Source organism: Macrotis lagotis, chromosome 2 (genome assembly GCF_037893015.1).
Source record: "Macrotis lagotis isolate mMagLag1 chromosome 2, bilby.v1.9.chrom.fasta, whole genome shotgun sequence".
In the NCBI taxonomy this organism is placed as follows: domain Eukaryota; kingdom Metazoa; phylum Chordata; class Mammalia; order Peramelemorphia; family Peramelidae; genus Macrotis; species Macrotis lagotis.
Window position 1 is genome coordinate 161,111,378 of NC_133659.1, and position 72,089 is coordinate 161,183,466.

Consider the following 72,089-nt stretch of genomic DNA (forward strand, 5'->3'; position numbering starts at 1 on the left):
TTGAGGTGAAGCATAACCTGTTGCTACCTCACCTTATATTTTTCCCTATATTGGCAAAAATAAACAAATTCAGCTGTTTTTGTCTATGAAAATGACTGGAATGGAATCATACAGAAATCATATATGTATATATATCTAATCAGTGAGTAAGTACCATTACTTCTTTTGTGCTAATCATCATCATTTTTATTTTTTTGCTCTTTGTGAAGTCATGGGAGGCAGGGCCTCACATATGATATTTCATATCTACTTATAAAATCCCTCCCTTCCTAAAGATTCATCTTAAACACCTACCTTCATCATGAAACCTTTCCTGATCCCTCAAATATTAGTATCCTGCCTCCTAAACTACTTTAATTCTAACAATTTACATTTATTCTACATCTATTTATAGCTGTGTACTTTCTCTCCAATAAACACAAAGTTCTTGAGAATAAATTTTTTTATTCATTGTATTTATATCCCCAGAAGATTAGCTCAGTGCCTTGCATGTGCTGAACCCAAAGAGCCAGACAGAGACCAGAATTTGATAAGTTTGGAGATCTTTATTTCCCAGGGACTGCTTGGGGATGAAGAGTATCCAAATCAGACAGTACCTGAGTATTCAAGGGTTAGGTTTTTTATAGTGTTTTGGGGGCGGTACTGAGAGCAAGCAGGATACAGAAACAAAGACAGCAGTTAGTTATATTGTCTTGTCATAAACAAATGTAAACATAGTGTTCCGTATAGATAGGGGTGGGAAAGGGTCAGGGTCTTTGTGTAATGTTTGAACATATTTTCTGAGATGGAGGGAGTCATGTATTCATGGGCTTCCCAAAGGTTTGAGAAAGTGGAATTTACTATCTTATGGTTCCAGTAACATCTGAGGAAGGGGAGGTAGTCCTGGAATTTAACAGATATAGCAAGATAATTAGACTAATAAGGGTGCTTTGTAAATCTTTAGACAATTTTATGGTATATCTATTACCCCCAGTGTCAAGAGCTTGGGTCCTATCAGACTATTTTCAGACCTAGCCAAAGTTATATTTCTAAGGAATTTCTCAGGGCCCAGAAGGATGTCAGGGACCCCTTTCTATGCAGGAATTTCACAAGCATTGATATTGTACTTCACATGTGGTAAACCTTTAATGATAGATGTTTGTTGATTGATTGATTAATTCATTCAACTTTAAGCTTTAGACAGAAGCTTGGACTTCAGAATTCCAACTGTTATCATTCAATTCATTTCAATAACCATTTATCAAGTACCTATTACATGCCTGTCTTTGTTCTAAGTACTGGAATACAAAAAGAAGCAAAAGACAGTCACTGCCTTCAAGGAAATTACAGTATAATGATCCCTTTAAACTAGGTATAGACTGTTAAATAGCACAGAGAACAAAAGGGCAATGCATTAAAGGTTCAAATTATTTTTTCTCTAGATACGCAGGGGCCCTGATCTAAGCCAATGGAATGGAGTGAAAGGACCTTTAAGGACCAAGAGATCTGGGTTCTAGTCTTGATTCTCTGCCAGCTAAGTGACTTAAGCATGTCTCTGATCCTAAATTTTCTTCTCTTTAAAATGAAAAGGATAAAATAAAAGGTCTCTTGAAGTTCTTCATAATTTTTACATTTAAGAAATTCTTCCTAATTCATGTCTAGAAAAAGATAATAGAATCATAGATCACAAAATCACAAAATTTTGAGTTGAAAGGGAACTCAATAATAATCCATATGTATCTTTAAATTATTTAGTTCAAAAGTAAAATTATTAAATTTGTTGAGCTATAAAATAAATATTTATCTTATGTATAATTTAAAAATTATAAATATATATTTATATTATAAATATATAATAATGTATAATATATAAATATGTGATATATATCTAATATAATACATAAATATGTAATATAATTTATAAATATATATTATATATAAATGAGCAACATTTTCTCTTTTTCCTACAGTTACTTATTTTATATGATTTGATATTATTAACAAAATTTGGTCATACATTAGTTTTTCATCATGACACCAGCATTTCATTAAACAAACATTTGATGACTAGTCCATTTTTTAAAAAGCCTAGGTTAAGTTAGGCAAGTTCTTAGACCTTTGAAGCATTTTGATTTCTTTCTCTTGGAAGAATTTCTAAATATTGTGTGACATGAAGCATGTTGCAGTATTCTGTTTCCATTTGGAAATTTCTGAAATTCCAGAGCAGTTTTGTTTCTTACTATCAACCTATCAATATAGTTTTCAGAGTTATGTCAGTGGAAACAAACCACAGGCTCAGTAGAATTTTTAAGAGATTTCCAAAACAATTTTGCAGATGCTTTATAGTCTGATAAAGATGATTCAATTGTACAGGCTCATTTGGACTCTTCTCAACAATTAAGGCATATCCTTGAAAGAGAAACTGAGCTTCTTCAGTAAGAAAATAATTTTTTTCTTATTTTTGGGATTCCATTCTTTGTGTTTTGTTGGACACAAGTATTGTATTTTTCCAAATCATAGCAAAAGTTTACAGCTATTCTTCCCCTTGGTATTTTTCCAGTTTTCACAAGAAAGATCAATAATAGCCTGTTTAGTTACCAAGCCCTTCTGAAGATCCTTGCCTGTTTTCCAAGGATTAATTATGTGCTTTTGCACCAATATTTGCATCAATATATTTTATCAGTAATTAGTATTACTGTTGTTTTGCTATTTTTCCTTGGTATGATTAATCCTGATTTATTTTAGACTTGAATGTTACTTAAAATGTTTGACTACTCCCCACAAATAATCACTGCAATAATTCTAATGGTAAGTGGAGTGTGCTCATGAACCACAATTGCTGTATATTTCCTTGAAGTGATATCTATTCATAAAAATCACAAAATTAAAATATAACAAAAACACACTGAAAGAGATATTTGGTTCTTGGAAGATAGTTGTATGATGTGACAGAGAACTGAGTGTTTTTTTTCTGGTTAAGGTCAAATGAACCAGCTTAGTGTCAGTAGAAATCCATGCATATATATATATATATACACATATATATATATACACACATATATGTATACATATACAAATATATGTGTGTATGACTATTGCTGTCACAAAAAGAAATATTATCTTTATTCTTGCTTGTCCCATGTAATTGACATATTTCTGTAGTCTAGCCAACATATGAAAAGGAATTTTCTTTATAAATACCTGATATGTGATCATCTAGTCTTTGGCTAAAGAACTTAATCATTAATCCTTGAGCCAAGTCAATCCATCTTTAGCTCAAATTATTAGGTCATTTCCCCTGATATTATGACTTAATTTGCTTCTTTATACCTTCTATCCATTATTCCTGTTTCTGTTCACTGAGACTGAAGGGAATAAATCTAATCTCTCTTCTAAATTATATCCTTTTGATCATTTGAGGGCAGCTATTATTACCCCCTGAGTCTTCTCTTCACCAGGTAAAACTTTTTTAATTCCTCTAATTGATCCTCATATAATCTGTATCCTTCTGTATTCTAGCTAGTCTTCTCTGAACATTCTCCAGATTTCAGTGTCCCTAAACTGTGATGCCCAATAAAAATAGAATTCATAATATTAATAGAGACAAATAATTAAACTATATTATATTTAGATGAACTATAGACAATTAACTACCCTCAAATATATGCACAGTGGCATGGAATCTAAACAAATAAATGAAAAATTAACAGAATTACAAATGGCATAGCCTCTAAACAAATAAATGAAAAATTAACTGAATTACCAAAATATATATAGAATAAATTATATCATAGGAGATTTTCATACTTTCTCAGAGCAGGAAAAATCAAAGAGAAAGACAAACAATAGGGAATATATATAGTACATAATATTATATGTATATGTATAATAGAGAGAATATAGAGCTAGAAAAAACTATTGAAACATTGATTGAAAAAAGCTTAAGGCATCTTTTAAATGGGAGCATTAAAGGGAATATATTTTTTCAGTACTCTGTTGCCTTTACAAAAACAGATCATGTGCCAGGAAATAGCTAATAGCATAAAAAAGTAGAAATACTATACACTGCTTTTAAGGATCATAATGTGATAAAAATAGAGAGCATAAGCAAAATAACAGGATCTAATAGAGACTTTAGAGTAACACCCTTGATGAGTTAATTAAAATATTTTCAAACAACAACTTTGTGAAAGACAATGAAAAGACTGAGAAAAATGTATATATAAATCAGAGATATAAGTAAGGTAATCCTCAGAGGAAAAATTATAACCTTAAATATATATTTTATTTATTTATTTTTACTTTTAGAAAAATTTTAGTTATTTTGAATTTTACAGTTTTTTCCCTAATCTTGTTCCCTCCTCCCACCCCCCACAGAAGGTAGTCTGTTAGTCTTTACATTGTTTCCATGGTATGCATTGATCTAAGAGAGAAATCATATCCTTAACGAAGAAACATAAAGTATGAGATATAGTAAAATTACATAATAAGATAACATTTTTTAAAAAAAATTAAAGGTAATATCTTTGGTCTTTGTTCAAACTCCACAATTCATTTTCAGGATACAGATGGCATTCTCTGTCATAGATACCCCAAAATTGTGCCTGATTGTACCCCTGTTGGAATGAGCAAGTTCATTAAGATTGATCATCACTCCCATGTTGCTGTTAGGGTGTTCAATGTTTTTCTGGTTCTGCTCATCTCACTCAGCATTAGTTCATGCAAATCCTGCCAGGCTTCCCTGAATTCCCATCCCTCCTGGTTTCCAATAGAACAATAGTGTTCCAACACATACATATACCACAGTTTAAGCTATTCCCCAATTGATGGACATTCACTTAATTTCCAATTCTTTGCCACTACAAATAGAGCTTCTATGAATATTTTTGTACAAGTGATGTTTTTACCCTTTTTCATAATCTCTTCAGGGTATATACCCAGTAGTGGTATTGCTGGATCAAACGGTATGCACATTTTTGTTGACTTTTGGGCATAATTCCAAATTTCTCTCCAGAAAGGTTGGATGAGTTCACAGCTCCAAGGACAATGCATTAGTGTTGCATATTTCCCACATCCCTTCCAACATTGATCATTATCTTTTCTGGTCACATTGCCCAGTCTGAGAGGTATGAGGTGTACCTCAGAGATGCTTTAATTTGTATTTCTCTAATATTTACTGATTTAGAGGAATTTTTCATATGCCTATGGATCGCTTTGATTTCCTCATCTGTAAATTACCTTTGCATATCCTTTGGCCATTTGTCAATTGGGGAATGGCTTGTGGCGCAGTGGATAGAGCACTGGCTCTGGAGTCAGGAGTACCTGAGTTCAAATCCGGCCTCAGATACTTAATAATTACCTAGCTGTGTGGCCTTGTGTAAGCCGCTTTAACCCCGTTTGCCTTGCAAAAACCTAAAAAAATCAAAAAATAAAAAGAATTTGACTCAGTTCTTTGTCTATTTTAGAAATGAGTCCTTTGTCAGAAATATTAGTCATAAAAATTGTTTCCCAATTTACTACATTTCTTTTGATCTTGGTTATAGTGGTTTTGTCTGTGCAAAAGCTTTTTAATGTAATGTAATCAAAATCATCTAGTTTATTTTTAATGATGTTCTCCATCTCTTCCTTGGTCATAAACTGTTTCCCTTTCCATAGATCTGACAGGTAAACGAGTCCTTGATCTTCTAGTTTGCTTATAGTATTGTTTTTTATGTCTAAATCCTGTATCCCTTTTGATCTTATCTTGGTATAGGGTGTAAGATATTGGTCTAATCCAAGTTTCTACCATACTAATTTCCAATTTTCAATAGTTTTTAATCGAAGAGAGAGTTTTTATTTCAATAGCCGGACTCTTTGGGTTTATCAAACAACAGATCACTTTAATCAGTTCCTGCTATTGCACCTAGTCTATTCCACTAGTCCACCACTCTATTTCTTAGCCAATACCAGACAATTTTGATGACTGATGCTTTATAATATAATTTTAGATCTGGTAGGGCTAAACCACTTTCTTTTGCACTTTTTTTCACTAAATCCCTGGAGATTCTCGACGTTTTATTTCTCCATGTGAATTTACTTACAATTTGTTCTAACTCATTAAAGTAATTTTTTGGAATTTTGATTGGTAGTTCAGTAAACAAGTAGTTTAATTTTGGTAGAATTGTCATTTTTATTATATTAGCTTGGCCTATCCATGAGCAGTTGATATTTGTCCAGTTATTTAAATATGATTTTATTTGTGTGAGAAATGTTTTATAATTGTAGATATGTTTTAATAAAAAAGAGGATTTATAAATTGAATATGTAATTTAACATTAGAAATTGTTGAAACTAAAATAAAAACAAAGTTTTTATGTGCACATATATACATACAGAGTGAGTCCATCCCTTTTCTTTCTAGAGTTGGGTGTCATGTTTCATCATGAGTCATCTGGCATTGTGATTGGTCATCATCTTGAGCAGAATTTCCAAGTCTTTCAAAGTTATTTGCCTTTACAATATTGTTATTACATAACATGTTCTCATCACTCTACTCAAATGACTTTGCATCAGCTCAGACAAGTCTTCTCATTTCCTTGAAACCATCTCCTTCATCATCTCTTACTGTGCAATATTATTTCATCATATTCACATATCGCAAATTTTTTCATCTGTTCCCTAATTTAAAAGCATTCCTTTAGTTTCCAATTCTTTGCCACCACAGAAAAGAGTTGTTATACATATTTTTGAATATTGGTGTCATCTTTCTTTTATTTCTTTGAGTCATAGAAGTGGCATAGTGGCAGTGGTGCTAAGTCAAAGATAAAACACAATTTAATGTCTTTTGGTACTTAATTCCAAGTTGCTTTTCAAAATTTCCATATTAGTTCACAAATCTATCTCAAATATTTATTTTCTTTCCTCTTCTTTATTTTTTTAAAGGCAAATGGGGTTAAGTGACTTGTCCAAGGCTACACAACTAGGTAATTATTAAGTGTCTGAGACCAGATTTGAACTCAGGTACTCCTGACTCCAGGGCCAGTACTCTATCCACTGCATCACCTAGCCACCCCAATCATCATCATTCTTGACCTCTTTGTAGCCATTTACATGGTTCATCACTCTTTCCTTGATACTTTCTTCTTTCTGGTCTTAGTGACACTGCTCTTTCCTAGTTCTTCTACTATCTGGCCCATCCTACCTATTTGACTACTCTTCAGTCTGCTATGATGGTTCTTCAGGTTTACTTACTAACCATAGGTATCTCACAGAGCTCTCTGTCCATGGCCCTCTATTATTTTTCTTGGGGTTTCATCAATTCTTATGTATTTAATTGTCTTTGTACAGATGACTTTAAAATCTCATTGTCTAATTCTAACATCTCTTCTGAATTCATGTCTTGCACCTCCAACTGCCTACTAGATATCTCAAAGTGATTACTTCAGAGACATATCAAACTCAACATGCCCAACATGTCCCAAACTTTCCACCTAATTTCTTTCCTCTTACTAACTTTTCTATTACTATAGAGGTGATACCTCTCATCATATCACTCACCAGGCTTATAACCTAGGTGTCATCCTCAACTCCTCATCTCTCTCACTGCCCATATTCAATATGTTATACCAAGGCCTGTTGGTTTTACCTTCTTAACATCTCTTATGTACATCCTTTTCTCTCTCCTGATAGGGTCACTATCATGATAGCATGCCCTCATCACCTCATACCTGGACTATTGTAATAATCTTATGGTTAGTCTCCCTGGCACAGATTTCTCTCCTTTCCAATCCTCCCTCCAATTGATTGCCAAAATGATCTACCTAAAAGCACAGATCTGAGCATATTATACACCACTCTATAAACTACTGTGGCTCATCTCCAGAATTCAATATATTTTTAATCATTCAAAATTGACCTTTCAGATTTTCATTCTTCCTAATTTATATTCTCCTCTTCCCAAACACACTGTATGATCTTGTGTCACTGACCTCTTTGCTCTGTGTACTTTCATTCACTAGTCCCCATTCCTACAGTTCTTTCCCTCTTCATCACCACCTCCTGACTTTTTTCAAGTCCAAGCTAAAAGCCTTCTTTCCACAGGAAAGCTGGTCTGATACTCCTTAATGATAGTGAATTGCCTGTCTTACTTGTACATAGTTGTTTGCATTTTTCTCTCCCATTAGACTGTGATGTCCATGAGGACAATGACTGTTTTACATTTCTCTCTATCTCTGGGACTTAGCACAGTGCCTAGTACATAGTAGAAAATGCTGTTTAATGAATGGTTGATTATCCCATTTTGGCCTTTAATTACCTGTTACACAGACTTCTGTAATTATTTCCTAATTAGTTTCTCTTCTTTCATTATCTCTCCTTTCCAATTCATCTATTCCATAACATCAAGTTAATTTTCCTCAAACAGAAATGAGACCATATCACCTTCCAATTCAATAATTCTTAATCACTCTTATTCCACTAGGATAAAATAAAAATATTCCCCTTTGCATTTTAGTCTCTCACTAATTTGCCTCCCACTTACCATTCTGATTTTATTTCCCATTGCTACTGCTTTTCATTTCAATCAAACTGATATGGTAGTGGTTACATCAGGACAGAAATGAAGACTGACATATACACCATTTGTAGAGAATACATACAATTTGCATATCTCCATTTCTGTGTCTTGACACAAGTGACTCTCCCCATCTGTAATGGTCCCTTCCTTGAATCTCTAGATTCCTTTAAGACACAGTTCAAATTCTATATCCTGTAACAGGTTTTTGCCTTAGCCCAGTTGTCAACAGACTATTCTCTTGAAAATATTCTTTATTATTCTGAATGTATTTTGAAACCAGTTTTCTGTGTAACATGAAGATAGGGCCTGTTTTATTTTTGCTTTTGCAACACTCGTCCCCTCATTCTGTGCCTTGCTTTGGAAAAAAATAAAACTTTTTTAATTTAATTGATTCTATTGCAAAAGAACTCTGATCAATTCTTTAAAATCTGTGTCTAGAGGCAGCTTAGGTGTTGCAGGTAGTGCACCATCCCTAGAGTCAGGAGGATCTGAGTTCAAATCTGACCTCAGACACTTAATACATACCTAGCTGTGTAATCATGGGAAAGTCACTTTAACCCCATTGCCTTGCAATAATCAAAAGAAGAAAGCCAAAAAGCAAAAAAATCTGTGTCTAGTTAGTTTTCTAGACCTTTTAAAATTAAAAAGTACACATTTCGGAGCCCTAAAAGTTGATGTCGGCAATTTTTCCCCAGAATATCAATGTTGTCCATTTGCCTTGTGTCTTTATAGCACTTAGGATTTGCTTAGTCTTCTCTCTCTCTTTTCAGTTTTGCCTTGGTCTTACAGCCCTAAACTTAAAAAGAGAATAAGTTTCCCATCTCCTTAAAGAGATAGATTCTTTTTTTACATTAGCTTTCCTAGGAAAGGGACTTTTATTTTAGGGAAAATATGTTCTCAGAAAACCAGGACTCTATCTGGCCCTACTCAAGATCCTCTTCTGAGTCATTATCCAATAGCAATGCCCACAGCCCCATGATCCAGAAACCTGGGAGGTAAGATTCTCCAAGCAATAGAAAATGACAATGGAAAGATCAGAATCAGTGAGCTCCCAAGATGTTCTTTTTTTTTAAGATTTTTTTTCCAAGGCAATAGGGTTAAGTGGCTTGCCCAAGGCCACACAGCTAGGTAATTATTAAGTGTCTGAGGTCGGATTTGAACCCAGGTACTCCTGACTCCAGGGCCGGCGCTCTATCCACTGTGCCACCTAGCTGCCCCCCCCCCAATATGTTCTTAAAATAGAGCTGATGAAATTAGAAAAAAAAGAAGTCAAAGAGACTTCCCTCAACTGTTAACCTACAGTTCACCCCCTGTAGACACTGAGAAAACATAAAATATTTCCTTTGGTAGAAAAGCTCAAGTTTGCATTCCATTCTTACCTCATGCCAACTTAACCTTTGATGACCTTCTTCATCTGTTACACCACAACAGCACAAGTTTCTTCAGGTCTAGTTTCCCAACTTACTCTCTCCAATTTCAGGGAAAATGTCAGACTGTGGTCCTGCTCTAATTCCATTTGCATCTACTTTACATCTTGCAAGGAGCATCTTTCTCCACTACTTTGGGACATAGTGTTTCTTTCCTCATTTATAGTCATGACTGTGAAAATTTGATAACTCAATTGTGTGATGATTAAAATGTTTGAGAGATAGTTTCTGAGTAATTTGATCATTTTATTAATAGACTTAGCAGGTTATTAATAAATGGATGGTCATAGGGGCAGCTAGGTGGCTCAGTGGATAGAGCACCGGCCCTGGAGTCAGGAGTACCTGGGCTCAAATCCAGTCTCAGACACTTCATAATTACCTAGCTGTGTGGCCTTGGGCAATCCACTTAACCCCATTTGCCTTGCAAAAAAACCCCTTAAAACAAATAAAAAAAATAAATGGATGGTCATTTGGTCATTTCTCTTAGACCAAAGACCCTTACTGGCAGTGGGGTAACAGTTTATAAACCTTTCAAAGAGGAAATGTTCCTGAGGGGTGCCTACTTAATTCTCATTGGTTAATCAAAGGAGAGGTGAATTATCTTGGCAATTTAGTCACTCAAATCTTCAAAGAGACATCAATTTCTATATTACCTATGTTGATAATAGGGAGAATCAATATTTTCCCAGGACTTATCTGAGCAAACAGAATGAGCAGGAATATACCCATTAGTCCAAACTTAGATTTTTTTTAACTATCTGATGAGATCTTATCCTGAGGAAATATTTAAGGGAGATTTTGTATATTGATTGGTTCCTGGTTGATGAAACTTAAAGAGAGTACACTTTGGTCCTAATATAATAATTCATTATTAAATATAAGAGAGAAATATTCATTTCTCACTTGAGAGCCTCAGTCTGAGTCCCTCATTCTGATGTTGTCAATGAGTTTTGATCTTCATCCCTTTCTTCTTTCTTCTCCTATTCCTCTAACATCAAAATTAGTCACTTAAGCATCACCCTCCTGAATGAAGGATGAGCATCAATCTGTGAGTAGCAATACTTCCTTGTCCAACTGGGACCCAACTAGCCAGTTTCAGTATAGCAATGATTCTATTTCTTCATCCTCCTCCTTCCCATCTTCTTTTTTCCTCCTATGCCTCCTCCTTTTCCTCTTCTCCCTCTGTCCATGTGGGAGAGTCATACTTTCACATGTCTGTGCTCTATCCAAAGGAATATAAATTTAGATGGCTTATACTTCATAAAGTATCTTAGAGATTGTGGACTAATTTTTTTCTTCCCCATTTATTTATTCTATAATTTTTTAAAAAACTGGGACAAGGGGTGGCTAGGTGACGCAGTGGATAGAGCACCGGCCCTGGAGTCAGGAGTACCTGAGTTCAAATGTGACCTCAAACACTTAATAATTACCTAGCTGTGTAGCCTTGGGCAAGACACTTAACCCCATTGCCTTGCAAAAACCTAAAGAAAAAAAAAAAACTGCGACAAGTAACTCTTTTATCTTGTGTGGTTTTCATTTATGATTTCTTGAAATATGTCTCTGAAAAACCAGACTTCGATAAAACTTATTGGTATTCAAATGAAGCTACTTGGCTCTGTCTTCAAACTCAAATCACTCTGGCTTTCACTACTGACCAATAATAGGTCCCAGTCCAAGCCTGGCTTGCTCTTTTGTTTGCATTTTGATTTCTTAGAGTGAATTTAAATAGTAATTGTTTCTCTTCTGGTCAGAAACTCTAAAGGTCTTCCCCTCTCAGATTTATTCTGTCGTGAATATCACTAGATCATCTTTTAACTCAATTCTTTTTTTGTAGTTTATTTTTTAAATTTATTTTTTATTCTCATTTTGTACAAAAGTTTTTTTTATATTAATAAAGTATACTTGTTTACAAGTAAACAAATACCCCTCCCCCCATGAATATAGATAGACTTGCTTGGGCGAAAAAGTAAAGGGGAGAGAAAAAAATTAAAATTAAAAAAAATAATAGTAATAATTGTAGGTATGGCCAGGTGGCGCAATGGATGAAGCCCCAGCCCTGGAGCCACGAGCACCCGAGTCCATATCCAGCCTCGTAAATCCAATAATCACCCAGCCATGTGACATGCAAGCCACCCGATCCCCACTGCCCTGCAAAAACCAAAAAGAAGAAAAAAAAGACCCAAAATAAAATAAAATAGTAATAATAGTAGGGGTGGCTGGGTGGCAGACAGAGCATTGGCCCTCGAGCCAGGAGCACCTGGGTCCGAATCCGGCTCCAGACACCCAAAAATTACCCTGCTATGTGGCCCCAGGCAGGCCACCCAGTCCCACTTGCCCTGCACCCTCCCCCAAATGATAATAACAAAAAATGTGCTTCAGTCTTTGTTCCAACACCATCAACTCTGTCGTGAGTGGATCTCATTCTTTATGATAAGTCCATCACAAAAGTTACTTCCGTATTTTTCCAATGTTGCCACTGCTGATCGCAACTCCCTCCTTTCTTATTTCTCCACTACCATGTACTATATTTTCGCTCTCCTTTCACTCTGACTCTGCTGGAGGGTCGTTGAGTGGCGCAGCAGACAGATCCCTGGTCCTGGGGCCAAGAAGCCCTGAGCCCCCATACCACCCCTTAGGCCCAGAATCCACCTGGCCCTATGGTCCTGGGCAGACCATTCAATCCCAGCCCCTTGCAAGAAGTAAAAAAGAAAATGTGTTATATCTGACCAGTGTCCCCCCCATTGTCCATCCTCTCCTCCTTTATTCACATCCCCACCCATTCCCCCTGCTCCCCCCTCCTTCTTACTCCAGTTGTCTATACCCCATTGAGTATATTTGCTGTTTCCTCTCCTAGCCATCTCTGATGAGAGCAAAGGTTCCCTCATTCCCCCTTGCCTCCCCCCTTCCATATCATTGCAACAGCTCATTGTAATAAAAAAAATCTTATTATGTGAAATATCTTGGACTATTCCCCCTCTCCTTTTTCTTTCTCCCATTCCATTTCCCTTTTTTTCCCTATTGACTCCATTTTTACACCATATTTTATCTTCGAATTCAGCTTTCTCCTGTGCTTCAACTATAAAAGCTCCTTCTACCTGCTCTATTAACTGAGATGGTTCATATGAATATTATCAGTATCATTTTTCTATACATGCAGTTCATCCTCATTAAGTCCCTCATATTTCCACCCTCTCCTCCAATCTCCATGCTTCACCTGAGTCCTGTATCTGAAGATCAAACCTTCTGTTCAGCTCTGGCCATTCCAAAAGGAACCTTTGAAATTCCCCTGGTGCATTGAAAGTCCATCTTTTTTCCCTGGAAGAGCACATTCAGCCTTGCTGGGTAGTTCATTCTTGGCTGCAATCTAAGCTCTTTAGCCTTCCGGTATATTGTATTCCAAGCCCTACGAGCTTCCAATGTAGTTGCTGCTAAGTCCTGTGTGATCCTGACTGCAGCTCCACGATATTTGAACTGTGTCCTTCTGGCTGCTTGTAATATTTTCTCTATGACTTGGGAGTTCTGGAACTTGGCTATAATATTCCTGGGGGTTGGTTTTTTTGGGATCTCTTTCTCAGGGGGATCGGTGGATTCTCTCCATTTCTATTTTGTCCTTTGCTTCTAGAATATCAGGGCAATTTTCCTGTACTAATTCTTTGAAAACGATGTCAAGGCTCTTTTCCTGATCATGACTTTCAGGTGTTCCAATAATTTTCAAATTATCTTTCCTAAGTCTGTTTTCCATATCAGTTGGTTTTTCAATGAGATATTTCACATTTTCTTCTAATTTTTCATTTTTTTTGTTTTGAAATATTGATTCCTGATTTCTGGTAAATTCATCAATCTCCCTGAATTCTATTCTTTCTCTAAAGGATTTGTTCTCCTCAGAGAGTTTTCTTATCTCTTTTTCCATGTGGACAATTTTGCTTTTTAAAGCATTCTTCTCCTCAATAACTTTTTGAACTGTTTTATCCATTTGACCTAAGCTGGTTTTTAGCATGCTATTTTCTTCAGCATTTTTTTGGATTTCCTTGACTAAGCTGCTGACTTCATTTTCATGTTTTTCCTGCATCTCTCTCCTTTCTTTTCCCAATTTTTCTTCCAACTCCCTCATTTGATTTTCAAAGTCTTTTTTGAGCTCGATCATAGCCTGAGCCCAATTTCTGTTTTTCTTGGAGTCTTTAGATGCAGGAGCTTGTGCTTCCTCATCTTCAGACTATTTTGATCCTTCTTGGGCTTATTTGCAAAATATTTCTCAATGGTCTTCCTCTTGTTTCTTTGCTTATTCATTTTCCCAACCTAAGCCTGTTTTTTTGGGGTGCTTCCTGAGCTTTTGGGATATTCCCACAAGGGTCTCAGTGTGTGAGGTTCTGTCCTCCCTCCTGGTCTGTGAATGAACATAAGCGTCCCCCTCTGCCATGGGGCTGAGGTGGGGGGGCCCTGTTGTTCTATGGGGGGGCCTAGACTGGGATCAGGATCTGAATGTGGTCAGAGCCCCAGAGTCCTGTTCCAGAGGCAGAGGACAGAGCTCTGCAGTCTCTCTCTCTTCACTCCCCTCCCTCAGCTCAATGGGCTCATGCCCTGGGGGCTCCTGCTTACCTGCTCCACCTGCTTCTGTTTCAGGGTCTGGTCTGCCAAAAGACCAAGCTGCTTGCTGTGTGCCCTGAGGGCTGGGCTCCCCATGCTCGTTCTGGCAGAGGTCCCCCACTGTTCCCCCACTTTGTGCCTGGTGCTCCCCAGGGTGCAGCTCAGGAGACTCCCCCGTTGCTGTGAGCTGAGACTCCCAGCATCCTGGGGCTGCCTCTGGGAGGCTGAAGTTCTTTGGCTCTGGCAGGCCACCCCTCTGGCGGGCCACTCCTCTGATCCCAGGGAGCAGAGCCTTTCTGCTCTTTTCCAGGTTACCTTGAGTAGGAGACTGCCTCACTGGGTCCCTTTGTGGGTTCTGTCTCTCAAAAGTTTAGTTAGAGTCCTTAGCTTATGAGTTTTTATCAGAGAGCTCCTAAGAATTGATCCCTTCATGTCACCATCTTGGCTCTGCCCACCTTAACTCAATTCTTAAGGGCAGCTAGATGGCATAGTGGATATAGCATTGGCCTTGGAGTCAGGAGGATGGGAATTTAAGTCCTGTCTCAAACATTTGATGCTTACTAACTGTGTGACCTTGGGCAAGTCACTCAACCCTGATTGCCTCACATCCAGTCATCCTGATTCATATCTGGTCACTGGACCCAGATGGCTCTGGAGGAGAAGGTAAGTTTGATTACATAGCACAGCCTCCCTTCACTCAAATCCAGTTCATGGGCTTTTCATGGCATTGACTCCCTGATGTCTTGGTCTTCTTCAAAAAACAAAGGATACAAATTTGTTATCTATTACCCATTTTCATTTTACACACTAGAAAATTAAGTCAGAGTGATTAAATGACTTGTCCAGGATCCTATAGAAGCAAAGTATCTGAGGCCAGTTTTGAAACGTTCATTTCTTTCTGACTCTAACATTCTATCCTCTATTCCACAAAGATCAGGACCTTGATCCTCTCACTTGCAGAACCTGTACTTAATTCCATCCCAGATTGGTAGGAGAGACAAGATATAAAACAGAGTTAGGTGGTGGAGACCAAATTATGACAAAGTGAACCCAGGGGATCAGGACTGATTTTGTTATAACAATAAGCTTAGTCCTCAAGAGGCTGAATTTGTTCAGAAGCTCCAGTACTCAGGACAACAGATAATGATGCTGATGTTAATGTCTGATGGCAAAGATATTCTCAGCAGAAATTATGTGGGAGATCAGAAAAAGAAGTGGTGAGACTGTGACCCTCAGCCAAAAGGCACAACAGAAATAGATTTCAGCTAGGACTTCTTGGGCAACCTAAAATGAATTGCCCAAAGATCCTAAAAACATATATAGAGAAGTAACTCTCAAGTTTGTTCACAGACTTAACCACACAGAAGAGAAAAGATTCAGAGATTAACTAGCCTGGATAGTCCTAAACCCTTCTTAAAACTTTTTTAGCTTTCTGTGTGAATAAATATTATATTTCTTCTTTCAAACCCTTCCCCTGGCTTAGAAGAGAGCTCTGAGTTCATGACTCCTCTGTTTAGCTTTCACAATCTGACCTTAATCTGTCTTCTCAGTCTCACTTTCCTTCCCATACTCTGTCATGCAGACAAACCGACCTCTCTGTGACACATAACACTACTTTTTTCAGTTCTGAACCTTAGTCCATTTATCTGTAATGAACTCCCCAATCCTGGAATGACTCTGTTCTTCACTGCAATTTATAAAAATCTTCTCTTTCTTTAATATGAAATTTGAACACTGCCTTTTGCATGAAACCATATTTGATTTCTCCAAGTGCTTGTTCCTTCCTTCTCTAACTACTTTACAAAAAATACTTTCCAAAGCCTTTAGTTTGGGACTTTCTCCTCCCTGGTGGAAATCAGTGTCCTGGACCTAAGTAAGAGGAAACATGGAGTTGATGAGAGCAGAAAACAAGAAAGCTGTTCAGGTTCTTTGAATCTCTATAATTTTCTTTGAGTTCTTCATGCTCCTTGAGCTTTGAGCACTTCTGGCTTCCAGCTTCCAGAAGAATAAGGACAATGAAAGCCACTTTAGATTGCTGGAGGAAAAGTCTCTGTAAAGATATGAAGTGAGCTGTATTGCCATGCCATCTTTTCTCCATTCCCTTGATCTATGGCCAAGACAAACTTCCTTTTGTTAACTCTCATGGTCTCTGGGCATCTCACTACCTTTGGGGAAGTATTTTTGTACCCCACAAATCCTAATGGTTGATATTCTAGAAAGTAAAGGTATTGCCTTGGTATTTAGTTCTCTCTCCTTGTCTAAACTGGTTGGTGGTTGCCAGAATAATAGCTTCCTTGGGATTCATCCTATCAATTCAAACATAAATAGAGGAAGATATTGAGAAATATGGGTAGAACAAGATTTGGTAATCGCTTTTTTTGTGGGAATCTTAAACTATGGATGTGATGATTGTAGCCCTCTCATGACTTCATAGGTGGAGATGAGGCTAGACATGTCATTGTACAAAGTTCATCCTGTATCATCCCTCCAGTATATGATGGTGGGAATATCCATGGATGGGGATTGGGAGTCACTTGATAAAAGGGGAACCTAATAAAAAGTTGTCCTGATCAACTTCAGTAGCTGGTAATCGATTAAATTGTTGTATTTGAAGAAAGAAAACCTCAATTTGCTTATCTATAAAATGAATACTTATACCATTAGAACCTATGTTATGGGAGCATTGTAAGGTTCACTAGAGACAATATAATAAGAATATTTTCAAATGCTGTAATTGTTATGGGACCACTGAGATTTGTCTATCTCAGGGGAGCAGAATCTCCAACATGTCAGGACCAGTGACAACATTTTCTCCTTTTGAAAAAAACTGGTGTCCATGGAGAACTGAGCAACAAGGACCAAGATGATGTTTGTAGCCATATTTCTAGGATTGAGGTAGTTTGGGAGAAAGGATGTCTTAGATTCACATTTCTTAAGGGTAGAACACCTTAGCATGGAAGTTTTTTCTTTCTGAACACAATTCCCAGTCATTCCTATAAAAAAAGAAATTATATAGAAAATAAATGAAAGAATATTACTTCTTTTCTTTTAGGTTTTTGCAAGGCAAACGGGGTTAAAGGGCTTGCCCAAGGCCACACAGCTAGGTAATTATTAAGTGTCTGAGACTGGATTTGAACCCAGGTACTCCTGACTCCAGGGCCTGTGCTTTATCCACTACACCACCTAGCCACCCCAAGAATATTACTTCTAAAATGTCATTTTCCTACATCTCAAGGCCTACAAAGTGCTTTCCTCATAATAGCCTGTGAAGTTGAAAATACTTGGAATTATACTATTGATTGAAGATAATTGTATATAAGATTGAAGGAAGAGCCAGTGCTCTACCTTTTACTTATTTTGTAGCCTTGAATATGTTGCTTCATTTTACTGTGAGATCTCTGGCTCACAGTTTTATTCTATGTAAAATGAGTATACTATATGAATATACAAATTTATATACACACATATGTTTTATATATAATGTTTTATTATATATACATATCTATCTATCTATCTATCTATCTATCTATCTATCTATATATATATATATATATAATACATTTTGCATTTTCATGTGAAAACTATGAGCCAAAACCAAAGGGGTTTATAGATATGGAATTAGGAAGGAAAAAACATTCTCATCTGCTTATTCTGCTTTTCCTTCGCAGGTGTCTCCATCCTCCCAAAACTACGATTTGACAACATAATGTTCATCTTACAGGTTCATAGATATGGAGCTTGAAGGAATCTTAATGGATCTCTGATTCAATACTCTCATTTTTCAGATTAAAAAAAAATCTGACAGGGAAAGTACTTGCTATAATCATACAGGTAGAAAAGAGAAGAGCTGTTATTCAAACCCAGACTTTCTGACTCCAAAATAAGGATATTTGCCAGTTTACCATTGTGACCACTCATAAAGACCTTGAGAAAAAGAAGATAAGTTCTGTTTGTCAAGTATAACATGTAGGTTTCATGAACAGAGTTTGAATAAGTGTGACCAGAGACATAAATGTGCATTGATCTGGATTGGATGCATATATATTGTCAGTCAGGTATTACCATTGACATTTCCCCTTAAGAGGGGCTGCTTCAATAGTAGAAAGGTCAATGGGCAATATTCTCTCCAGAGTATGCTGGCATACTCTGCACCCCCAATCCCTAGGAACAGGGGAGAGGCATGACATTCACATCCCCACAATCTTTTGACAGAATAGACTAGACAAAAAGAGGTCCCCTTTAGATAAGGGCCTCTATGATTATCCTCTTGTTTTCAGTGTAAGATTATTATTGAGAAACCTAAAGAACAAGGAAACAGAGGACTCATGGACTTGACTAATGTCTAAAACTGAAAGTCAAGATGTATTAAGTTAACACTAAGCAGAAATCTCCAACTCTTTTGACTTCTAGACATCTCAGTACTTCCAAAAGTTCATATCTTGTCATCCTATTTAATTGGACCATTTTTTTTACCTAAGAAATAAAATGAGGAGTCCCCTTATTACTCTGTGTCAGGTTTGTTTATTTTTTTAATCTACACAATATAATTTTTGAATGCTAGAATTGAAGGAATCTCAGAGGTCATGTGTTTCAATCTTTCTACTTCATGGAAGGGGAAACTGAGGTTCAAAAAAGTGAAATGACTTGTCCAAGGTCACAAAGAGTCAAGCCCAAAACACCCTCTCCTAATTTTTAATTCAGTCCTGCCTATAATGCCATCACACTTGTATAACTCAGATTCAGAAGTAGGTTTCTCAAATACACAAAGAACAGTGAAACATATGAGAAAAGGGCAAGGAATTTTGAAAATGAATAGGAGAGACCGAAATGATAATCAGACTGGCTCAGAACTCTCCTTATCACTTTCAAGTGTTCATCTAAGAATTTTAATAGTGAGATTGTTTATGCCTTTGGACACAGACAAAATCCAAGTGCAGAAAATTAATATCTCAGAATGAATGAGGCAAGAAGAGCCACACTGAAAGAAGAAATAAATTGCCAACCAACAAGAAAAAAGGTTTGCATAATAAGGTGCAATATGATTGCCAGACCATGTAGATTCCATATATTCTTTTTTTTTTTTTTAGATTTCTGCAAGGCAATGGGGTTAAGTGACTTGCCCAAGGCCACACGGCTAGGCAATCACTAAGTGTCTGAGTTTGGATTTGAGCCCAGGTACTCCTGACTCCAAGGCCAGCTCTCCATCCACTGTGCCACCTAGCCACCCCCAATTCCATATATTCTTCTAGGAGGGGCAAATAAGTCTCCTAAACTCTGTCTACACTTATTTCCTCATGCCTACACTTGAGGGATTTGGTGGAACAATGGAAAGCATGAATTGGCAGCTTAAAGATTGTGGTTGTAGGAGTGATAATGACCCTCATTTATATTTTTGTTTTACAATATATTGGCTAAACTTAAATTCTAACTTCATGGAGTCTTGAGTAATTAGGTAACATAAAGGATGAGACTGAGATTAAAAAAAAGTTTTACTAGAATAGGAGACAAAACATGAGATTTGATTAGATAATCTACACAACAACCACTCAGTCAATAAACATTTATTAGACATATAATATATTTCAGGAACTGACCTATTTTTCAAGTTAAGCATTTATAGGTATGCAGGTTGGGAATTCTAAGAATTGACTATTCTCTAAATTAAGTCCCATACTCAGAGATGGACATCAATTAATGAGGCACTTATATGTATGGAATAAATGTAACTAGGGCAACTCATGCCTCTGGTATTGCAGTGCTCCTATGTTTTTTCTCTTCTCATGGCATCATTTTGCTGCTTATACTGGGTACAGTATTGCTGATGAATGGGTCACTCAGCTGTGTTCTCCATTTGTTCCTTTTTGTAGTTCAACTCTCAAATTCCAGAGTTAGTTCTTTCTTGAATCCTGAGTCAAGTTTCTTATTTATTGTCAGAAGACTCATTCTTTGCAACTCCTTCCTTCCTTGAATGCTGTCTGAGTCTATTGTGTCTGTTCTCTGCTTCTAACCATGAGACTCTATTGCCACATTGCTAGATCTGAAGATTCCTATTGGATGCAGAGTTTTGCTCTAGATGCCAGGACCAATGCAGGAGTAAGAAAATCCTTTCTTCACTATGTTGCCCTCTGGTAAAAACAGAAAACTGTTCTCTGATTCAAAATACCTTGATCTCTAAACCTACACTGTCTCTTGGGCTTAGTAGATATAGTTTTTTAAAAGGTTTCCAGAATTTCCTCAATTCATGTCTATTTGCCCTTCCAATTAAAACATAGAATTCCTCACTTATCAAAGGGCTAAGATTCATCTTTATATTTTGTTATTATATTACTTCCTTTGATAATCTTACTTGTGACTTTCTATCATTATATCAACCAGCTGGCAGAAGAAAAATAAATTTGTTTCTCTTCCTCCACCAGATTTGCATCTCTCTTTAGATAAGGGAAACTTTTATTGTGTATGCCATCACCTTATTTGGCAGTCTGTTAAATCCTAAGAGTTCCTCAGAATAATATTTTTAAGTAAGTTTATAAACTAAAATCCATAGAATTACTAAGAAAGCTGCTTATATTGATGTATGATAATCAGCATTTAAAAAAAAACAAGTTAATAGACTCAAAGTAGGAAACTTTGTCCTACACTAATGAAAGAAAAAATATTACTACTCATAAAAGGATCTAGTAAATCAATCAAAGTGTCAAAATGCATTGAGAAAAAGGGATAAAAACAAAAATGAAACACTCCCTGCTCTCTAGAAGCTTACATCCTATTGGAGGAAGCAACATAAAGGCTTATCTCTTTTTTATGGCACTCCATTTTTTTATACTTTGCATATATTGCATTTTTCTATAAATTGAAGGTTTATTGCAATCCTACATTGAACTAGTCTGTTGGTGCCATTTTTCCAACAGAAAGTACAAACATCATAATTTTGAGTCACATTTTAGTAATTCTTACAATATTTCAAACATTTTAACTATTATTATCTGTTATAGTGATTTGTGATCAATGATTTTTGATGTTGATATTGTAATTGTTTTGGGATGCCACAACAGATAATGTTGTGCTCTGACTGCTCTAACAACTGGTCCCTCTCTTCAAGCTTCCCCATTCCCTGAGAAACAACAATATTGAAATTAGGTCACTTGATATCCCTGAAAAAAAAAAGAGTGGAATTTCTCTCACTTTAAATCAAAAGCTAAAAGTAATCAAGTTCAGTGAGAAAGGCTTTAAAAAAGCTGAGATAGACTGAAAGCTAGGCTACCATCCTGATCTGTCAGCAGCCATCAATATCAAGATAAGATCCGCCATCAACTAAAAGATTACAACTCACTGAAGATTTAGATAATGGTTAGACTCTTTTAGCAATAAAATATTTTATAATTAAGGTTTGTACATTTTTTAGACATAATGCTATTCCAACAGCATGGTATAAACGTAATAGACAATAGCATGGAACAAACATAACTTTTATATGTACTGAGAAACCAAAAAATTCATGGTTCTTGCTTTATTGTGATAGTTACTTTATTACATCGAATTAGAAATGAATCTGCAATATCTTCAAGGCACTGTATAAACATGAAAGTACAGGAAAAATGCATACAAATCAAATATAAGGCAATTTAAAATAAGGGAAAACAATGAAAAATGGAATGAAGGTTGGAAAGCATTTTAGGTGGAAATGGCATAGGAGCTGAGCTTTGAAAGAAGATAGGAGTACCAAAAGATAGAGGTGAATGAAGAGTAATTCAAAGGTGAGGAGATTGAATCTAGCATGTAACGTAGGAAGAGTAGCAAAAGTTTAGTTTGACTAAATGTAGAGTGCGTAAGGTGGAAGAATATGTCAGAAGACAGGACTTAAGTAGAAAAGAACTTTAATGTTGAACATAGAAGTTTGTCTTTGATCTTGCCAGTGTTAGGAAGTTTATTGAATAGGAGAATGTCTTGTTTAGATCTGTTCTTGAAGGACATCTTTTGGTAGTTGTCTGGAGGATAAATTAGAGAAATTAGGCAGGGCAAACAAAAGGCTATTTTTATGAACCATGTACATGGTGATGAGGACCTGAAAAAGAGTGGAGAATATAAAAAAATAGAGAAGGGGGGTGAATGTGAGATATATGTGAATGGAGAATTGGCAAGACTTATGAAATGATTGGATTCAGTAGATAAAGTAGAGTCAATGACTTGGAAATCACAAACTTGACAGACTATAAGGATAATGGTAATCAATAGAGCTAAATAACTCTCTGAAATCCAAAGAAAAATGGTGTTTCTCCAGAGTGCTCTCTGATGCCACATTTGACTGGCAGATATATCTACATTGATAGCATCTGGTCTTTATGGCTCTTCCAATAGAAAAGAGTTCTTTGGTTATGGTTCTCCTCTTCCCTAGCTTCCTCAGATAACTCTGTCAAGGTAAAAAACACTTGACTATGATATTAATTAAACAGAAATATGTTGGAGTTACCTTGTCTTGACTCAGAAGAGACAATTGTTAAATTTTTAGGGTTATCATTTCTACCTTGGAAGTCTGTAAATACCACAAATCAGGGTTTGGTTTGTTGCTTTGATTATTGTCTAAAATAAAAAAAAATGATTGAGAAAGGCTTAGTAATACAGACTAAAAATAAAAGTGTTTCTTACATGCACCCAAACTCCCAGATCTGGTTGTTAGACATTGATAATCATGCCCCTAGAACTAAGAGATGTAGGCTCTAATCCTGGCTCTGTGTAAGTTAGTTAGGTAGTTTTCATATCTCTTCATCTCTTTAGCATTGTTTCTTCATCTGTTTGTTTTGTTCTTCTTTTTACCTTTCTTTATATTCCCAGCACTTGGCATCATGCCTGAAAAATAGTTGCCAGTTAATAAATGCTAATTGAATGACAAGCATTATGTGACTTCATGGTTCTAGTTCCTGGGGGAGGCTGATCAGGTCTGTGCATTGTTGTTAGATTATATGGATCTTTTAACACAGTAGCAGCTGCCAGGGATCATTCTTTATCTTATTTTTCATCTCATCTTCATCTTATTTTTCCCCTCCTTTTCATCTTATTTTTCCCTTCTTTCCCTCTCTTCAGTTTCTGATGAATTCAAAGAATCATAGACCATATTACCTCTCAACTAGTAGGGGTCTCAGAGATTACTTAATCACACCCATTTTTGACTAAGAACTTTGATCAACAGACTCTTTACTTGGAAATATCTAATGAAGGGGAATCTACCACATCCTGAGCCAGCATATTCTGTTTTGGCAACACTCTACTGGTTTTTTTTCATTAATTTTTAATTGTATTTCTCCAATTATGTCAAGACAATTTCTAGCATTCATTTTTTACAAGATTATGAATTTCAAATTTTTCTTCCTCTCTCCCTTCCCTACTTTTTTCCAAAAATGCTAGGAAATTTGACATAGGTGATACATATGCTATCATGTATAGATTTCCATATTAGTCACAGTGTGAAAGAGGAAAAATGAATCAAAAGAAAAAAATATCCCACAAAAAAAGAATAAAGTAAGTGAATATGTTTCAATCTGCATTCAGAGTCCATGACTGGATATGGATAGCACTTTCCTTCATGAGTCCTTTGAACTTGTCTTTGTTCATCACGTTATGAAAGGTTGTCCGTTTCACTCATTTTTACCAAAGCATGCTCCACGACATTGGGGTTTAGGATCTACCATGGGTTTGCTTAGGAGGGGTTTTTTTTTGGCTTGCTGGAACACTTACTGTCCTAGATTGTGCTTTCCCTTTACTCAAGTGAGGCAGATCTTCCTATCTTTCTTGGTTTCAAAGAATGTTTCATCTATCTTTTTTTACTAGTTTTGCTTTTCCAGGATTAGTTTTGGGAAGTTATTTTATGGTTGATCATAGGTCAATATGGGAGAGTTACAGAAATTTACTGCTTACTTTTCCATCTTGACTTCCCCAAATCCTGTAAGGCTCTAATTATTAAGAAGTTTTACCTTATATTGATCTGAAATCTCCCTTTCTTTGTAACTTTAGTTAATGACAAAATGCTCTTTGATCTACTCTAGAGAGAATCAAAATAATGATTTCCAGATGTTGGCACCCTGAAAATGTGTTGAAACATCTCTAGTTATATAAACAGATGTTGACATAGATGACTTTATCCCCAACATTTCCTCTTTGTGATTCCACTATTTATTATAACAGAGGAGGCAGTAAATGAAGGAGAAATTTAAGCAGTATTTTTTGACTTTTTTAAATTGGCAGTTACTTTTGTAATTTATGGATAGAGTCCACTGGGCCTTCTGAGGGGTCTGCCCCTTGGAAAGGTTACCATGGTCCCAGGGTTCAATTCTCAGATTTATGGCATTTTACCCATTTACTCAGGGAAAAATTAGGTACTGAGAGTTATGTTACCATTTACCAAACTCATAGAATAAAAAAATTTTAAATTTCCAATGTTTTGTAAAAAAATTCCTTAGGCTGAACATGTAGATAGACCTTAAAGCTTTATCCTAGAGCTACTACCTAGAATTTTTGTAGAGGTAACCTCTTTCTACTGTTGGAACAAGTCCCAACATTGCCTCTATAATTATCCAAAATCCCCAACTCTCCGGGGTCTAGAAGTAAACCTGTTAAGAACAGCTAATATGGGGCATCTAGGTGGTGCAGTGGATAGAGCACCAGTCCTGGAATCAGGAGTACCTGAGTTCAAAACTGACCTCAGACACTTAAATTACTACCTAACTGTGTGGCCTTGGGCAAGCCACTTAACCCCATTGCCTTGCCAAAAAAAAAAAAGAACAGCTAATGCATGAGGTTCTTGTAAATAAAATAGTTATGTTGACTAACCCAAATAGATGAATCTATGGCTGACTGGGTAAGCAATGATTAATGCATCAGCACCAACCTGGAGGGAGGCTTTTAATAATATACCCTTGGAATCCCTTTTTGACTCTTGACTGATGGGAATTTTTATCATTGAATGGAAAAATGATCTTAAGGTTGTCTTTACCATATGTGTAGATGACATGAAGTTGGGAGAGATAGCTGATGCTCAAAACAAGCCTATAAGAGTCTAACACAATGAGTAGAATCTGATGATATGAAACAGAATAAGGATAAATGTAAAGTCTGACACAGGCTGAAAAGAATTACCTGTACAAGTATAGGATAGGACAAGCAGCTGGCACAGTAGATAGTGTATTCTGTCTGGAGTCAGGAGGACCTGAGTTAAAATCTGAACTCTGATATTTCACACAGTAGCTGTGTGACCCTGGGTAAGTCACTTAACTCTGTTTTCCTCAGTTCTTCATCTGTGAAATAAAATAGAGAAGAAAATTGCAAACCACTCCTGTATCTTTGTCAAAAAGAAAAGACAACCCAGAGTGGATCACAGAGAATCATAAATGACTGAACCAAAAATAAGGGGAAAGAAGGAAACACATAACAGACCAATTATGAAGATAGAAATTAAAAGACTTGGGAAAAATTGGTTATATGGTATAAATGAGAATGAGGAGTGAAGGATGTCACAAATTTCAGAGATTAGGCAACTGGGGTATGGTGGGAGGAGGTTTGGGAAAAAATAATGAGTTTTCTTTTGGCCATGTTTCATTTAGCATGTCAGAAGAACATGTAGTTCCAAATTTCCAATAAGAGGTTGTGATGCTAGACTGGAGATCAAGAGAGAGAGGGGCGAGTTCTACCACTAAGACATGGATTATTAAAAAAATACATTAAACAATAACAAGCTTTATATATATGATATTAAATATTGGACAAAAATTAAAAATATCAGTGAACTAAGTTAGACAATGAAATACTAGAACCACAGTGACATGATATTTAACAAAAATAGGATCAGAAAAGACTGGGGAATATAAGAGAATTTATTTCTTATTTGATAACTATTGCTGTTTTAAAAATGGTTATGATTTTGTGAAATTGTAAGTAGATCAACATTTCATTCCTATATAACAATAAATTTCAAATGGATCAAGCTGATAATTATAAAACAAACTGAAATAAATGGATTTTCTGTGTCTTTTACAACTTTGAAAGGGGTATAAATTATAAAGGGGAAAATTTCTAAGAGGCAAAATCTATGGATTTTTTTTGTTATAAAGTATTTTAAATGAATGAAAAGAAAAACCTGCTAGAGTGAGAATAATTGTACATTTTATTCATGAACCTTGCAAGCTATACCTTACAAGATATGGATACCTCACCTGGGCATGAGGCACAAATTGGTCTTGGAAGTCAGGTAATATATAGTCCTCAGAAACTCTTTCCCCTCCATCTTAGGTTTTCATAGGCTCTCAGTGCTTGAGTTACAATCTAAAAGGTCCACTCATTCCATGACATGCCCCTAATATGACCCCCCCCACATTTTATGATGCATGATATGCTAATGAACCCCAATCATCACAGGGTGTGTGTGGGTTAATATTCAATTACCTAATTGTGCAAACTCAGTTGCATTAGGTCAAGATCTCTAGGTTACTCTTAACCTGTTGAGAACTGGTTTGGGGTTTGCTATCTCTGGAATGGGATTAGGAAAACTCTTCCAGTCTTGTGATTGACTAGGCCATCCCCCCTTTGTAATGAATTCCCTAAGGGCTCCCCTCCACATCCTGTGAAGACCAAAACCCTGCATTCCTCACAGTAGAGAAGAGATGGACTAGTTTCCCAATTCGTCCCATATTTTTAGATGTGGTCATTGTATAGAATTGTTTTGCTTGACAACACTTATATTTTACAGGAGGTAGGGAAGCTTAAGAAATAGTAAGAGGAAGTCAGAAGAAATGAATACCAATAAAACTTTTAAAAATAAGTACACAATGAAAAAAAATTTCCTTAGGAGTAAAAAAACAGGAAAGTTTTGTTTCAACAAAAGTAAAGTGAAAGAAACTTTAAAATTGTACCTAACAGAAGACACCAGTTTTATTTTCAATCCTTTTTGTTCTTTGTACGCAAAGAAATGTTTTCATTTGTTGATGATCACATGTATAATTTTAAAAAATTTAAAAGGGGAAAAGTAGTTACTGCCACATCATAAAAGTCGTCAGGTCCTGAGGGTTCCTTCTAATTTCCCCTAGAAATGTCGGGAGCATTATTTCAGTCAATAGTATTGACCACCTGCCTTCCTTTCCTCACTACCCCCAATAAACCTAAATAGAGACACTTAGGTAAAGAGGAAGATGGAATGGCATAATTAGTTGGGGGAAAAGCTGTCAAAAACAGAGAATATAGTGTAAGTTCTATAAGGTGAGCTGAAGAGCCCCAGGAATTGGGGCATGAAATTGAGGCACCAATTTTCTGGATAAAAGAGAAGAAATAAGCATTGAGTTGAATAACATACAACTGAGTGATATACAGAAAGAATCAGGTAGAAAGGAAAACATTAGTTTATTCATTTCCTTTTTAAAAAAATACCTCAAGTTGGGCATAAATTGAGGGAGTTCATTGTTGGGACTTGAAGAGGGTTTTACAGACACATTAAATGGAGAAATACTGAAAAGCAGTAAGCTTTTTATTTAGTATGTTTTATAGAAGACTTGTCATTAAACTGGAGACATTCAAGAACATGAGAACAAGAATGAAAACTGAGTTCAGTGAGGTCATGAAACTAATCAATCCAACAATTTAATAGCATTGTTAATTTTATAGCATGTGTTTGGTTTTTATTACTGTGGTAGAAATACAAAAAAATGAAAAAGAAAGGACAATTCCTGGCCTCAAGATGCTCAAAGTCTACTGGGGAAACTACATCCACAAATAAGTGAAAAATAAAGTGATGGGGTTGAGCACCTGGATGGATCAGGAAAGGTCTGATCTTAGAGATGACATTTGATATGAGCTCAGAGATTCTAAGATTTGGAAGAATTCATTTTAGATATGGAGGTTATTTTGTAAAAAGGCCAACAAATGTAGGAAATATCAAGAAAGTCAATTTGTTTAGTGTATGTGAATGTATGGGAGTGATATTAATAAATTCTGTAAAGGATGTTTTGAGTCTGAGATATTTATGGGAATGGAGCTTGAGAAAAACAAAAGCTTTAGGGAATAATCTGCATAGACATGCTACCTAAACCTTGGGAGTTGATGAGATCATTGAACAGAAATAATGTAGAGAAAAAGGTCCAGACATAAGATACACTCTGATACATCTGGCTATGAATAAAAAGTTAGCAAAGAAAAAGAAGTAGTTCTTTGACAGGAAGGACAAACAGGAGACATATAAGTAGTAAAAATAACTCTGAGGTGAAAGATTATTCAGAATGTCATTGAATTGACAGTTACGTGAGGTCTTTCTGAACTTACAGAGAATTTTTAGATGAGTGATGAGACCAGAAACTGATGTATAAGAAATTTGAGAAGTGAATCAATTCAGAAAGCTTTCCCCTCCCTCCCGTTGGAGTTTTGGCTTATAAAAAGGCTTAGTTAATATAAAAAGAGTACTTCTGCTGAGGGTCCATGAGGATATAATTGTGTGGAAGAGGAAAAACAGAGATGTAGGTAGCACCTATTCCTGTTCTCTGTGCAGCATTGGGTCTTTACATTTTGGATGAAAGAACTTTTTTTGCTCTAGTTCACATAGCAGTTCATAACATCCTTCTGGCTAAACCTTGGCCTCACAGACGTCTGTGAGAGAACTGAATTGGGGGGGAATATCCATTGTAATTTTCTCTTGTGTTTCCCAATCAGAACAGATTCTGTTTCCCTTTTGTGGTCTAAGGGCTTCCTTCTACTCCTGAACAAAATGGTTTAAAATGATCATTCATTAATCTATTTTCCAGATTAGATGTTTTTAGTTATCAGAAATCCTATCCAATAATCAAAGTCAATATATATATATATATATATATATATACATATATATATATATATATATATATATATTTAAGTACTTATTTATTTATTTACTTATTTAATCCAGGACTGGCCAAAGTCCTGGATTAAAATTAACAAAAAGAAAGACAATCCATGTCCTTAAGGAGTTTGCAATCTAAAAAGTGAGGCAACCCATAAAAAAACACAGGAAAGTTGGAGTAAAAGGGATGGGATGCCAGGGGATACCCATTACAAGGTCATCTTGTTCTGTAGAGCTAAAAATAGACTGAGCAGAAAATATAAAGTGGAGTGAACTGAAAATCCAATTTCTGTCCTTTATAAAGGAAAGTATTGGAAGCATTTGGTACTCTGACCTCAAGCCCTCCAATCAGAAGGGAGAAGAGGCTGAGGGAGGTGATATCAATGAAGGCTTTAGTGAGCAGTATGGCCAGGGAGTTTAGAAGTGATGAGGTTATCCTGGAAAGTATCTTGTTTCATGGCATTGAAGCAGGGCAACAGATGCAAAGCAGTAATCTCTTAAATTTTCTTCTCTTTTTTTCAGTTTTTTTGAATCTTGTCAGCTCAATTGCTTAATGGATAGATCAATGAATCTAGAATCAGAACAGAAACTATTCCCTGATTAATTTTAAAAAAAGAAGAAAGAAATACATAAAGTGAGATTGCTATATCCAAAATTCAGAAATTTCAACTCAGTGAAAAAATATAAAACATTAAAACACACTTTATAAAAACATAGGCAGACAAATCATTATAAAAATTATTACTCATAGGTGAGCTTAGCTAATATCATTAAAAATGGCTTAACAACCTAAAATAATATACTTTATCTAGTATTATAACAAATTACCAAAGATAGTTTATGGAGTTAGGGAAAAAAATTGCAGAATTCACCTGGAGGAATGAAAGGTCAAAAATATCAGGGAAAATAATAAAAAAGATAGTCAGTGCTAAATTTCAAACCCTACCATAAAGTAGTAATCATTAAAATTATTTGGTACTGGTTAATATAAAAGAGGTAAATTAGTAGAACAGATTACCTAATCAATGTATAAAAGCAAACAAACATAACATCCAAATAAATTCAAAGACTATAGTTATTTGGGCAAGGACTCACTAACAAAAACTGTTTGGAAAACCTGAAAAAATTCCAGCTTAAACTAAGTTTAGATCAACATGCTATAGCATGTGTACTATGTCCATTTTGATGTTTCACTACATTTCAGAAATCACAATATAAAGAAATTGGAGAAGCAAGAAAACATTACCATTTGAATATATCAATAGAGGAAGTGTTCATGATTAAATATGCTTCAGACAAATTAAAATGGGCATTTTGGAATTTATAATTTTAAAAAAGTTTTCAGGTAAGTTGAATGTAATTAAAATTGGAAGGAAAACAGGTAACTGGGGAAAAATCTTTACAGCAAGTTTCTCTGATAAAGTTCTTAGGTAAGATGTCAATTCAAATTTCTAAGAACAAGAGCCATTTTCCAATACACAAAATGGTGAAAGGATGTGACCAGGTAGTTTTCAAAGTAAGAAATTTAAGCTGGACAGCAATTATGTGAAAAAAACGATCCAAATCACTTTTAATTAGAGAAATATAAATCAAAGCACACCTCATATTATCAGACAGGCAATGATAATAAGAAAGAATAATGGAAAATATTGGAGGGACTGTGGGAAATCTATACTGAAGAAGCTGTGAATTGTTCTAGTCATTCTCAAAAGTAATTTGAAACAATGCCTCAAAAGTTACTCAACTGTGTTTATCTTTTGACCAGCTTTTCCACTAGTACTATACCTATAAGAAATCAAAGAAAGAGGGAAAGGATGTATATGTACAAAAATATTTAAAGCATCTTTTTTCATGGTTATCAAAAACTGGAAATAAAAGGGATGTATTCTTAGTGAGGGTTGGCTAAGCAAATGGTGCTTTATGAATGTAATGAAATATTATTGGAACACAGGAAATGATAAAATGAACAATTTCAGATGGAACCAGGATGAATCGATGGAGAGAGATGCAGAGGGTTAACATAGCAAAGAATAAAAAATACATACATCATTCATCAACAATTCTGTATATTAGCAACAAAACTCAGCAAAAAAATAAAGAAAGTCTATTTAAATTCACTATGGAATGTATATAGTTCTTGATAGTCTCTTTACCAAAAATACATAGGAATTATATGAATACAATGATAGAATATTATTTAACAAAGACAGATTTGGTTTGGAAAACTATTAATTATCCATGGGTCATTTGAACCATTATCATAAAAATTCTAGTACTACCTAAATTAACTTAATAAATACAAAAACTATTGAAGAATTACTTTTTAAAATTTTATTTACTTTTCGCAAGGCAATGGGGTTAAGTGGCTTGCCCAAGGTCACACAGCTAGATAATTATTAAGTGTCTGAGACCGGATTTGAACTCAGGTACTCCTGACTCCAGGACCAGTGCTCTATCTACTGCACCACCTAGCTGCCTCAAAGAATTACTTTTAAAGTCATAAATAAAAATACTAAAATTCATTTGCAGGAATGAAAAAACCAAAATTCTCAAGGGAAATAATGCAAAAAAAAAAAGTGGAAAGGAAAGGGGCCTCACGGTGCCACATCTCAAAAATGTGCTACTAAGAACAATAATCATAAAACTGATTTGACATTGGTTAGTGTGGTCTATCCATGAAGCATGGACAGCTGGCTGGTACAGTGCCAAGCCTGGAAGCAGGAAAACTCATCTTACTGAGTTCAAATCTGGCCACAGACACTTAACTAGTTATGACTCTAGGCAATTCACTTAAGCCTATTTACCTCAGTTCCTCTTCTGTAAAATGAACTGGAGAAGGACATAGTAAACCACTCCAGTATTTTTGCCAAGAAAACCCCAAATGGGGTCACAAAGAGTCAGACATGACTAAAACCAAATAAAAACATCTTTGTAATATATTAGGTACCTTATATACAAAAATGAACAAATCTAGTACCTTATTGCTTGATAAACTTAAAATTTCTAGTAACTGGGGTAAAGACCCATTAATCCATAGAAATTTTTTTTAAGGTTTGTTTTTTTTGTTTTTTGCAAGGGAAACAGGGTTAAGTGGCTTGCCTGAGGCTACACAGCTAGGTAATTATTAAATGTCTGAGACCAGATTTGAACTCAGGTACTCCTGACTCCAGGGCCGGTGCTTTATCCACTACGCCACCTAGCCACCCTCCACTACGGCACCTAGCCACCCAATCCATAGAAATTTTAAAGAAAACTGGAAATCAGTGTAGGAAAATTTAGGTTTATTTTTATGTTTTAATAAATAGTTGAATATTTATGTATATACTTTTGTATACCCACATAAAATTTATTTATATACATATAGGTCTTGTCAAAAATTCTGGGGTGGCTAGGTGGCGCAGTGGATAGAGCACCAGCCCAGGAGTACCTGAGTTCAAATCCAGCCTCAGACACTTAATAATTACCTAGCTGTGTGGCCTTGGGCAAGCCACTTAACCCCACTGCCTTGCAAAAACTTAAAAAAAAGGAAAAAAATTCATATGATTTAAAAATTTTTATTGTAATTAACATGGCATATTATATTTATAGTATTTATAATACTGAACTAGTTTTGTTTTACTGTCAAAAAGATCTAGTGTATAATATTTGTGATAATTTTCTATAGTCTCTTGGATAACATCTTATTTAAGATATTTGTGTCCATGTTCATTAATGGCATTAATCCATATTTTTCTGTCTCTCTGTTTTGACATCCTCCAGCTTAGGTATTAATATCATATTATTATTATGTATGGAATTTCTTAAGATTACTTTTTCATATTATGCATAGAGTTCATATGATGTTGGGATTGATTGTCTTTTGAATATTTGATAGAATTTGCTATAAATACAATTGATCCTAAAGTTTTTTCTTCTCACAACCCCATCCCTCCATTTGGTAATTCATTTGTGACTTGTTTAATTTCTTTTTTTGTGATTCAATTATTTTAAATTCCCTCTTTATTCTATCAATCTGTGCATTTTATATTTTTGTAAATATTCATCCATTTTATCTGTTGTTAAACTTTATTGACATAAGGTGGAGAAAAATAATTCCTGATATGGATAGTTGTTTGCTCTAGTTAATTCTCTTTCTCTGGGGCAGCTAGGTGGTGCAATGGATGGAGCACTAGCCATGAAGTCAGGAGGACCTGAGTTCAAATCTGATCTCAGGCACTTAATAATTGCCTAGCTGGGTGACCTTGGGCAAGTCACTCTTTTTTAAAAAGATTTTTGCAAGGCAAATGGGGTTAAGTGGTTTGCCCAAGGCCACCCAGCTAGGTAATTATTAAGTGTTTAGGGCTGGATTTGAACCCAGATACTCCTGACTCCAAGGCTGGTGCTCCATCCACTGCGCCATCTAGCCACCCCTATGGGCAAATCACTCTTAACCCCATTACCTTAAATAAATAAAATTTTAAAAAATTTATCTTCTCCTAAAATATCTTGCATATGTGAACCTGTTGGCATATATTATCCCAAAAGAATGTAAGCTCTTTGAATATCCAGGGCTTAGCACAATGTCTTACTAACACTTAATATGTGTGATGACTTGGATTTGATTATATTGATTGGCAGGGGAAAACTGGAAGAGTGTGAGTGTGTATGTACATGTGTGTGTGTTTGTGTATGAATAACTAATCCCAAGGTGTTTGGTGCCGTTTAGCAGTTTGGTATTCTTACATGTCTAGGGTCAGTTGTTCAGTAATAGTTAAGCTGATGATGAGAATGTCTTTCAAAGATAGCTACAAACCTATTTCTGAAATAATATTTGCCCTGAACCTGCACTCTGTAAGAATGTTCCACAGGAGAATTAAAATAATAGCACTCAGTTCTTAAAAGACCACGCTACCTTTATGAGACTAGTGAAATATTAAAAGGTTTAATAGAATTCCTCCATGGTAACTGACAATATGTGCTGGGCTTTCCTCTAGTATTTGTTTCTCACTGAAGTAGATAGGGAAAAAATCCTCCAAAATTTATAGAAGTATGAAGAGCAGATATTAGCACCTGAACCATAGCTATGCCTATGTCTGTTTCTTTTATATATTTGCATATGGTTCTGCAATATCTAAATTATACATTTTTAGAAGACAATTCTCCCCAGCCTATCACCTTCCGAATAGCCATCTGGACATCCTTGTTCCTGAGACTGTAAACCAAAGGATTCAATAAGGGAGTAATGATGGTGTAAGTCACTGTCACCAGTCGATCTTTGCTAGATGTGTATCTGGATGAAGGTCTTAAGTAGACAAAAGATGCACATCCATAGTGGACCACAACCACTGTGAGGTGGGAGGCACAGGTAGAAAAGGCTTTTTTTTTCCCTTCAGTTGATGGGATTTTCAGGATAGTTCTTACAATGAAGCCATAAGTGATACAGATGAAAGTCAAGGGGACCATGAGTATCACAACCCCACCAATGAATATAATCACCTCATTGATATAGGGATCCCCACAGGCAAGATGAATGACAGGTGCAATGTCACAAAAATAGTGATTGACCCTGTTGGAGTTGCAGAAGGGTAGGCTGAAGACCAAAAATGTACCCACCATTGAAATCAGAAAGCCACACATACCACAAGTGGCTGCCATGAACTTGCATAACCACCAGCTCATAAGAACTGGGTAGCGCAAAGGATAACAGATGGCAGTGTAGCGGTCATAACCCATCACACCCAACAACAGGCAGTTGGTGACTGCAAAGCCAAGAAAGAAGAACATTTGGGTAGCACAACTGATGAACGATATTGTCCTGAACACAGATAAGAGGTTAAGGAGCATCTTGGGAAGGATGACCAAGGTGTAGAAGGTCTCAGAGACAGAAAGGACACACAAGAAGAAGTACATGGGGGTGTGGAGGCTATGCTCTAGGCGGACTGTGGTGATAATGGTGATGTTTCCACCCAGGATTAACAGGTAGAGGCAGAGAATGACAGCAAAGAGAACAAACTGCATTTCCTGAAGGTCAGAAAAGCCAAGCAAAAAGAACTCAGTGATCATAGTGAAGTTCTCTAAAGAAAGATGATTCCAGGCAATGACCTAGGGTGAAGAAGAGGGGAAAAAAGTCTCATTTCTGTGCACTGAGGAAGCTGGAGTTCATTCATTCCTTCATTCTGAATACCTTGCTAATTGTTTCTACCCTAAATCTCTTCAATAAATATTTTTTAGAAGGTGAAGAGGAAGGGAGGTTTAAAGGAGTGGGTTAGAGGTGAGGGTAACAAGTACTGTATTTATGGCTGAAGTTATTTGGGTTATCAGTCAGAAGGATTCTGGAAAACTTGTGGAACATATTCACAAGAAATTGGCTGAAATTCTGAAATGCTTAATCCATGCTATCAGAGTATCAATTTAAGGATGTTTTATCTTTAAATTTTATTATCTAGTTTATTATCTAGTATTGGAGTAGTTAGATATGTCTGGAACCTATGAGAGTATCTATTCCATAGGAATACCTCCTCTGGTATTTCTAACAGGCAACTATTTAGTCTTTTAACATTTTCAGAGATCAGGATTGTAATACCTTCTTTAATCCCCAAGGCAGCCTATTCAATTTTTATATTGTTCTAAGTTTTAGGAAGTTCATTCCTAATGGTTCCCCCAAAATCTTCCTATAATTTCCAACTATTTTTAATAGTTCTCTCTGTGTACTCTTTATACTGTCTTTTCCCCATATTTCTCACCTAATATTTTGGTATCTGACTTCTAAATCAAGTCCTTAAATTTCTTGCTTCATATTAAGAATGTCTGCCATTTTCCTTAGCATGCTATAGAATTGTGAAGTTATTCTCATCTATTGTCTGAATGTTAGTATTCCACAACATTGACAAACATTATATTTTCCTTCTGCTAATCACTGATGAAAATATTAATTTGCAACCATCCCAGCATGGAACCCTGGGGAGTTTCACTTTTCTTATTTCTTTTAGGTAAGTACCTTTTAAATCCTAACTATTGCTCCCTGTTTTCAGTTAAAATCTTTAAACAAACACCCCCTTTTATTTCCTTTTGGAGTTTCTTTTTATTATCTTTTATATAGAATTTATCAAATAATTTTCAAAAATTCAAATAAATAATATTCATGAGCCTTTCCTAGAAATAGACTTGCAAAATCAAATCATTCTAAGAACAATAATAGATTTTGTTTAGTGAGATTGTCTAGAATACTAGACTAGAGTCATGAAGGGCAGAGTTCAAATCCAGTTTTGGACACTTAATAGCGATGTTCCCTGGGCATGTCACTTAAATTCTAGTTGCCTTTAGTTCACTCAACAATAAAATGAAAATCATAACATTTATCTCAAAAGGTTGTGATAAAAATCAAATGAGTTATCTATATAACCTTTTAGGACAATGCCTGACATACAGAAGGTGTTTAATAAATGCTTGTTCCCTTCTCTTCCCCATATCAACTCCCTGCTCCCTTCCCCCCACAGGTATGGCTTTGGTGTACAATGATGAAATATGTTTATCAATTCCTGACTTATATCATAGTCCTCCACAAGTCTAAAATTTCCAACATCTCCATTGAATCTTTATCTTTGATGAAGACAAGGATAAGTCCTAGAGGGTGTCTGATGGTCTTTTTAAATTAATTAATCTATTTGATTTTTAATTTTAATTATTTTTTATTTTATTTTGCAAAATCAAGTTTTCAACATATACTTCCAAAACCTTGAGTTTCTAATTCTCTCCCTTCCTCCCACCCCCCTTTTCCCATTGAGAAAGCATGTTACTTGGTGTAGTTTAAGAAAGTGTAGCCATGAAAAATATTTCTACCATAGTCATGTCACATGTCTACCATAGTCAGACACACAAAGAAAGAGAAGCTTAAAGAAAAACAGTGAGGGAAAAAATTTGCTTCAATCTGTTTTCAGGAATGTCTTATAGTCTAGCAACAAAACAGAATGGTCAGGGTAGCTTACTGATTTTACTCATTGGTTTCACAGTTTTGCTCCAACTTCATATTGATACCATCTTGTCCATGGTATTTTTCCACATCTGCCTGATAGATGAGGTTTGGGCTATTCTCTTGACTATGCTGATATTTAAAGGAATTTTGGACTTCTAAGCAAACAACAAATTAAAGAAGCCAAAGGAATTAGGTTCCACATAACCAGAATTCAAAACAAAACCCCAAACAAACAAAAAACCAACCCAAGAAAAATTACAAAAAGATGTGACCAATGACACTCAGATAGTAAGTGGCAGAACTAGAATTGAAACCAAACACCTCTAATTCCAAATCCAGCAAACTTTCTTCTGAACTGTGACTGAATCAGATTATTGATGTTCAGAAAAATGTAAAACAAAAAAGTATTGAATTATTATATTTTAATGATGCAAGAAAATTTCCCCGAATGTTATAAAAATGAAACAATAAATATGCATCTTTCACTTAGAGGTCCATGCATGACCTTTTACTTAGAATCAAATCTATGGTTCTCTGTACCTTCAAGGTTAAACATAATGTCCTCTGTTGGGCATGTAAAGCCCTTCATAATCTAGCCACTTCCTACCTTTAAGTTCTTACACATTACTTTGCTTCAGGTACTCCTTTGACCAATTACAGTGGTCTCTCTGCTGTTCTTCAGACAAAATTCTGCTTTAGCCCTGTTTTTATCTCATGGCTGGAATGCATTCGTCCCTCACTTTTCTTGGCTTTCTCCAAGAGTTGACTCAAATACTATCTTCTACAGTAGGTCTTTCCAGACCTCCTCCCTGGTAGTATCTTCCCCTCTGAGAATCCTTTTTATCTACTATGTATATATCTTGTATCTACCCAGTGATTTTCAAACTGTTTCCCCCATTAGAATGTGAGCTCTTGAAGACAAGGACTAATTTGCTTTATTTTCCTTTTACTTTCTTTGTATCTCCAGCACCTAGTCCAGTGCCTGATGCATATTAAACTCTTAATAAATACTTGTTAACTGAAAAACAAATGCAACCCATACAACTCTAACCAATGAACTTCATAGAAACTTAAAATTTAATTCATTGTAGTATATCATCAAACTTCAGAACTAAAATGAGAAGTGCTTAAAGTCATCAGGATTGAGAGATTATATATATATATATATGTATCAAAGACATTAAATAGCTATATAATATATGCATAGGAGATGCTATTTATATTAAAAAAAGATCAGATTTCAAAATCTTTTCTGAAAAAAGGAACTAACTGATTATGGTTTTATATAAAATTTAGAAAATTTTTTAACATATGTCCCCTAAACCCTCTCAAACTTTCCTAATTTTGTCAAGGTCATCAACCTTCTAGTTACCAGTTTAAAGCCATGAAGCTACTGTTCTCTTACACTATTCATTCTCCTTCGCCCCACGTAGCCAATTATCTGCCAAGTTCTGATTGTACCCTATAGTATCTCTCTTTGTCTTCCCTTTCTCTCTACTCAAACCATAGCTTAGGCTCCTTTCACCTCTCATCTGGATTGTTAATTGATCTTAATTTCTCTTCCTTCCTCAAGTATTTCTTTGTCTATCATTTTCTGATTAATAACTTTAAATCATAGCTCAGAACATGTTGTTCCCCTTTTCACACAACTTCCGTGGTTTTCTGTTGCCTCATCAATAACATACTCCACTTTGGTAGTTAAAATCTATTTCCATCTATCATTTTAGGTTGATGTCACATTACTCCTCATGTACTCTATACACCAAAAGTATACTGGAAATCAGAGTTTCATCAATCAAAGATTACAAAACTTTCTGAGAAAGAGATAAAAATTCTTTTAAAAGTTATATGGGGAGGTGGCTAGGTGGTGCAGTGGATAGAGCACCGGCCCTGGAGGCAGGAGTACCTGAGTTCAAATCCAGCTTCAGACACTTAATAATTACCTAACTGTGTGACCTTGGGCAAGCCACTTAACCCCACTGCCTTGCAAAAAAACAAACAAAAAAACCCTAAAAAAAAGTTAGATAGGCATTTGACAAAAAAAAATGAGTTTAGAGACACAACTCATAATGGATGTTATGAGATTCTATATACTTTAATAATATGAACATAAAACAAATTACTAAAATGGAAGAAAATAAGTTTTATCTCAAACATGGAGAGTTAGAAAGCCATTTTATCTGTCTAAGGTTTAAAAATTTTTGGTAAAATAAATGGATTTAATACATGTAAAGAAAAAGTCACAGAAAAAATAACCATAACTAGATTTTTTTAAAAAGAAAAGATGTTGGAAAATTTTTAAAATAAGGTTATCTGTTAAAAATCTGAGAGTTTGATTTCATAAAGATGTTAAAAATTAAAGTGATTTCCCATTGGGTAGTAACAAGATATAAACATGTAATTTTTGAAAGTGGAAATACAAATTAAAATCATTTAAAATTATTTAAATTGTCTTAAAATCATAAATATGAATGAAAACATCTTTAAAGTGCTATCTTAAAACCATCAAATTGGCCAAACAAAAGTTTAAAATATTGGATATGAAAGTTGATGGGGTTAAGGGGAAATAGGCATTCTATTGTCACATATGAAGAGGGAAGTATGAATTAATCATTTCATTAGCATAGAGAAGAATCCAGTAAAAAAAAACTCTCTCCAGAAATGCAGACTAGTACTTTCTTTGCAATTCATAATCTTAGAGAGCACTGAGAGATTAAATTATTTGTCTAAGGTCACACAACCAGCTATACATCAAAGATAGGACTTAACCCAAGTCTTTGTGACTTAAAGTTAAAACAAAAAGACAATCTTGTTGCAGGGCAATTCAACTGTTCAATAACTTATGAAATTGATTATTCTCCTCCATCCAATGATCCTGTTATAGGACTTTATCATAAGAAAGTTAATAATACTCCAAAGTTGGAGTTTGCTACTATTGTTGCTTTCGGTGGTCCTGCTGCTGGTGTTAATGGTGATAGTATAGATATTCTCTTTCCTACTTCAGATGAAAATTCCTTTATTAACATCATTTAATCTGAAGTTTGAAAGACTTCATAGTCTTTATCAGAGATTGTGAAACTTCTAACACAGGGTTACCTCCAGGTTTCAGTGAGGTAAATGAAGAGTATTTCTTTGGAAGTGAGGTGAGGAAAGGAGATTATTAAAAGGGATGGAAAACTCTTATCATATATACATTCATGCATTTGCTTTATTTTTAATAATAAAGAATTATCAATAATTGGCATGCTAAATGACTGGAAAATAGTTGAAAAAGCATCAATGAAACAGACTATTAGTGTACCATTAAAATGGCTAATATGAACAATACAGGTAAATATGTTAAGATTTATGCCACCGGACTATTGCAGTAGCCTGCTAATGGTTCTGTTTGCCCGAAGTCTTTCCCCACAACAATCCATTGTCCATTTATCTAAAAACTGATTTTCTTAAAGCACAAATTCAACCATTTCACTTCCCCATTCAGTAGCTCTCTGATACAAAACACTCTGGCATTCAGAATTTTTCCTAATCTGACCCTCTCCTCCCTTTCCAGTTTACTTATGCTCCGAATACTGTTTGATACAGTGTCTCTAGCCTTCTGTCCATTTCACAAATAAATACTCTCTTTCTACTCTGGGTACTTCCTTTGACTGTCTCCCATATCTTGAATGCTCTCTCTTTCCTCATCTGTTCCTACCAAGTTTCCTGGTTTCTTTTAAGTTTCAAATGAAATCTCATTTTTTTTAGAGTAAATCTTTTCAAACCCCTATTAATTCTAGTGCTTTCCTTCTATTGTTTTCTATTTATCTTCTATATACCTTAACCCTTGTATATATTTGTTTCCATATTGTCTCTCCCATTAGTAATGAGCTTCTCAAAGTCAGGAGTTGTCTTTTGCCTCTTTTTGTATTCCTCAGCACTTAGCATAGTTCCTGATATATAATAAATGTATCCTGATTGACTGATTCTCCATAAGTTTGTTTGGACCAACTTTAGCAAAGTTTTAGAGAAATAATCTTTTTTTTTTTTAGTTTTTGCAAGGCAAATGGGGTTAAGTGGCTTGCACAAGGCCACACAACTAGGTAATTATTAAGCATCTGAGGCCAGATTTGAACTCAGGTACTCCTGACTTCAGGGCCAGTGTTCTATCCACTGTGCTACCTAGCCACCCCGAGAAATAATCTTCAATTTTGGTCCCCACCTCATCTTTTGATGCCCTTATCCCCTTATAATCTATAGTACCATTTTACCATTATTCAATAGTGAATTTCTGGTGCTTTCTGAATCTCAGAATGTTAGAATTGAAAACGATTCTGCAGCACATATATTAAAATTGGAATCAAATGCATTCTTAGAGATTTTCTAGACCAATCCTTGTCTAAACCATAAATTTCTTCTACTACATCCCCAAGATGTAGACTCTAAATGCACACTTCCAGTGATAAGAAGCTCAATATCACATAAATAAAACATAAATATCACATAAATAAAACACAACAATCCATATTTAAACAGTTTTCATTGTTGGGAACATATTCTTTATATTGAGTTAAATTATGTCTATAGCTTCTATAGAGTTTAAATTGTACTTTCTAGGGTCAAGCTATGAGAGTGGAAACTCTCTTTTCTGTAATAATCCTTCAAATAGTTAAAGGCATGGCATTTATTACCACCCAACCCCTACTCCTAACACTCTTCTCTTCTCAAGGTTAAACACCCTCCAGTTCCTTCTATTCAATGCATAAAATTAAAAAAAAAACCTCATAACTGTATTGGACCAGAAACTAACCAAGAATTCCCACAATAATGTCCTGCAAGTGTAAACAACCTATGTACTTAAAGACTTTCAGTGAGGGGAATTCATCACTTCCTGAGAAACCTCATTGCACTATGATACAATCTTAATTGTTAGGAAAATATTTTTAATATTATATCAAGACTATATCTCCATGCAACTTCCATCCATTTCACCTAGTTATTTTACTCTCCAGAATAAATCAAGACAAACCTAACCTGTCTTCCACTTTATAGCTCTGCCAGTTCTTGAAGAAAATTAATTTAGATTTATACATCTTAATCCATTGTCTGCCCTATGGTGTCTGACAGTTTTTCTTTTCATGGAATATGCTCTTCCCTACATCTCCTTTTATGAAAATATGATTGGTTTATAAGACCTAGTTCTAATGCTTCCTCTTCCACAAAGCAATTGCTGAACTCTCTGTCAGAGAGGAAAAGATCTCTTCCTCCTTCGAACTTCTGAATACTTTGCGCATCTTTTATAACATTTATTGCTTATTGTTTCATATTGCATATACTCTCTCCTATTAGATTTTAAAAAGTGGTTATGACTTTTTATTTTTGGATCCCCAATGGATACTAAGAAATATTTTTGAATGAATGAATGAATGCATTTTTTTAAAGTATGGAATGAAATGTTAGAATTTCAGGCATTATGGCATCTAAATATATAAGGAAGGTCAGGTCTTTTGTGGGAGTAGGGACTTTTTTAGGACTACACAAATAGAACTTTTGCCACAATAGACAATTCTTAATTTACATATATCCTGGACTTCCTGTTTTTACTTGAGCTGTCTTTTCCCACATTTTCTCAGCAATAATTTTTTATATTTTGCCAATGAGACACACAGATATTCAATCTGATTTTCTGGTGCTTCACACAAAGAATAGGACTAGACTCTTGTGGTGTATGCTATTTGTCTAGTGCTGTGCTTTTTTTGAGGTTCAAAAATTCCCAGTGAGGAAACTCCCTCTCCCAATGTAAATCAATAGCTATCTTGCTTTTTCTTGTGTTGGGGAGTTACCTGTAGAGACTGAGAAATTAATTGACTTGACCCTAATCAAATATTCAATATGTCTACAGTAGTGAGACCTGAATCTGTATCTTCCAGACAGAAAGAATGATCCTCTATTCATTTTACAATCCTACCTCAATTGATTTGCATAAATAACACTCTTCTCTTTCAATTGACATCCATATTTTCTCCAGTATCCCCCTTGAATCTATTGAAAGACAATCCATTACTATGGAATAGGGGTTGAAATCAGGAGATTTAGGGTTGGGTAACCACCCTGACATTATTAACTGTGGGACCAGTTTTCTTATCTGTAAAATATGAGTGATGATATTTATACTGCATGCCTCACCAAAGTGTAACAACAACAGGGATAAGAACTGGAGCCATGATTTCATTGAAATACAAATGTCCCAGATGAAAAAGTTATTCTTTCTACAAATATAGATCAGTATCTTTTCTGTAACATTGATTTTTAGAAAGTTATCTAGAATGTTGAGAGATTAAATACTTGGCCAAGGGTGCCCAGCAACTTAATGTCAAAGACAGGATTTCATCCCAAGCTTTTCAGAGTCAGAATTCAGCTTATGCTAAGAATGACTCTAAGTAAAAGAAACATTCTATACATTGAATCCATTGTTATTATTCTACGTTTTCCTTTTTTTTCACTAACATACAAAACTTAGTCCTTTTGGGATGATTATTATAAGGTGGCTCACAAGAATGAATTTCTTGTCCATTCTATTTGCTTATCAGGATTGAGTTGGATATGACTTTTTCTTGTGGGACCCAGAGCTGATTATTCTAAGTAGCAGTCAGGTATTATATAAAGACTTTCTAAAAGGCAGGTAGATGTGATGGAAAAGTGCTGAATCTGGAGTGAGAAGACAAGTTTGAATCCTAGGTCTGCTTCTTACTAACTGTGTGACCTTGAAAAAAATCTTAGCCAGTCTTCATCACAGTTTCTCCATTATCAATAAGAGAGAACTGGCACTGTGTGATGTCTACAGTATTTTCTATCTTTCCAGTTTCTCTTCTTCTTACTTTGCTTGGTATGCAGGGTGATGATGCCAATCTAGATGGAGGAAACCAATGAAAGGCACAGAGAAGATGCTTAATAATTGCTTGCTTGCTTGCTTGCTTGCTTCCTTCCTTCCTTCCTTCCTTCCTTCCTTCCTTCCATGACTAGTTTCATGAATAGGAGATATATTTTTTTCAAGTAGATTATAAACTTTCTAGGAATAGGGACCAGGTCTTCTATTTATTTTTTCCTCCTACCATTCCCCTGGTACTGGATAGTAAGAATGCCTTAAACAGATATCGTACTTGACAGTTTTTTTAAAGCACTTTCAAATCCATTAACTGATTGGATTCTTGTAAAAATCCTATTGGGTTTATAGTATGTGTTATTTCTCCTAATTTACAGATAAGGAAACTGAGTACATAAGAGGCTCTTGCCTAAGTCACTTGCCTAAGATTAGACAGCTGGAATAGTCAGAACCAGTTTCCTGACTCCCAGATATATGCTCTTTCCACTTCCATCCCAAACTGGGACCAGAGCTATTTATTGAATCAGAATGGTACCACTATGTTCTGGCCCAAAATTCATGCTGCTGATGACTGACTGACCAAATGACTAACTGAGAGATGGGGTGTTGCATCAAGAACTACAATGATTTTGCTCAGTTCACTGGGCTTCCTTACCTCATCAGTGATCTGGTTCTTCATCTCTGACATCACATCTGTGGTAGATTCATTTCCGGATTTAGACAGGAAAGTGGTATCCAAGGACAATAAGGCTTTCTAGATTGAAGCAGGCATGTTACAAACTTACTTCACCATTATTTTCTTAGACTTTTTGCTTTTCTCCAATTATGCATTAGACCTCTGAGGCCACTTTCCTTTGATGTTAAAGAGTGGTAATAGGTAGTGAATTGTTGGGGAAAATGAACTTCACAGAAAAATATTGAATAAGCCATTGTAACTCATAGCAACATTGCTATAGTCTTACTAAAAGAGAAGTTTTGGAAAGATAATTAAAAGATTAGGGGGAAAGCATGGCATACGATATATAGGACTTATCATGGACTTGAATGCCAAGTCCCAATTGACAACTATAAATTCCAACTAGCCAAGTGTCAAGGACAAGTAATGATAAAAAGGAATTTTCTAAGATTTTTACAGACCCATTGCCACTTTGTTTCAGTGGAGAGAATTTCCATACTGGGATTTCCCACAAAATTTTGTCAGAAACACACACACACACAATATACATTTAAGGTTTGAAAACAAGCAGATTTTATCTCAGAAGGGTAATGCAAGTTTATGGAAGAATTGAGGGAAGGTTTTTGGAGAGAAGAAGTTGAATAAGAAATTGTTAATGAAGTATTTTATATGAGAGAAAGATGGAGCAGGTAAAACTAGACAAAGTTCTCTTCAACAGAAAGTTTTAAAAGGACTCACAGAGTTAGGAGTAAAGTTAGATTGTAAGTTACCCCTATTGGCCATAATGACCTCACTGTGACCAGTTCAGCCTCTTCAATTCTGCTTTCCTTCCAAGCTGCTTCCATATTGTCATTATCTTGTTTTCACTCACTCTCTTGCTTTCCATTAGCATCTTGCTTCTCTCCCATCCTCGCCCCTTCCCAAATCTACTTAACTCATTGCTATTCCTCACCATAACCCAACCAGTTACTGAAGATAAATAGGGCACTGGTTTAAGAAGAACTTGACCACCCATGAAATGAATAAGATATCTTTTATTATGAAACTATTTTCTTTAATAATGGTTGGCATGTCCCAGTATGAATTAAAGTCCCTAAAATCCTTAATAAAACCAACATCTTCAACATCCTTCCCAGAAAAAGAACCCCATGATTTCTAGGTAAACATGTCTCAAATACCCACAAATCTCCTGATTTTTTCTCTCTTTCTGTTTCAGATCATTCCCAAATGAGATCCCCCAAACTATCCTCACTCTCCAGCTCTTCTGTCACCCCCCACCTTGCTCAGAAATTCTACAGCTACATGAAATAGATCTAGCTTCTTCTAGCTGTTCCCCTGTTCTATTGTTCTCACCTCATTCACTTGCATGGTGTCCCTCCCCATCCAACCTCCTCTCAAAGGACATTTCTCTGAGCAATGTCCCAATGAGAATCATCAACTTTGTCTTCTTTTGTCTTTTTTGACAACAGTGATCCCCAAACCCTGATCTGTAATTATGTCACTGTAGCCCTAGGGAGCCATTACCACCCAGGTCCTTCCTTTCCTTAATTAGTGACTAGGATTCAGAGGGGACAACTAAGGCTAGAACAATAAATACCAAAGTTCTGTGGTCAAATTGGGAAAAGAAGACACTTAGAGAATTTCTTGGCTTCCTCTCATAGCTTTCTTTGGTTCTCACCAGGGAGTTGGCTCTTACTGAGGATTATGTGGAGACAATAAATCTATGCTAATTCCCTCTATAGATTTTCCCTTTCCTGGTTCCTATTCTCTCAAATTATGAAATCCTGGGTGGACTGGGATAATCCTCATCTCCCTTACTATGTTTCTCTTTAGAGTGGTAGCTGAACATAATGAGCAAGACACTGATGTTGGAATCTGAAAGTCCCAGTATCTAATCCCACCTCCAGCACTGAGTGACCCTCAGCAAGTCAATTTATCTCTGTCTCAGTTTCATTATCTGTAAAATTAGGAGGTTGAATTCTATGGCATCAAAGGTCCTTTCCTGCTCAAAACTGTAGATCCTATTATTTTCAGAACTGACTAGAACTAACAAAACTTCGAGAGATGGCAATAATAAGCAACTGGACAACAGAGAGAAGTAGGGGTAGGTTTAAGATCTGTTTGCAAAGTGATACCAAATTTTATTGTTCATTTTATTGTTCATTTTCTTTCCAGCTTCTTAGAGTTAATATATTTTTCCATCAAAAGTGGGAGGGGAAACTCTACAGGAAATCTTCAGATAGGTAGATTCCAAGATTTATATATCCTTTCAAGCTCATTGGTCTCCATAGCCTCAATCTCAGCTCATTTCAAAAAAGGAGAGGTGCTGCATCCAGGAAGGCATCCAGAGATGTTTTGTATTATGAGACCTAATGATTTGGGTCAGAAAAGTACAGGTTCACTGCCTCTGTCCAACTAGACCTAGACAGCCTATGTAATAGATTGGAGTCTCACATGGGGGGGGGGGGGCAGGATAGTACTAGCTTTGTAGTCAGAAAGCCTCAGGTAGAGCCCAAACGTTTACATTTACTAGTTTGCTTGACCCCCATGTTAGCCACTTAAACTTTCTTGGCCTCACACACAGTGAAGATAATAATATAGTATCTCATGAGGTTGTTCTGATAAAAGCAATGTGGGTATACTTTGTGTTATCATTACATAAATGTGACTTATTATTAATATTATTCTTATCATCAAGGACATTTTTTTTCTGTGTTTTCACTTTCTATATCCCTAATGAGACACCAAGCTACTCAAATCCTCATTTGTACCCTCTGGAGTGGTATATTCATGGTTTGCTTTATTGTCAGATCCCAGGACAATACCTAGGTATCATGTGACAATTCAGATGCCAATCAGATCCTTCTACCCAAGTGACTTGATTCACCTTTTATACCTAGAATCTCAGAGCTGTAAGGTACTTTAGAAACTAGAATGCCTTAGCAAGAATCCCCCTACAGTACCCTTGAAATGCATCATCTAACATGAACCTACTAAGAGCTGTGATAGTGGGGGAGGAGACGGAAAAGAACCGTTCCCTCCCCAAGATAAATCACTCTACTTTTCAGCAGCTCCATTAGGAAGATTCTCCCTTATCCCTTTAAGGCAACTGTTTTTAATCTTTGTAGTGTGCTACTTCAAATTTGAACCGCTAGATGGTGCCAGTGGATAGAGCACTAGATCTGGAGCCAGGAAGATTCATTTTCATCTTCCTCAATTCAAATCAGTTTGACATTGATTAACCATGTGTCCTTGGGCAAATCACTTAACTTTGTTGGCCTCAATTCCCTCATCTATAAAATGAGCAAGGGGAAGGAAATGACAAAACACTCCAGTATCTTTACTGAGAAAACCTAAAATGGATTCATGAAGGATCAAAAATGACTGAACAGCAAACAGTTCAAATTTAATCCCCTGTCATCATGAGGTCCAGAGACTAAAAAAAGTTAAGAACCCTTGATGTGGGATAAAAATCCCCAGCTTCTTCAACCTGTCATGGTTCAGGTTGTTCTTTCCATTCCCTTCCTAAAACATGGTGTCCAGAACTGAGCCAGCTGTAGCCTTATTGAGTGATAATAAAAGGGACAACCATCTCCCTAATTGTGTACAGTACATCTTTCTTAATATGGCCTAAGATCTCTTAAAAGTTTGTGGGCTGCTATATCATACTTTTGGTTCATACAGAACTTGTAGGAGAGCAAAATGCATTTATGCATGTATGCATATCTAAAATACATTTTTGTACATATGGACAACAGATAGGATATGTATGTATAGATTTACATGCACACATGTGTATATATTGTATTCATATGTGTATGATATGGATATATAAGCAGACACATGTGCAATATATTGTCGCACTCATGTACATGTGTACTTTACATGCTTTTATACAAGCTGACTTTGTCATATACCAATTTAGTACACATGTGTTTATATGACTATGTGTTTAATAATTTTTTCTAAGCCAATTACTACTTTACTCACATCTAAAATTTCTGAATTTTTTTTTGAAGATAAGTAGAAGATTGTACATTTATATTATATATTATATATCAGAGTCTTTAATTCAGTTCATCAATGTACTCTCTCAGATTTTTTTGGCTCAATGGGTTCACACTTCCTCTTGGCTTTGTGAAAACTGATGAATATGCCATACACCTTTTTATCACAGTCACTGATAAAAATGTTAACAGCACCAAGGAAAAATTCCTAGAGGCATTCTCTAGTACTTCCAGATTATATTCAGTGCATTAGTCATTTTTTAAATTTCTAGTTCATCTAACTGTACTATTATCCAACCCAAATCCTTTCATCTTCTTCACAAATGTAACATGATATTGTCAAATGTTTTCTTGAAAAATATGGTAATTTAATTCCAAACTAGTGTAGCCCATCAGTCTAGTAACTGAGAAAAAAAGGTTAATTCTGGCATAAATTGCTTTACATTTATATTTGCATGGCACACTTATGCAATATATATGTACAAGTTATTTTGTGTAAAAAAACTGACACCTCAAACAATTTCAATTCTTGGTATAGATATACAATGAGGTCCTAGGGAAAAGCAACTTATTTCAGTAACTGATTTGATAATAAATTTCTTAGTATTTTGCATCTGTTCATTTCCTATTAGAAAGAGAGTTTTTATTGCAAGTTTTCTCAGTTTTTTAATGTCATATTTTGTCAGAGTAATGTTTTTAAATGTGTAAAATAAAATGTATAATGTTCAAAAGGAAGCTAATTATATTTAACAAAATAAAATTTTTAAAAAGTTTTTGCTTCCTATGTTAAGAATCCCTACTTTAAAGTGACATTTTCTCTGTCAAACCAAATCATTTTTTTCATAATCAGTATTTGATAATGTTCTCTATTTCTTTTATTCAGTTTAGTGATTTAGTGTAAAGAAATTGTATATGGTAAAATGTTAGCTGGGGGCATAGTGGCAAAAGAGTTATCTTGAGTCAGAAAGATGGGAGTTCAAATCCAGCTTCAGACACTTGACACTTATTAGCTGTGTGAATTTGGGCAAGTCATTTAACACTGATTGCCTCATATCCAGGGCCATCTCCAGTCATCCTGATTCATATTTGGCCCCTAGACCTAGATGCCTCTAGAGGAGAAAGTGAGACTGGTAACTTAGCATAGCTCTGCTTCACTCAAACCCAATTCGTGAACTTATTATGGCATCACCTCCCTGATGTCATGGTCTTCTTCAAAAATGAAGGACTTGTGTAAACCTGCCAGCTCTTTAATAATTCTCCCATTCAAGTTGCATGAGTAGATTATTCAGATTAAATATATAAACATATATATATAAATATAAATAAAATGGGAGGTTATTAAGATTTAGAATTTTTTTATATGTCTGATATCTTCCCCTCCAACAGTAGCTTTTTTCTTTGATTTTTAAATTGATTTCTCAATATAATTATAACTACATCATACCTGACATAGATTTCCTACATGGTATACACACATACTCATACATACACACACACACACACACACACACACACATATATATATATATATATATTTTTTTTTTAGAACCTGTCAGAGTTGCTTTCTCTTTAATGTTATTTGTGCCTCTTCAAGAATATTTGGGTCTAAAATGCTAGAACTCAAGTGTGGTCACTCTAATGTCCTTGATGGTGAAAAGGCCTTAACTAAATTTCCTAGCTATTTTTTGTTTGTTGTTTCTATTCATTTTCATCCTTAAAGATATGCAGGATATCTTTACTTGAACAAAATAATTCAATGTTCCTTGAAAAAAATATAATAACAAACTTCATTTTGCAAATCTTTTGGTCATAATCACCCAGCAAACAATAAAACTTCAGTATTCACCCTTGTCATGTAGAAGACCTAACATAGAGTTCAAGGATTCCTTGTGGATATCAAATTTCCCAAATCCTCCTTTTTTGATAATGACATCATGTTTATACCATTTTTGAATAATTTCTTGTTTGTGGTGAATTTGTAACTTTCTCAAATGTGCTGTATACTGTGGCGTTGTTCTTTATGTGGTACTCAACTTCAGTTCTTTGGAGACTGCAATGTTCCATGACTGAAAACCAGTAAACATTTAACAACTAGCTCTTCAAAAATAAAAATGTAAAAAACATTTTTTAGGATAAATATACATTGTTGATATTTTTCCATCACTTTCTTAGGTACCAGTACTTAACAAAACAATAAATAAAGTCCTGATTTGTAGTATTTGCTAATTTATGAAGTATAAATACTCACATTGAATATTTAACAATTAATACTTAGGAACCAGTTGGAGCTGATTCCAGCATACTCCTGTTTACATATATTCAATATCACCCATTGATTATTGATGTTAAATGAATGAACTCATATTTCAAGGAGAAGTTTAGTAATACTTAAAAGAACTTCATAATTTTCGAATGACTATACAACCTGCTGTCCAATTCCTAGTCAATTTGGGCTCTAGTCAATTGAATATCTACAATTTCTGTTAAAAGAAATATACTGATGGACAAATACTATGATTGTTCATCCAATTAGATTATATCATTGAGAAAATGAACCCTCTTTTCCCACTTATTTTATCTTGTGCAGATAATTACTATAGATTCTTTTGTATGGTTATGTATCTCATTTAGGACACTTAAGTGTTTCAAAGTTCACACAACCAGTATGTTGTGAGCCACAAATGGGAACCCATGGAGTATATATCATCAACTGTAGTGAAACCTTCAACTTGGTCTTTATCTCTTCTTGAATACAGAGATAAATGTATTTTAGTCAACACACATTGTCTTACTTTATGCCCTTTTGATGTTAATAATCAAGATGTCATTGAATAAGTCATTCTTTGTTGATATAACTCAAAAGAATGTTATCATTTTCATGTGTATGACAGAAACCTTACTAGTAGAGAGGCTTTCTTTTTTGGGGTATTTTATGCTACTGAATCAAAATTCTTTAATAACCTGACACACTAAGTACAAAGGCATGTTGTCTTCTACTTTTTCAGTTAATTTTGTGATGACCAAAAATATAGTTTACTATGGAATATTGCTTATAAAAATCTGCCTTTTTCTTTTTAATATCATTATAAAGTATGATCATCTCTTTTATATACTTGTGAAAGTAGGCACATTGGCAAATGGTTAATTATTATTCTCTCATATTTTTTCCTAACTAAATATGCACAAGTGTATTTATGTATATGTTTCATATATGGGCATATGTACATTGAATTTGAAGTAATAGAATAATTTTATTTTGGGAAAATGCTGTTAAAATAAAAAAAATTGATGTAGTATGTCAACTTTTATGAAAATCAAATTGACAAAACTGTATATTAAAAGCCTACTTTATACCAGATATTGTGTTAGACACTTTACAAATATCTTATTTTATATTCAGAACAACCCTGGAAACTAGGTGCTACTGTTGTCACCCTCTGATCGATATGGAAAAGGAGGCAGCTAAAAGTTAACTGACTTTCCAAGAGTCACATAGCTACTAAGAGCCTAAGATCAAATTTGAATTCAGGTATCCTTACTCCAATTTTGTGTCTACTATACCACCTAGCTGCTTGAAGTTACCTTAGGTAAACAAAATTAAATATCTGTAATGTCATATTAATAACTTTTTTTTGCTTTCCTCTGTTTTTTTCTGATCCCCTTATGACTGATAAAATGAGTATCCCAACTTGACTAATTTTTCATACTTTTCCTTTTCTATTTTGGTATCTAACTCTTTATTAATACCTAAGTATGAATCTCCCATTTCTTCTAAGTTTTCTTCATTTTCCTTGTAATAATGTTGGAAATCCTCTATGTAAAGTCACCCCTGAAACTTCTTTTCATAATCTGGATTAGCTATAGCTAAAGCAATGTGTGAAATATTGATTTGATTTATTCATTAAAAAAACTAGTTGTGATTATTTTCAGATGTTTATAGGTTGAGATCATATAAAATCTACTTCAGCTACTTGATTGAAATTCTAATAGTTTCAAAGGTATGTCTTTCAACTACAGTTAGCATCTGGCATAATTATTAATTCTCTGAATCAATTCTTCAGCATCTAGAGGAGCAGAAACAGATGTGACTGGGAAGTATTTTGAAAGACTGTCCCTCTCCATTACAGCTCTGATTGCCTTTTTTCTACTTTATGCGGAGAGTTTTTTACCTTCTTCCCACCCTTTTCCATTTCCCAAGATAGCCACCACTCTCTCTGCTTTAATGAAGAGGAAATTACCAACTATGATCTTCTAGTAAACTAATAGACTGCTGGATGCCACTAACTGCCCTACAATTTACCCTCTTGATCCAACTCCAGACTTTTCAACTGCCCTGTAACTAAAACTTCCTACATTTTAGCTCCTTGAAATTGAATCCAGATTGAGAAAGTGAAGTTCTAGAGAACAGAGACTGTATTGCTTAGTGGTGACACATAACAAGTGCTAAAAATATCTTTCCATTCCATATCTTTCTTTACCTTTTCTTTCTGAGCATCTTTCAAAACTGATCCTGGCAACTTCAGGGATTGTCATATCTCATTCCCTGACAACATATTTAGAGATTCTGTTGCACAGATAATATTATTTTCTGTTTAATTGTGGGAAAAGTATGTGTGCGGGGGATTCAATTATTTCTCAGAGGCTAAAGAGTCTATGCTCTTACTTGATATGTGAAGAGAAAGGTAAAGAAGGAGGAAAGAGATGGTAAATTGAGAAAACAGTGGTTTCTAATGGGTCAGAAAGCTATAGGAGAGCAAAGAATGGCTCAGATTGAAAAAAATAGCAAGAGAATAAAAGATAGGAGACAGTAGTTAGAAACAGTAATTGCAAAGTTCTGATTCTGAAAAGTGGCATGATCTTGGGAGATGAAATATTTAAAATATTACCTTGCTGATGTGGAGTAGAAATGGTTCAGGGGGAGGGGACTTCTAGGGAGGAGCCAAGATGATGGTATGAAACTAGCATGGTCCTGGAATTTTTCCCTACACAATGCTAAATTCTACATGGACTATTACATGGACATTAAACTTATGGATTCCACCAAAAAAAAGACAAGATCCAAACAATTGAATTCATTTTGGAGGATCTTAAGTGAAGGTTTATCACTTCAGGGAAAAGGGGAAGTAGAGTCCATCTAGGAGGGAGAGCAGGAAAGCCAGAGGGAGGTTTTTATCCAAGAGCAGTCCAGGTCCCAGCATCTAGAGAGCAGTGCAGATTCTGGCAGCTAGATAGCAAATCTGCAGGGAGGGTCCCAATCCCAAACAAAGTCTGAATCTTGGGAAGATTGGGGCAAAACATATAACATGACTGGGACTTCCAGCTAAGATGCTGTCTGTCTGTCTCAGGGGACTGTGGGTGAACCAGGAGACTAGAGCAGAAGATCAGCACTGGGGATGGCAGCTGGGGGAGGCCAGAGGGTCAGCCTCAGCTGTGGAGACTTTGGTGAGTGGCAGGTGAGAGATCCAACTTTAGCTGTAGAGGTGAATTCCAGCACAGAGTCTCAGAGCATGCCTGGAGAACAACCAGCTGGATCAGGGACCTGAGCTCCATACTTTCTGAGGAGCCCTTTGCACAGAATAAACAATAAACAATGACCCCTCCCAAACCCCCTCAGGGCCACAGAGACTACTCAACAGAAAGAGATTAACCCCCTCTCCCAGGGCCCAGCCCAGTTTTCAAGGTCAACTCAGATCCTGCTCCTGAGGACCTCACTCCAGAGAAAGCAACCAGCAACCCCGCCTGACTGGTCCTTGGAATTACTAAACCAAGTGAACAAAGCCTTTAGGATCCTTAAAAGCAAACCTCTGAGAATCAGCTCCTACCCCCAGCCCAAGATGACAAAAGGTCAGAGAAAAGGGGGGCCCATGGAGAAATACTTAGAAGCAACAGATTCTAACCCAGAGAGATCTAGCTCTGCTGAGGAGAATATGAACTGGTCTCCAGACCAGAAAGACTTCTTTGAAGAAATCAGGAAGGAGTTTAAAAATCAATTGGAAAAATTGGGAAAAGAAACTCAAGAGAAAATTAACACATTGTAAGAAAAATCCTTGGAAAAAAACAATTGGACAAATACAAAATGAGAATAACTCTCTCAGCTATTCAATTGGGCAAATGCAAAAAGAAAATGATTCTCTCAAATTCTCAATTAGGCAAGTGCAAAAAGGAAATGATTCTCTCAAAACTACATTTGGGCAAATAGAAAAGTCCTTCAAAAATTGAATGGACCAACTGGAAAAGGAGTTGCAAAAGATAAAGGAAGAAAAAATCTTCTCTAAAAAAAAAGAATGGAATTGGCAGAAACTAATGACTTGATGAGACAATAAGATTGTGTTAAACAAAACCAAAAGATCAAAAAAATAGAAAAAATGTAAAATACCTCATCAGCAAAACTATTGACCTCGAGAATCAATCGAGAAGGGAGAATCTGAGAATTATTGGCCTTCCTAGGGAACATTGAAGAGAAAAAAAGCCTGGACTTAATATTACAGGATTTAGTGATGGAAAATTGCCCTGATATCATGGAACAAGAGGGCAAAATAGTTATTGAAAGAATACATTGATCCCTTCCAGAAAGAGATCCTAAAATGAAAACACCAAGGAATGTTGTAGCCAAATTCCAGAACTATCAGATAAAAGGAAAAAATCCTGCAAGCAGCCAGAAAGAAAAAAATTAAATACCAAGGAGCCACAATAAGGATTATGCAGGACCTGGCTGCAGCAACATTAAGGGATGGAAGGGCCTGGAATGAGATATGCTGAAGAGCAAGGGAGCTTGGAATGCAGCCAAGGATCCACTACCCTGCAAAGCTGAGCCTTTTCTTCCAGGGAAAAAGATGACATTTTAATGAAATGGGAGACTTTCAAGATTTCATGATGAAAAGACCAGAATTGGGGGTGGCTAGGTGGTGCAGTGGATAGAGCACTGGCCCTGGAGTCAGGAGTACCTGAATTCAAATCCAGCCTCAGACACTTAATAATTACCTAGCTGTGTGGCCTTGGGCAAGCCACTTTAACCCCACTACCTTGCAAAACTCTAAAAAAGCAAAACAAAAACAAACAAAAAAAGACCAGAAATAAATAGAAAATTTGGACATCAAACAGGAGGCTCAAGAGACACATGAAAAGGTAAAAAAAAACTGCTATAAAATAAGATGAAACTGGCTATATGCCCACTTGGGAGAGTCTCATAACTTTTGAGAACTGTAACTCTATTAGAGCAAATATACATAGCCAGGAGTGATGGACACTCATAACTTTTTTGTGACTCAGTTAGAATGATTTGAAAACAATACCTGATTAAAAAGGGGGGCAGTAAAGAGACAAGGTTGGAGGGAGACTGAACGGGGTAAATCTCATTACATCAAGAGCTACAAAAGACCTATTGTAATTGAGGGGAAGAAGGGAGGAGGTGAAAACCACCTGAATCTTCATCTCATCAGACTTGGCTTAAAGTTAGCTTAGACACACTTAATCAAGTTAAGAAAATTATCTTACCTTTCAAGCATTAAAAGGGGAAGGGGCGAGGAGTAGAAGGGGATGGGGAGAAAAAGGGGAACTAACAGAAGGAAGGGAAGAAGGTGAAAAGGGAAAGGGAAAAAAGGGGAGGGGGTCCATTTAAGAGTGCAAACACACTGAAGGTGGTGGTATTCAGAAAGAAAATACTGGGCAATATGAGTAATGTGAAAAAGGAGGGAAATACAGAGGGAAGATAGCATGGAGGTTAATAAAGAATTAGTAATTATAACTTTGAATGTGAATGGGATGAACTTTCCCTTAAAATGTAAGTGGATAGCAGAGTGGATTAAAAACCAGAATCCTACAATATGATGCTTACAAGAAACTCATTTGAAGCAGAGATATACATATAGAGTAAAGGTAAAAGGTTGGAGCAAAATATATTTTGCTTCAGCTGAAGTGAAAAAAGCAGGGGTAGTAATTCCTTATCTCAGATAAAGCAGCTGTAAAAATAGATAGCCCAGGGGTGGCTAGGTGGCATAGTGGATAAAGCACAGGCCCTGGAGTCAGGAGTACCTGGGTTCAAATCCAGTCTCAGACACTTAATAATTACCTAGCTGTGTGGCCTTGAAGATGCCACTTAACTGTTTGCCTTGCAAAAACAAACCTAAAAAAAAAATAGATAGCCTTAAAAGAGATAAGGAAGGAAATTATATCCTCCTAAAAGATACCATAGACAATAAAGTAATTTCAATCCTAAATATGTACACACCCAATGGGACAGATTCAGATTCTTAGAAGAGAAGTTGAAAGAGCTACAGAAAGACATAGACAGTAAAACTCTACTTGTGGGAGACCTCAACCTCCAGCTCTCAGATTTAGATAAATCAAATAATAAAATAAAAAGAAAGAAGTTAAGGAGGTAAATAGATTGCTAGAAAAGCCTAGATATTATGGATCTGTGGAGGAAATTGAATAGGGATAGAAAGGAATATACTTTTTTTTTCCTGCAGTACATGGCACTTACACAAAAATTGACCACCTACTAGGACATAAAAACCTAATGATAAATTGTGGAAAGGCAGAAATAGTGAATACATCTCTCTCAGATAATAATGCAAAAAAAGTCATATGCAATATTGGGCCAGGGAGATATAGACCCAGAACTAATTGTAAACTAAATAACCTCATTTTAAAGAATGAGTAGATCAGGACTGAGTCAAGATAGTGACAGGAGAAGATCCTCTCTTAGGTGCTCTCTCTCAAAACATAAATAAGGACTCTAACTAAATTTTTTTTTTAGATTTTGCAAGGCAATGGAGTTAAGTGGCTTTCCCAAGGCCACAGATAGGTAATTATTAAGCATCTGAGATCAGATTTGAACCCAGGTACTCCTGACTCCAGGGCCACTACTTTATCCACTGCGCCACCTAGCTGCCCCTCTAACTAAATTTTTGAGAGACAGAACTCACAGAGGGATCTAGTGAGGCAATTCTCTAGTTCAAGGTAACCTGGAAAATAGTGGAAAGGCTCTGCTCCATGGGGTTAGAGGGGTGGCCTGCCATAGTAAAGGAACTTAAGCTTCCTGGAGGCAGCTCCAGGGTGCCTGAGAGCCATGGCTCATGGCGGCAGGGGCATTTTCCTGACCTATACCATGGGGAGCACTGGGCACAACTTGGAAGATCATTGGGGAGGAGGGGGCTCTGCCAGAGTGAGGATGTGACAAGGGCAGCCCAGATTCAGGAACTAGAAGCAGTCCGAACTGGTAAGCAAGAGCCTCCAGGCAACTGTGCATTGAGTACACAGCCTAGGTAGAGGAATGGAGAGAGACTTCCAAGGTCTGTCCTCTGTACCTGGAACAGGACTCTGGGGCTCTGACCATATTCAGGTCCTGATCACAGTCTAGGCCCTCCATAGAACAGTAGCCCCCCCCCCCACTACCTCAGGCCCATGGCAGAGGGGTGCACTTGTGGTCATTCACAGACCAGGTGGGAAGACAGAGCTTCACACACTGAAATCCTTGGGGGTGGGTGTCCCCAAAATACTCAAAAGCTCAGGAAGCACCCCAAGACCAGGCACAAACTGGGGAAATGAGTAAACAGAGAAAAAAGAGGAACACCATTGAGAAATATATTGTCTATGATCCCAAGAAGAATCAAAATACTCAGTCTGAAGATGAGGAACAAGCTCCTGCATCTAAAGACTCCAAGAAAAACAGAAATTGGGTTCAGGCTATGACAGAGTTCAAAAAAGATTTTGAAAATCAAGTGAGGGAGATAGAAGAAAAAGTGGGAAAAGAAATGAGAGAGATGCAGGAAAAACATGAAAAAGAAGTCAGCAGCTTAGTCAAGGAGATCCAAAAAATGCTGAAGAAAATATCATGCTATAAACCAGCATAGGTAAAATAGATAAAACAGTTCAAAAAGTTATTGAGGAGAAGAATGCTTTAAAAAGCAGAGTTGACCAGATGGAAAAAGAGATAAGAAAGCTCTCTTAGGAAAACAAATCCTTCAGATCTAGAATGGAGCTGAAGGAAGCTGCTGACTTTATGAGAAGTCAGGACACAATACTTCAAAACCAAAAGAATGAAAAATTAGAAGAAAATGTGAAACATATTGTAAAAACAAGTGATCTGGAAAACAGATTCAGGAAAGTTAATTTTAAAATTATTGGGATACCTGAAAGTCATGATCAGGAAAAGAGCCTTGACATAATTTTAAAGAATTACTACAGGAAAACTGCCCAGATATCCTAGAAGCAGAGGGTAAAATAGAAACTGAGAGAATCCACTGATCTCCCCTGGAAAGAGATCCAAAAAAAACAACCCTCAGGAATATTATAGCCAAGTTCCAGAAGTCCCAAGTCAAAGAGAAAATATTACAAGCAGTCAGAAGGACAAAATTCAAATATTGTGGATCTACAGTCAGGATCACACAGGACTTAGCAGCAACTACATTAAAGACTCATAGGGCTTGGCAAAAGAGATCAGAATGCAATCAAGGATCCACTACCTAGCAAAACTGAATGTCCACTTCCAGGGAAAAAGATGGATTTTCAATGAGCCAGGGGAATTTCAAATGTTCCTGTTGGAAGGGCCAGAGCTGAACAGAAAGTCTGATCTTCTTTAGAGAGTGGAAGAGAAGTGTAAAATATGAGGGATTTAATGATGATGAACTACATGTATTCCTGCAGTAAAAAATGATATTGATAATACTCATGAGAAACTTCTAATTTAATAGAGCAGGTAGAAGGAACTTTTATCAATGAAGCACAGGAGAGAGTTGAATTTGAAGATATAATATATTGTAGAAATGGATTCAGTGGCTAAAAGAAAAATGAAATGGGAGTAAGAGAAAGGAGAGGTGAAATAGGCTAAGATATTTCATATAATAAGATTTTTTTATTACAATGAGCTATTGCAATGATATGGAAGGGGGAAAGGTGAGGGGGAATGAGGGAACCTTCTCTCTCATTAGAGGTGCCTCAGAGAAGAAACAGCATATATACTCAATGAGGTATAGACATCTAGAGTAAGAAAGAGAGAAGGGGGACAGGACGAGGTGGGGTATGTTAGTAATGGAGGAATAGGTGGACCATGGGGGACAGTGGTCAGATATAACACATTTCTTTTTTTACTTCTTGCAAGGGGCTGGGATTGGATGACCTGTCTGGGACCACAGTGCCTAGTGGTTTCTGGGCCTTAGGGATGGTATGTGGGCTTGGGGCCTCTTGGCCCCAGTGCCAGTGATGAGTCTACTGCACCACTCAGCTACCCTACAGCACATTTAAGAAGAGGGACAGAGTGAAAGGAGAGAGAAAATATAGTGTATGGTATTGGGGAAGTGCGAATGGATGGAGGTGTGATCAACAATGCCAACAGTGGAAAAATATGGAAGTAACTTTTGTGATGGACTTATCCTAAAGAATGTGATCTGCTCACAACAGAGCTGGTGCTGTTGGAACACAGACTGAAGCACATTTGTTATTATTATTATTTTTTGGGGGGGGTTAGGGGTGGATGGCGTTGGGTGGCTTGGCCAGGGCTGCACAGCTGGGTGATTGTTGGGTGTCTGAGTCCAGATTTGGACCCGGTGGTCCTGACTTCAGGGCCAGTGCTCTGTCCACTGCGCCACCTGGCCACCATCATTATTATTATTATTTTATTTTGTTTTTCATTTTTTTGGGTGGGGCTTTGCAGGGCAATGGGATTGGGGTGACTTACCCAGGGTCACACAGCTGGGGGATTGTTGGGTAACTGGGGCCAGATTTGAGCTCAGGTGCTCCTGACTCCAGGGCTGGTTCTTTGTGCACTGTGCCACCTAGCTGCCCCTATCATTATTATTATTATTTTAATTTTAATTTTTTCCCCTTTATTGCTCAAGAGGGTCTATATTTTTTGAGAGAGGGGGTATTATGTTTACTCCTAAACAAGAATATCTTAGTAATGTATAAAAAGTCATTTGTACAAAAATAAAATAAATATAATTTAAAAAAAGAATGAGTGGATCAAGCAACAAATTATAGGAAGAATTAATGATTTCATCCTAGATAATGACAATAATGACGCAACATACCAAAACCTATGGGATACACTCAATGTGGCTGTCAGGGGATATATTATATCTTTAAATGCTTACATGAATAAATTAGAGAAAGAAGAAATCAATGAACTAAATAAAATATGCAACTAAAAAATTAGAGAAACAACAAATTAAAACCCCCCAATTAAATATCAAATTAGAAATTCTAAAAACTAAAGGAGAAATTAATAAAATTGAAAGCAAGAAAACTATTGAACTAATAAATAAAACCAAGAGCTGGTTTTATGAAAAAAAAACAATAAAATTGATAGAACCTCTAGTCAATTTGATTAAAAAAAAAGAAAGGAGAAAACCAAATTGCTAGTATCATAAATGAAAAAGTGAACTCACCATCAATGAGGAAGAAATTAAAGTAATAATTTGGAATTATTTTGCCTAACTCTATTCCAATAAATTCAACAATCTAAGTGAAATGGATGAATATTTAAAAAAATATAAATTGCCCAGATTAAGTGAAGGGGAAATTAAAAACCTAAATAACCCTATCTTAGAAAAAAGAAATTCATCAAGTTATTACTGAACTCCCTCAGAAAAAATCTCCAGGGTCAGATGGATTCATAAGTGAATTCTATCAAACATTTAAGGAACAATTGGTTCCAATTCTATATAAACTCTTTGGAAAAAATAGGTGAAAATGGAACTCTGCTTAACTCTTTCTATGACACAAATATGGTGCTGATACCTAAACCAGGAAGAATTAAAACAGAGAAATAAAATTATAGACCTATCTTCCTGATGAATATAGATGTAAAATTCTTAAATAAAATCTTAGCAAAATGATTACAACAAGTTGTCACTAGGATAATACATTATGGTCAAGCATGCATATGGTTCAATATTATGAAAACTGTTAGCATAATTAATCATATCAATAACATACCTATCAGAAATCATATGATCTTATCAATAGATGCTGAAAAAGCTTTTCATAAAATATAGCACTCATTCCTAATAAAAACACTAGAGAGTGTAGGAATAAATGGTTTGTTCCTTAGAATAATAAACAGTATCTATCTGAAATGATCGACAATCATTATATGCAACAGGGCTAGGCTTGAGGCATTCCCAATAAAATCAGGGGTAAAATAAGGATGCCCATTATCTCCACTACTATTCAATATTGTATTAGAAATGTTAGCCTCAGCAATAAGAGAAAAAAAAGAAATTGAAGGAATTAGAATAGGGAAGGAGGAGACAAAACTCTCACTTTTGCAGACAACATGATGGTATGCTTAGAGAATCCCAAAAAGTCATCTAAAAAACTGCTAGAAATAATTAGCAACTAGGGGTGGCTAGGTGGCGTAGTGGGTAAAGCACCGGCCTTGGAGTCAGGAGCACCTGGGTTCAAATCAGGTCTCAGACACTTAATAATTACCTAGCTGTGTGGCCTTGGGCAAGCCACTTAACCCCATTTGCCTTGCAAAAACCTAAAAAAAGAAAAAGAAAAAATTAGTAACTTTAGCAAAATAACAGGATATAAAATAAACTCTCATAAATCCTCAGCATTTCCATAACTTTAGCAAAATAACAGGATATAAAATAAACTCTCATAAATTCTCAGCATTTCTATATATGATTACCAAGAGACATCAGAAAGAGCTAGAAACAGAAGTCCCATTCAAAGTAATCTTAGAGAAAATAAAATACCTGGGAGTCTACCTGCCAAGGCAGACTGAAAAACTTTTTGAAAACAATTACAAAAGTTTTCTCATGCAAATAAAATCAGATTTAAATACCTGGGCAAACATCAACTGTTTATGGATAGGTTGAACTAATATAATAAAAATGTCAATTCTACCAAAACTAAACTACTTGTTTAGCACCCTACCAATCAGAATTCTAAAATTACTTTAATGAGTTAGAAAAAGTTGTAAGCAAATTTATATGGAGAAATAAAAAGTCAAGAATTTCCAGGGATTCAATGAAAAAAAGTGCAAAAGAAGGTGGCTTAGCCTTACCAGATCTAAAATTATATTATAAAGCATTGGTCCTCAAAACTGTCTGGTATTTGCTAAGAAATAGAGTCATGGATCAGTGGAATAGACTAGGTACAATAGCAGGAAGTGATTACAGTAAACTGCTATTTGATAAACTCAAGATGTCCAGTCATTTGGATAAAAACTCTCTCTTTGATAAAAACCATTGGGAAAATTAAAAGTTAGTATGGAAGAAACTTTGATTAGACCAACACCTCACACCCTATACCAAGATAAGATCCAAATGGATACAGGTTTTAGATATAAAAAACAATATTATAAGCAAACTAGAAGATCAAGGAGTAGTTTACCTGTCCAATCTATGGAAAGGGAAACAGTTTATGACTAAGGAAGAGATAGAGAACATCATTCAAAACAAGCTAGGTAATTTTGACCACATTTAATTAAAAAGATTTTGCACAGACAAAACCAAGATCAAAAGAAATGTAGTAAATTGGGAAACAATTTTTGCAACTAGTATTTCTGGCAAAGGACTCATTTCTAAAATATACAGAGAACTGAGTCAAATTATTTTTTTTAAAAATGTCATTCTCCAATTAATAAATGGTCAAAGGATATGCAAAGGCAATTTACAGATGAGGAGATCAAAGCAATCCATAATCATATGAAAAATTGCTCCAAATCATTACTTTTTTAGAGAAATGCAAACTAAAACATCCCTGAGATACTGCCTCACACCTCTCAGACTGGCCAATATGACCAGAGAGGACCATGATCAATGTTGGAACAGATGCTGGAAATCTGGAACACTATTACACTATTGGTGGAGCTGTGAACTCATCTAACCTTTCTGGAGAGAAATTTGTAAATATGCCCAAAGGGTAACAAAAATGAGCATGCCCTTTGATTCAGCAATACCACTATTGGGTCTATATCCTGAAGAGATGATGAAATGGGGTAAAAACATCACTTGTACAAAAATATTCATAGCAGCCCTGTTTGTGGTGGCAAAGAATTGGAAATCAAGTAAATGTCCTTCAACTGGGGAATGGCTTAGCAAACTGTGGTATATGTATGTCATGGAACACTATTCTATTAGAAATCAAGAGGGACAGGAATTCAGGGAAGCCTGGAGGGATTTGCATGAACTGATGCTGAATTAGATGAGCAGAACCAGGAAAACACTGTACACCCTAACAGCAACATGGGGGTGATGATCAACCTTGATGAACTTGCTCATTCCATTAGTGCAACAATCAAGGGACAATTTTGGGCTGTCTGCAATGGAGAATACCATCTGTATCCAGATAAAGAACTGTGGAGTTTGAACAAAGTTCAAGGACTATTTCCTTTAATTTAGGGGAAATAAACCCGATATCTTATTGTCTGATCTTCTTATCTCTTATACTTTTTGTTTCTTCCTTAAGGATATGATTTCTCTCTCATCACATTCAGTTTGGATCAGTGTACAACATGAAAACAAAGTAAAGACCGACAAATTGTTTTCTGTGGGGGGTGGGGGTGGGGGTGGGGGTGGGGGAGGGAAGTAGGATTGAGGGGAAAAATTGTAAAACTCAAATAAAATCTTTAGTAATAAAAAATTGGGGAATGGCTTAACAAACTGTGATTTATGTATGTCATGGAACACTATTGTTCTATTAGAAACAAGGAGGGATGGGAACTCACGGAAACCTGGAAGGATTTCCATGAACTGATGCTGAGTGAGATGAGCAGAAGCAGAAAAACATGTTATACTCTAACAACATAGGGGTGATGATCAGCCCTGACTGACTTGCTCAAACCTTCAGTGCAATAACCAGGGACAATTTTGACTTTGAACAAAGACCAAAGACTATTACCATCAAATTATGCAATTTTACTATCTCATACTTTACTTTTTTCTTTCTTAAAGATATGATTTCTCTGTCATCACATTCAACTGAGATCAATGTATAACATGTTACTATTGTAAAGAGTAACAGAATGCCTTCTGTGGGGGGTGAGGGAAGGGAAGCAAGAATGGGGGAAAAATTGTAAAACTCAAAATAAATAAAATATTTCTTTTAAAAATGACATAACTGGATTGGGAACAAACCACTGCATAGATAGCATGTGGACATAAAGGAAGAAACAACCTCTGCATAGGTAACACCTAGACTGCATAGGCAACATCTTGGCCAGTGATAAATCAGGGATCAGACCCCAGCCCTGGCACAAAACTTGCTTCTATACTCCCTATACCACAGGAGCAAAGCTCAAGCAATCTACTTGAGCAAAAAGACTAAATGAGCACTAACCATAAAAAATATTTTGCAGACAAAGAGGATAAAATTGCCACTTTAGAAGAAAGCAGTGAAAAATTACCTACATGAGAAGTCTCCAAATAGTCTATGATTTGGACTCAAATCCAAAACCTCATAGGAGAGTTTAAAAAAGAATTTAAAAACCAAAGAAGAGAGGAAGAAGAAAAATGGAAATAAGAAATAAGAATCATGCAGGAAAATTGTGAAAAATTGGCTAAAGAAATCAACTCCTTTAAAAATAAAAGTAATCAACTGGAAAAAGAATGTAACTTCAAAAAATAAAATCAACAAACTTAAAAAGGAATGCAGCTCATCTAAAACTCAAATCAATCAGGTGGAAAAGAAATGCAACAGATTTAAAACTCAAATCAACCAACTAGAAAGAGAATGAAACTCAGAAAAAAGTAAAATTAATCAACTGGAAAGGAAACATAAAAGACAACCGAAGAAAATAAAACTCTAGAAATTAGAATTGGACAGTTAGAAACCAATGAATCTATGAGAAAACAAGATTCTATCAAAAAAGTCAAAAGGCTGAAAAAGTTGAAGCAAACATAAGGTACATTTTCAGAAAACAAATGGCCTGCTATATAGATATTTATGAATTGTTCCTTTACTAGAAAGCCTAGATCAAAAAAGAGCCTGGAAAATATCTTTCAGGAAATTATGAGTGAAAAATTGACCAAATCTGCCAGATTAAGAAGATAAGATATCCATTGAAAGGAAACACAGAACTCCTCCAGAAAGTGAAAGAAGAGGATAATAACTCCAAGGGCTATCATAGTCAAATTCCAGAATTATCAAGTAAAGGAGAAAGTACTTCAAGTAGCCAAAACAAAGCAATTTAAATTCAAAGGAAGCACAATAAGATTTTTACAGGATTTATCAGGTTTAACACTGAAGTATCTGAGGACCTGGAATATGATATTTCAGAGGATGAAGGACAATAGATTACAACCAAAAATTTACTATCCTTTAAGATTCAGCATATTGTGCCAGAGAAAAAGATGGATTTTTTTTTTTAGGATTTTTGCAAGGCAAATGGGGTTAAGTGGCTTGCCCAAGGCCACACAGCTAGGCAATCTTTAAGTGTCTGAGGCCAGATTTGAACTCAGGTACTCCTGACTCCAGGGCCAGTGCTCTATCCACTGCACCACCTAGCCTCCCCGAAAAAGATGGATTTTCAACAAAATAGAGGACTTCCAAAATTTCCTGATAACAAAGCAGAATTGAGCAGAGAATTCAATCTTCAAATACAAGACTCAAGAAATGAATAAAAAGGTAACTGAAAAGGGGAAAAAAGAAACAAAACAAATGATAGTCAAGAACATTAAATTGTATACAACCCTACAAGGGAAGATAACACTTCTTGAGGATTGTATTTTTCTTGGGATAGTTAAAATTTGAATATGGTTGAAGAGATTATACTTAGAGACTACAGGTATGGTTGGTTCTTGTCCTTCTATTGAAGAAGACCAAAATGATATAACATATACATTTCAGAAAATTAAATTGAAGATAACAACAACAAACTCCCTAAGCAAAAGTCTTCAGGTCTAGATGAATTTATGAGTGAATCCTACTAAATATTTAAGGAACAATTAATTCCAATTTTAGATAAAATATATTTTTTTAAAATAGGAGGAGTTCTGCCAAATTCCTTTTATGACATCAATATGGTGCTGATATTAAAAAACCAGGAAGAAGTAAAACAAAGAAAACTATAGACCAATTTCCCTAATGAACATTGATACAATATGTTAAATGTCAAAGAGATTACAGCAAGTTATTACAAGGATAACATACGATGATCAGGTAGGATTTATATCAGGCAGGCAGGGATGGTTCATTATTAGGAAAACACGCTACATAATTGAACATATTCGTAACAAAACCAACAGAAATGATATGATTATCTCAATATATACTGAAAAAGCCCTTGACAAATTACAACATTCTTTCCTATTAAAATTCCTACTAGAAATTATAAGGATGAATGTTTTCCTTACAATAATAAACAATATGTATCTAAAACATCAGCAAATATTATATGTAATGGGGATAAACTAGGAGTATTTCCAGTAAGATCCGGGGTGAAACAAGAATGCCTATTATCACCATTACCATTCAACGTAATACTACAAATACTATAGCTTAAAATTAAAGCATCTCTGAGATACCACCTCCCATCTCTCAGACTGGCCAATATGACCAGAAAGGATAATGATCAATGTTGGAAGGGATGTGGGAAATCTGGGACACTAATGCATTGTTGGTGGAGCTGTGAACTCATTCAACCTTTCTTGAGAGCAATTTGGGATTATGCCCAAAGGGCAACAAAAATGTGCATACCCTTTGACCCAGCACTTCCACTACTGGGTCTATACCTTGAAAAGATGATTAAAAAAGGGTAAAAATATCACTTGTACAAAAATATTTATTACAGCCCTGTTTGTGGCAGCAAAAAATTGGAAATTAAGTGAATGTCCTTCAATTGGGGAATGGCTTAACAAATTGTGGTATATGTATGTTATGGAACACTATTGTTCTATTAGAAACCAGGAGGGATGGGAATTCAGGGAAGCCTGAAAGGATTTGCTTGAACTGATGCTGAGCAAGATGAGCAGAACCAGAAAAACATTGTACATCCTAACAGCAACATGGGAGTGATGATCAACCTTGATGGACTTGCTCATCCCTTCAGTGTAACAACCAAGGACAATTTTGAGCTATCTGCAATGGAATGGAGAATACCATCTGTATCCAGAGAAAGAATTATGGACTTTGAAAAAAGACCAAAGACTATTACCATCAAATTAGGAAAAAAAATTATTATATTATTATGTAATTTTACTATCTCATACTTTATTTTTCTTCCTTAAGGATATGATTTCTCTGTCATCACATTCAACTGAGATCAGTGTATAACATGGAACCAATGTAAAGACTAACAGACTGCCTTCTGTGGGGGGTGGGGGGAGGGAAGCAAGAATGGGGAAAAATTTGTAAAACTCAAAATAAATAAAATCTTTTTTCTAAAAAAAAAGAAATACTATAACTTAAGCAATAAAAAAGAAAAAGTAATTGAAGAAATCTGAAGCAAAGAGGAAGTAAAACTTTTACTCCTTGCAGATGATATGATGGTATGTTTTATAAACTCATCTAAAAAACTACTTCAAACAATTAACAAATTCAGCAAAGTAGTAGGATAGAAAGAGATATAAAGGCAAGAGACAAAAAGGAAAAATTCCATTTAAAGTTAACTGCAGTCAACATTAAATACTTGGGAATCTACCTCTCAAGATAAATCCAGAAATCGTATGAACACAATAGCAAAGCACTTTTCACACAAATAAAGCCAGATCTAAACAATTGGAAAAATGTCAATTGCTCCTAGTTAGGTTGAGCTAGTATAATAAAAATGACAATTCTTCTCAAATTAATTGTGGAATGCTGTTTGCCCCTGAGATGTAAACTGACCTCTGTTGTTTGTATCCTGTCTCCCCATTCCTCCTTCACCCAGCTTCCAGTTCCCAGTTACTTGAGCTTGCCCATTGATGCTAGCATGACAGGAAAAGACATGATGAACTTAGAAGTCATGCAACTTGGGTCAGAAAGGAGACCAGTACATAGCTTGCCAACTAGCGATTACCTGAACAAGGTGCTAGATCACTCCCCAAGTGCCACCCCTGCCCAATCTACTCCAGAAGTGTATTTAAGAGGAAGCACTGATCCTTCTTGCTTCTTCTTGATTCTGTCTTCCACCTTGCAGAATATCTGCATCTCTCTCTCTTTCCTTCCCAGGCTATGCACTCCCATGCTAGGCCCTGGTGGTTCACCAATGGGCTCCTATGCCACATCACCAGGGCTGTCTTTGTCTCTCTCTGTCTTTCTCTTTTATCTCACTCTCACTCAAACTTCACCTAGCCTATCCTCAAAGTGCTTACTGCTTTTCTAGAAGTTTTAACCTGTTTACTTTGGAATAGTTTGTAATAAAATCCTGAGCAGTTTTAAAATCCCAGGGAGCAAGTAAATTCCTTCATTTTTCAGTACCCCTTGATTTCTATCTTTAATTGGTGACCCCAAATCCTATTGGTTATAGGAATGGAGGGTGGAAGGAAATTATGTAACTTATAAATATCCATATGCGTATTGATGAATGTTGAAAAACTTTCATAACACATAATTGGAAAAATAAATTATCAAATTAAAAAAAAGAGACAAAGTTCCCCTTTTTCAATTGAAGAGGCATTTTCTAAAAGGGGAAGCTCTTCTTTTACAATTGCTAATTTGTTCTAATTAAGAGGAAGTTTTATATCCATGTGAGAAGTGACTTTATGTTTTTCCCATCAATTCTGTAAATCTGTTCTTAAAAGCCAAGTAAAATGAACCAATTGTTCTTAAAGGCCAAGTTAAAAAAAAAGTGGGCCAGGGAAGGAAGTCACTAGCATTAAGGAAGTTTAGGAATTTTATCATCTGAATGTAAGAGAGATTGTACCTAAACATTGAAAGCCATGATGATAGTATCAAGGGATGAGGTGGAGAAGAATTTCATGAGTTAGGTATTAAAGTCAGTGACAAAGCTGGGAGAATTTCCTATAAGTTGTTAGATGACAGTAAAAACAATAGCTACATGTGCAGAGGATTGCAGTGTTCTTTAAAGAGGAAAGGTTATTGGATGAATGTTGAATAGGAATAGTTAGTAAGTGGTGTTTGGGAACAAGAAGTAAATTCAACTTTCTCCCTGATTCAGTGACCTGGCTATAGTGGGATGATGATTTTTAAGATGTGTCATGTCTTTGGGGAAAAGTCAAAGTTTCACTAAAGGAAAAAGATGAAGAATTTAAAGGTATTTGAAAATATAGAGAATGTAGGTAAATTTATTGATAATATAATAGGAATTGTAAAAGGGTATTATGTTATTGATTAGACAATGGGTTAACCTTGTTGCATATAGTCAGATTGATGCAGGGGAAAGATGAAGAGAATTGTGAATGTAACAGAAAGAATTTGGGTGGAGATGGAAATTGATTCTTAAGATATAAATTGACTTGAAGTAGAGAATTATAATTTTAACAGAAACAATTGTAATCTTAAAAGCTGCTTGGGTGGAGACCCTCCGCATTCTTGATATACCATTGATTCATTGTTTAATGTAAAAATTTATTTCCTGATCTCCTTAGGCTTTACCCTCTACCTAATTCCAGGTCCAGTGTAGGGGAAGGGAGTTTACCTTTTGCCCTCTGGATGTGAGGGAAGATATAAAACCACAGTCTCCTCTGACCATGGCCCAGTCAATGCTGCTTGCCTGCTCTCTCTCTCTCTCTCTCTCTCTCTCTTTCTCTTTCTCTCTCTCTCTCTCTCTCTCTCTCTCTCTCTCTCTCTCTCTCTCTCTCTCTCTCTCCCCAGCCCTTCCTATGTCTTGTAACCTTTTTAATAAATTTTTGTTTTATTTCCACCCTTGCTTTCCCAAGTCTGAATAATGATTCCTCATAGGCAGAAACAAACTCAAATAGCCATTGGCTACATATATGGTGAGCCAGTTGGGAGAATCTTCCCAGACTCGGAAACTGGATCAAACTATGTAGGTGAGCATACCCCTTTTGTTAGATCCTAAATTTTTAGAAAAGTAGGAAAATTATTGGACCTCTAGCCCTCCTTCTGTGTTTGCCTTTTTTTTGGAAAATGGAAAAAGGTTGAGTTTGTGGGTTGTCAGCAAAGCTGATTCCATATGGTGTTTTGTAGTAGCCCTGGTATGGGCCTGCCCTGTTTTCAAACTGTACAGTGTTGGTAGCTCTGAGGTATGTTTGGGTTTATACCCACTGTGAGTGAGAGTTGTTAAGGAAGGACATTTGGTGTATGTCCAATTGACATGTTTGCCTACCTTTAAATTCATGAGAATTAAAATATAGGGGAAAATCCGGTACCAATACTCCTCCCTCAATTGTATGTTTGCTCCTTGGAAGGAATCAGATTTAACAAAAGCAAAACATGTAAGCTCCTAGAAATTTTCCTTGGGTGGTACTCTCTCTCTTCCTCTCTCTTTGAAATGCTCTCTCGCATTCTCTGCCACCCCCACCCTTTGCGGGGGTGGGGGGGGAAAAAAGGGGAATCTTCCTTTTTACAACATTGAAACCCAACCTATGTCTCAGTTGGAATGCATACTCTACTAGAGGAAACTTGCTTTGACCCCACTGTTTAAAATAGGGGTCTCCAATGCCTTCTTCCTGGTTTGAGGAGATGGGGAAATGACCACGTTATTCTTAGTCTACACATGTTTATCAATTCCAACCTCCATTTAGCTAGGCTGAAAAAGTTCCACCCTTGGGAGGGGGAAGGGGAAATGGGCAGAATGAATGAGAAGTCTTGTATCGATTAGTTAAAGAAAAGGGGAAGATAACTTTTTCTGGGACTAGGAAATTCAGATTTCATCTTTTAATTAATCCTGTGCTAATAATTGATATTTCTGTAATAGAATAACTGGATTTGAACTTTATAAAGTTATGTAAGAATGTATTCAATTTTAACTATTGTGTGTCTATATACATACACACATATGCATATATGAGGTTCTTCAAGAAATTCTGACTGATTCTCAAAGTTATTTTTTGACTGGTCTTAACTGATACATTAAATATATATATATAATGTAAATTTATGTTTGTATATGTGTGTATGTGCATATTTGAACATCAATGGGATGTTTTCACATCTTTCTCTCTCTACTGGCCTGGAGAGGTGAGAAAATGTTTCTATATTATGAGATCTGGTACTGGTCAAGTTATTCATTTCAACTTGGTAAATTTGATACAAAAGAGTTTTGTCTGTCTAAACCCATGTGTCTGTGTGTGTGTGTGTAATTCAGATCTGAAATAGTTACAGTTACCTGAGTCAAATGTTACTCCTTT

At 35.7% G+C, this 72,089-nt stretch overlaps 1 protein-coding gene across 1 annotated transcript; it reads right to left on the reverse strand.

The window, feature by feature from the left end:
• Positions 1 to 34,504: 34,504 nt before the first annotated feature.
• Positions 34,505 to 45,770, reverse strand: LOC141512012 (olfactory receptor 10R2-like). The gene is given in 4 exon segments (XM_074220940.1): positions 34,505 to 35,470; positions 44,858 to 44,893; positions 44,896 to 44,956; positions 45,673 to 45,770. Coding segments are annotated over 4 exon segments (1,161 nt in total).
• Positions 45,771 to 72,089: the final 26,319 nt, after the last annotated feature.